The 69,786-nt window shown below is 44.2% G+C and overlaps 1 protein-coding gene across 2 annotated transcripts; it reads right to left on the bottom strand.

The window, feature by feature from the left end:
* Positions 1–9,371: 9,371 nt before the first annotated feature.
* LOC141084919 (phospholipase A2 inhibitor and Ly6/PLAUR domain-containing protein-like) lies at positions 9,372–42,780 on the bottom strand. Of its 2 annotated transcripts, none has more exons than XM_073569865.1 (5): positions 42,621–42,780; positions 29,694–29,810; positions 15,532–15,681; positions 15,205–15,348; positions 9,372–11,220 (listed from the first exon to the last, which is right to left on the bottom strand). In XM_073569865.1, the coding sequence occupies exons 1-5, from the start codon at positions 42,670–42,672 to the stop codon at positions 11,018–11,020; spliced, it is 666 nt and encodes a 221-aa protein (XP_073425966.1). In that variant the 5' UTR covers positions 42,673–42,780; the 3' UTR covers positions 9,372–11,017. The 2 variants fall into 2 exon arrangements, with proteins under 2 accessions (XP_073425966.1, XP_073425967.1); XM_073569866.1 differs by lacking the exon at positions 42,621–42,780 and adding an exon at positions 29,892–30,010.
* Positions 42,781–69,786: the final 27,006 nt, after the last annotated feature.

Raw genomic sequence — 69,786 nt, 5'->3', positions numbered from 1 at the left:
ATGTCAAAAAGGTCCTATATGCTTCCAGGTTGCACCACATGCGAGAGGAAAAAAGGACATGGGTGAGTCTGGAGCTACCTGAAGCCCTGAGAGTCCAGGGAGCTAATGAGGGTCTGGATTAGTGACAGGACCAATATAAAGCCAGTCTGTGAAGCCTGAAAAGCTGTTAAGCAGGTAACCTAGAGCTTGGGGAATTGTGTGCATTGATGGGTGTCAGTTATTGAACTGTGCGGACATAACCGCAGTTGAAACTGTCTAATAGGTCAGAGACGTTCCCGCCAAGTGTGCAGATGTATCTGCTGAAGAGAATAGACTGTATGTCGGTTAGGTAATGTTTGCATGGCCTACAGTGGTTTATGGTGGTATAATAAACCAAAAATGCACTTATTTAAATGAAGAAACTGTTGTGGTTCAAATATCGCTACCAAGTGAGTGTACCCCAACCTGCTTAGTGATAGCTACGTCACATGATATATTTACGCAGCGTCCAATCCACAGCAAATCCTGATGTTATTCTGAACGTGGAAGCATACCCTTAGGAAGGCTATGTCGCTGTTGGTGACAATGACTCTCCAAATATTTACAGCAGTGTAGGTAACAGCAGCTTCGCAGGATGCAGTGACGAGACGCGAGACTGGTTGAACTTTGAAAAGCAAACTTTTATAATTTGAAGCCGCTAGGGCTATACTAAGCAACCAAAAAGGGGTAACAACAGTTGTCCTCGCAGGGACTCAGTACAACCAAACACTACTTGAAAAGAACACGACTAACCCGGCCGAGGCCGGTTACTATGGGGCCACGGTATGGCCGTCTGCGGGTCCTTATACTCTATAATGTCACTTATCCGTCCTGACCTCCCTCGGTGGCTCTGTGGAAGCTGCATTGCTGATGAAGGTGCTTTGGCGTCTTTGATACGGCTGCTTTGGCATCTTTGATGAGGCTGTTCTGGCGTCTTTGATATGGCTGCTCTGGCATCTTTAATAAGGCTGCTGTGGGGTCTTTGATGAGGCTGCCTTGGCGTCGCAGCCGCTGGGCCCAGCTGCTGAAGGTTTGGAGTAGTCTTCGGTCGTTCCAGCGCCCAGGAGGAGTTGGGGCACAACAGGCCCTGATGGAGTCCTGAGATGAAGTAACCCCCTGTTGTAACAGCGGGGTTGCGCTTGTTAGCGAGTTCAATGGGACTCCTGTCCCCAAGCAGGGTTGTGTCGCAGTGCTCAAAAGTGGCGGTTTTCTGGCCACGCGCACAGCCTGAGGCAGTGTGCAGAGTGTCTCTGTTGACGAGGAACAGGCCCCAACTGCCGATTGTAGCGGGGTGAAGGTGGCTGTGAGCGATGATAGACAGGCCGCAACCATGGGATGAAGTGAAACGGCAGCGTCCGCGGGTGGCAACGGGCAGGCTCCAACCGCGAGCTGAAGAGGGATGGCAGCAGCGGGGAGAGGGAGCGGACAGGCCGCGGAAGGCTCAAGCTCAGCGGTAACGGCCGAGGATGACCTGGTGCAGATCGTAACCTGAGATTGGGGTGAAGAGGCAGTCCCCTGTCGGTAAGCTCGGCGCCTCTTTCCTGAGGGCCACTGCGTATCTACCTTCTGCTGCTGGTCTCTTTTCTCAACTGTCAGTGTCCTTCCCGTTCTCTCACGCCCTCTCTGTCCCCTGCTCTGTGTCTGACGTATCACCAACTGACTCCTCTGCGCGCTCCCTGTCCCTTTTATACTCGCCCCTCCCCTTGCTGTCCTGTCACTTTCAACAGTCCACTCTCCTCCTCTGTTCCCCGGATACTGTTTCCTTAGGAACTCAGATGGCGGTCCCCTTGGTTCCGGCCCGGACACTCTGTGGGGGTCCTCCTCCCTACAGCAGTACACCCTAAAAGGAGAGAAAAGGCTCAACGGCTATTTAGAATTGAAGATTACACTTTCCTAAATATCTAAATATCTATCAATTCCATAGCTTGGTGTCTGGAATTGAAGAATCTGTCACAGGGAATTCCATGGTCCTATCAGATCAAGGATGTCATCGTGACAGATGCAAGCTCGGAAGGATGCGATAGCACATCTCAGAGATTACATAGTCCAGGGTGTCTAGTCAGAAATGGAGAAATACTATTCATCGGACCTGAAAGAGCTAGTGTCAGTAAATGATGCAGCAGTGAAGCTTCTTTCCTATCTAAAGGGGCAGCATATTCGAGTAATGTCAGACAACCGGACGACAAGATATCGCACTCTGGTGTTGGTAACAGAGAAAATCCTTCAGTTTGTGGAACAACATCAATTAGTACTGACCGTGCTATACATAAGAGGAAAGGAAAAGGAGATAGCAGACTTCCTCAGTCGGAATATGCTAAAACTAGGGGAATGAGAGCTGAATCCATTAATATTCCAACAAATTATGTAACATCCAGAAATAGACCTGTTCGTAAACAAGCGAAACAGAAAAACAAAAAACTTCTGCTTTCTAAATCCGAGAGAAAGACCATATGCAGTGGATGCACTACACATTTCCTGGGACTTCAAGCAAGCCTACACCTTCTCCACCATTAATGTTGATTCTGGCAATACCTAGGACGATCCAGGAAAAAAGAACAGACATCATTCTAATTGCTCTGTTTTGGCCCAAACGGCCATGGTCCTCATGGATGAGGATGTTGTCCTTGTCGGATCCCTTGATTCTCCCAGATATCTCGGATCTCCTCAGGCAGGGCCCAGTTTGTCATCCCCAGAGGGCAGGCCTACATTTGACTGCCTGGAGTTTGAGAGGTCGCTATTAATCCAATTGGGCTTCTCCTTGGCCTTAGTCTCTACCCTGCAGCAGAGGAGGAAGACAGTAACAACTAAGATATGTGGTTGGACATGGGCAAAATTCTTGTCTAGTTCAGGACAATCCTTGGGCGGAAGAGTGCTGATAAAGGCCATATTAGAGTTTCTTCAAAAGGGTATGTGTTAGGAATCTGGGTCATTCTATGCATATGCAGCAACCCAGATTCTCACATTTGTCTCCAGAGGCTAAGTCCTTTTTCCCTGCTTCTGAGCATGCTCACGGGACTAGCTCTCATTGGAGTTCAGGACTCAAGTGCTCAGGTCCTGCTCCTGATTTGATTGGTTATGCTCGGGGCTCTGGAGATTTCCGGCAGGTCCCGTACCCTATAAAAAGTGCGCATGGCTGTTATGCCATGCGCTAGTATTTTCCATACTTGCTGCTGTGTGTTTGGTGATGGATGCTTGGACTGGTGAATGACTTATTAAGAAACTCCTTCCCTCTCATAATACGAATGTGTGAGTGATTGGGATACAGCCAGTGTGCGCGCTAGCGCCAGTGCGCTCAAGCTCCACCTTTTACAGCAGCCAGCGTCTTGCATTGCGCCTGCTAATTGCGCTTGCAGCCGTTTTGGGCGTCCGCAGTTGCGACGCCGTGCTCACGTCCAGTCACTGTAAGTCCATTTGGTGGTAGTGACGTCTCTAACTACCCCAATCTCTGGCTACCCCACGTGTGCCGCTGATTATCTGTGCAGTATATACAGACTCAGCGTTTTTGTGTTTGTGTTCTTGTGTGCAGCTCTGTGAGTTCCAACAGAGCTTGCTTTTGTGCAGTAGGTGCAGTCCTTCCCTGTGCACATTACCGTCCTGGTGCTCTGCCTTTTCAGCAGCGGTTATTACATCTGCCGCACGGTGGACCCCGGGCGGCGAACACACTTTATTTATATATTTTTTTAAGCGTGTTCCGCCGCCGTAACATAATACTAGTGCCAGGGTCTGGCTAAAAATGGCAGATCAACAGCAACTGTTGCAATGCATGCGACAGCTGGAGGCTCACTTGACCACCCTTGAGAGGGCCATCGCAGCTTCGCAGGCCACGGATGCTGCTGTCCAGGCACTTACGGACGCAGTGGGACGTATGTCCATGTCCGCCCTTGTGCCGACAGTTACCCGCCTCCCGTTACCTGAGAAATATTCTGGGGATGACGCCTCCTGCAGGGGTTTTATCAGCCAGTGCTCGATCCATCTGGAGCTGCTGGCTGCGCAATTCCCTACCGAACGGGCCAAGGTGGCCTTTATTATCTCCCTACTGTCGGGCAAGGCACTAGAATGGGCAACGCCACTTTGGGAGCGTGGTGACCTGGATGTTCGGACCACGGCTAATCTGCTTACCGCTATCAAGCAGGTGTTTCTTGGTCCACGGGTTACCCACGATACCTCTCTCCAATTGCTTGCCTTGTCTCAAGGATCACTCTCAGTAAGCCAATACGCCGTCCGTTTTCGGACACTGGCGTCTGAGTTAGAGTGGTCTGACAAGGCACTCATCCCAGTTTTTTGGAGAGGACTAGCCGAGCACGTGAAGGATGCTCTCTCCACTAGAGAGATCCCTACCACTCTGGAGGAGCTAATCTCCATCTCCTCCCGTATTGACCTCCGTTTTTCGGAGCGTGGTTTGGAGCGTGCTCACACCAAACTTTGAGGTACTCCGGCTCCCAAATTTTTTGAGCTTTTGGATCTGCCCAAGCCAGAGGTTCTACACCCCGAGCCTATGGAGGTGTCTCACACCATTTCGGAGACATGTCTGGCGCAAGAGACCATGTGCAGTTGTCACCATCTGCCTGCTGCTTCCCAGGAAGACAGCGCCCCGCAATGGTCTGATTGCGAATCAGTTGGCAAGACTTTTGTCCCTCCTCGCCAGCGGCCTAAAGTTCTCTCGTGGGCACACGCGCCCAATGCGGATGGCTATTGTGGCTATATGCAGACCACGAAGTCACTGGCCGGTTCGTATTGGTGGCCGCACAGGGCTCGGGATGTAAAGAAATTCATTCGGGCATGCACCCTATGTGCTCGGGATAGCCTTCCCGAACGGAGAGTGGCTACGCCCACCGATACACGGCGGCCTTCTCCTAAAACTCCCATTATTTCCCGGGTGTCCCTCCTGAGACCTGGTGATCTGGTCTCCCCCGATACAGTCCGCATCTCCCTGTTTTCGGTTTCACCTACCAGGAGATCAGGCTCGTCTTTTGACGAGTCTGAGACCTGTGCTGCTGTCGGGCACAGGCTGGTGGATCGGAGGGTTCAGGGAGGAGGGGGCCCTAGGAGGGGGGGTAATGTTAGGAATCTGGGTCATTCTATGCATATGCAGCAACCCAGATTCTCACATTTGTCTCCAGAGGCTGTCATTTTTCCCTGCTTCTGAGCATGCTCACGGGACTAGCTCTCATTGGAGTTCAGGAGTCAGGTGCTCAGGTCCTGCTCCTGATTTGATTGGTTATGCTCGGGGCTCTGGAGATTTCCGGCAGGTCCCGTACGTTATAAAAATTGCGCATGGCCGCTATGCCATAAGCTAGTATTTTCCATACTTGCTGCTGTGTGTTAGGTGATGGATGCTTGGACTGATGAATGACTTATTCAGAAACCCCTTCCCTCTGATAATACGAATGTGTGAGTGATTGGGAAACAGCCAGTGTGCGCACTAGCGCCAGCGCGCTCAAGCTCCACCTTTTACAGCAGCCAGCGTCTTGTATTGCGCCTGCTAATTGCGCTTGCAGCCGTTTTGGGCGTCCGCAGTTGCGACGTCGTGCACACGTCCAGTCATGGTAAGTCCATTTGGTGGTAGTGACGTCTCTAACTACCCCAATCTCTGGCTACCGCACGTGTGCCGCTGATTATCTGTGCAGTATATACAGACTCAGCGTTTTTGTGTTTGTGTTCTTGTGTGCAGCTCTGTGAGTTCCAACAGAGCTTGCTTTTGTGCAGTAGGTGCAGTTCTTCCCTGTGCACATTACCGTCCTGGTGCTCTGCCTTTTCAGCAGCGGTTATAACATCTGCCGCACGGTGGACCCCGGGCGGCGAACACGCTTTATTTATATTTTTTAAGCGTGTTCCGCCGCCGTAACAGTATGGAGATGGGCCTGGCCTCTAGCACCCTTAACCCTAGGTATCTGCTTTAGGGGTCCTATAAAATTATAACCTAGTGGCAGATAGGTAGATAGTTAGGTTTATTATGATAGATTGAAACCAATACTGGCCCCAAAAATGCCTCATTGGGATTTAAACCTGGTCCTGGAAGCATGAACAAGATCTCCCTTTGAGCCCTTAGATGAATTACCAGTCAAGATACTCACGTTAAAGACAGTGATATTAGTGGCACTAACATCAGCTTGCAGGCTCAGTGACTTACAGGCTCTATCAGTCAACCACATGTTTACACAGATCTCAGAAGATAGAATTATATTGAGACCAGACCCTGCATATCTTTCGAAAGTAGCATCTAAATTTGATTGGAGCCAAGAAATTGTTCTACCTGCTTTTTTTTCCTAAAAATGCAGAGGAACAGAGACCTCACATGCTAGATGTTAAATGGGTCCTGGTACAATATTTAGCCATATCAAGACAATATAGAAAGAGAGAATCCTTATTCATGTAATTCCAATGGGTTTGGAAAGGTCTCAAAGTAACAGGGGGTACTATAGCTAGATGGATTAGGGACGCCATTAGCTTAGCCTACTCCTCTAGTAATATACCAGTTCCAGAGAATTTGAAGGCTCATTCCACTAGGGCCATGGCAACCTTCTGAGCTGAAAAAGTGGAGGTGTCGATCAACAGGACATGTAAGTCAGTGACATGGTCTTCACCTTCTACCTTCTATAAGTGTTATCGACTTAATCTGTCTTCCTCTGATGACCTGTCCTTTGAGAGAAAGTTATTACAAGCGGTAATCCCTCCCTTGGTCTGTATAAATCTCTCAGGTGGTGCTCTTATGGGAGGAGAAAAATCTTAGTTTTTAACCGGTAACAGGATTTTACAGAGCCCATGACAGCACCTTTACATTCCCTGCCTTCATATCACTAGTTGGTATGCACTACATAGAGGTAGTCAAAAACTGTATTACTAAGAACCCTGTGTTATTTAAATGCATTTTCGTGTTTTACTTAGTTACAGTAAGGTTTATGTTTATTTTGCTTCTTGTAGGTTTTGTACGCTTTATGGCCAAAGTGAACATGCGTTTATGTGCTGCATGTATACCAACTTAAATTAAGCTCAATTTTTGTGTTTTTAAAGATCATAAAGAGGTATGGTGTGGTATCTGTCACGGTCACGTGTGTCTGGACGCAACGAGTACCGCAAGGCAAACCCATGACACGCGTGACCCTGGATACACCGCCTCCAGTAGGGCGAATTTAAGTAATAAAATGTGCAGCTGGATACACCGCCTCCAACTGGCGAATTTAGGTAATACACATTATATATACAGTAGTCTGGAAACCCCGCCTCCAGTAAGGCGAATTTAAATAATAAAGGGGAAACCTGGGTAACAATAACAATGGTGGCCCTGCGATAGGGAATAGGGACGTGGAGACCTCCTGTACTCCCCTGAGCCAGTGTCCCTGCACTCCTAACGTTCCCTATGCCGGTTCCGCACCGGGCGACGCACGCGTACCTCAAACCCTGACTCGCCCTGCACCGAAACCCTCACTAGGGAATTGGTCGGTGCGGAAACTAATCTCACCACTGCACTAAACACACATAATGGAAAATGACAATACAGGGGGAACACCACTTAGCTTTGCTCTGTTGCGTACGCTCCTAGCAACAGAGCCCACCACCTGTGTGCATCTTCTCCAACCGGATCCATCACCATAACTGGTTCCATCACCCTAGTGCAGCCTTGGAGCAGAGTCCACCACCAGTTGCAGCTGCCCAGTAAACAGAGTCCCAAAGATGAGTCCAGCTTCTGCCAAAAAGTCCAGCATGCTCGAGTCCAACTTTTCTGCCAAAAAGTCCAGCATGCCTGAGTCCAGTTTTCAGCAACCAAGTCCAGCATGCTGAGTGCAACTCTCTCCATAGTCACCACTCCACCAAGCCATGCAAGCACTTCCTGCTGACACCATAAACTGCGACTCCACCACACCATGCCAGCCCTTCTTGCAGACCACATCGTTGGACTCCACCAATCCATGCCAGCACTCCTTGCAGACTCCATAGCTGACTCAACCCCTCTGGTTTGGCTGCCCAGGACTCTCATTCAGCTACTTCATCACCCAGGCTTGCTTCCCAAATGATCCCAACTATCAATATCACCAATGATCATCAAACACACCTGAAACTCTTTTATAGAGCCTCACACCTGATTTGTAATACGTGCACATTAAAACTAAAGTGTAATACCACTCACCACCACCGGGGCAACTTGGAACAAACGACACCACATGTAATAATTCTAATGGCCACTGGGGGCAATCAACCCACTTTGGCACCAAGCCAAAGGAAAAAAGTTCACTTTGTCCATTTACTTGACAGATCCACATTGGATCATGACAGTATCATAGTGCATCTAATCAGTACTGTGGTTCCTCTACAGTCTGTAGTCAGACTGTAGCTGATAACAACTCCCATGGAGCAATCGTGGAATCAGGAAAGCGGCCATTTCTTCATAGCATCCCAAGAGCCATTTTCAAGGATGGCAACATCAGGTCACATGTTACTGATGCTACTGTGAGTAGCCTGCGAGGCCTAAATGCGCTCCTGTGGCCTACAGCATCTCCAGACTTGTCTCCCATCCAGCACATCTGGGACCTGATTGGTCAGCAATTGCTAAAGGAGCTGCCAGCAGCAAATTTTGATGATTTTGTCCAAGGGCATTCAGGTGGCAGAGCATCAATTTAAGTGCTGAGGATATATATATATATTTATGGATATATATACTATATATATATGCACACATATGAATGTGAGTCGAACAATTATTATGCACACTCTAGCTGCTACATTTATTTTCAAAAACTTTCAGAAAAGACAAATATATATCTTTTCTATGTCAACTTACTGCTTTCCAATACACTTTCTCCATCTGAAATCAAGTTTTCCATCCCTCATTAAAAAAATATTTTTGGTTGATATCTGAGCCAATTGTGCACTGCTGTCTTCACATCTTCAGATGTGAGTCTTCCTCCTCATAGGAAATATTTCAGGTGACATAATCCATTTTCATTCATCCATCCAACAGAATCAGTTTCCATGAGCATTCAATGTCAATGGGCATCTGGCTCTTTCTCATAGCTGACATTTGTGCGACCTTTCTTCACCATTCAACTCATCTTCGTCCCAAGGATTCTTCATTGCAGAAGCTTAGCATGATATCGTCTTATCATCCTAATTGGTTAGACTTCCAAAAGGACAGACTCACATATACATGCACCTTCGAGTGCTAAGTAATGTGAATAATGTACTTTAGGAAGGTTTCTTCTACTACATTTATATCAGGTCATATCTAAATTTCGAAAAAAATATTTCCTTCTAAAATGCAAAATTCATCAATGTATTTTAGATCATACACTAGTCTAAGATAACCACATACACTATATTTGGTATTGATGTAAACCACAAATATAGACATACATCCATGGGTGTACAAAACTAAAATCTTTATTTAAAATGTATTAAACATGAAATTGAAGAAAAGGTTTGTTTTTTTTTACCAATTATTCTTGCATTTGTAAAGTTTGTGGGAAAAAAATGGAAATGAATACACATAAAATATGTATACTAAAATAAAAACAACACTGAAAAAAGGTATTAAATTCATGGGATGTTTACAATAGATAAAATTTGCATACATATAAAATACAAAATGTTCTAAAAACATAAATTTGAGTGTATAAATAAAGGAACTATATCACTAACCTGAAATATTGTGGATGAAAAACACATACATAAACTATGGATACAAATCGCTGCAACTTTTATGAGAAATAGTGGGCTGCATGGCAAAAATAAAAATCCCTCCCAATGGGCTCCTTTTTTTATTTTTTTGATTTTCACTTTCATGCGGAAAATTTAAGGAAGAAAGGAGACTCTGGTAGGAAACATTTAGGACTCATTAAATAGTTTTTGCTAGAATGCTGGCGTAAAACAGTTTGAATGTTACAAAAATTTGGTGCAAAAATTTGCAAGCATGTTTACACTGGTCAAATTTTTGGGCAAAATGTTGCGGGAAGAGGTATGACTGAGTGTGGCCCATACGTTTATCATAATTTGTGCCACAAAGGTGCAAATTAAAACTCTGATACCTAATTGGAGTACATTTTTTTGCAGTGGCAAAAGGCAGCTGAAAAATGCAGCAAATTTCATAAAGGCTAGGGTCTCTCAACCAATTATGATAATCGCACTCTGATCAGAGTTTGATCAGAGGGTGATCAGAGTGTGATCTGATTTTCTCAGAGATAGAGAAAAAAAAAGTTTCTCCACTTCAATGTTTTCAGATGTTTTCCATGGATCCATATACTTGAATAGCGAAGTGTAATCCATATATTGAAGGCAAATCGTGCATGCTTCTATTTTTGTCCTCAGACCACTTGGTTCGGGGAGAAAAATCAAACATGTGCAAGGCCCAATAGAATAACATGTGGACGAACGCTATCCATTAAAATGATGGATGGCACACGTCCAATTTTTACCGTCTTATGCACAAACCCTAAGAGGTGCATATGTCTTTCTGACTATGGTGAGAGAGAGATGCCAAAAAGGAGAAGACCTTAAAAGGGATCTTTGGTAGATAATTATCTTCCCATTTGTGACATTGGTCTCACTTTGGTTTTCCACACCGTCAAAGGTCCCAAACCTTTCCAAGGTCACAAGATGTCCATTTCCATGTACATGTATAGTGTTGTGCTTAGAATTCAACAATTTCCCAAAATTTGAATCATGCAGAGTCAATGTGACTTCATCAAACTAATATTCGGTCACATATTCATCTACCTAAAGTAAACTTGGTAAGTCATACTATCAGCCATGCGCCTGGTTCTCCATCATGTTGGTTGCAATCTTTCAAAAGCAATATCGTAGGGACAGTCTGGCCATTGATTGACCTTCAGGCTTTGCAAGGTACCTTAAAATAAGACATGAGTACCATCTTGAATTCAATTTTCAAGTCTTCCTTCTTCGAGATGTCTTCTTTGTGGCCAAAGCAGTCATCCTAAAATGAACAGCAGTAGAAGAGTCTGTTGATTTTTGAGGTGACCAATCTTTGGAATCATCCACATCCAGTCGTTCACATTGAGATAGCAAACTTGAGCAACCCAAGAATCACAGGTAAACTAAAAGACATTGCCCCGAAGTAGAGGCTTCCTGCGCCGTTGTAGCACTTTCTCTTAATTTCCACACTGATTCCATCTCCCTTTATAGAACTGCTCTCCACGGCACATGTGTTCTCTGTAGCGCATCCACCAAAAAAGAGGTCTGAATTAGTGGATCCTGTAAAAAAAGAAGATATATGGAAAAAAAAAAAATCTTTTTTTTTTTTTTTGCTTCTATTTTTTTTTAATATACTACATTAGTTTACAGAATTAAGCCATATTTCACCCAAATACTCAAAATTCTGCCTGGTTCCTGTAGCAGTAATACATGTTATCAAACATCATGATTGTGTGATTGTCATTTGAGATTCAGTTGGATTTACTGGCCTAATAAGAAACTTCCCAATTATAAAGCCATTGTTAATCACTTCCTCCCCTTCCCAAGCTGCTTCATTACCATATTACTGTGTGTTGTCACATTGATTGAGAAATTGCAGCTTTATCCCCCTCATCTCATTTTCTCTCCTCTCCTATCTTCTCCTCGCTATCTTTTACAGTGGGGAAAAAAAGTATTTAGTCAGTCAGCAATAGTGCAAGTTCCACCACTTAAAAAGATGAGAGGCGTCTGTAATTTACATCATAGGTAGACCTCAACTATGGGAGACAAACTGAGAAAAAAAAATCCAGAAAATCACATTGTCTGGTTTTTTTTCATTTTATTTGCATATTATGGTGGAAAATAAGTATTTGGTCAGAAACAAGCAATCAAGATTTCTGGCTCTCACAGACCTGTAACTTCTTCTTTAAGAGTCTCCTCTTTCCTCCACTCATTACCTGTAGTAATGGCACCTGTTTAAACTTGTTATCAGTATAAAAAGACACCTGTGCACACCCTCAAACAGTCTGACTCCAAACTCCACTATGGTGAAGACCAAAGAGCTGTCAAAGGACACCAGAAACAAAATTGTAGCCCTGCACCAGGCTGGGAAGACTGAATCTGCAATAGCCAACCAGCTTGGAGTGAAGAAATCAACTGTGGGAGCAATAATTAGAAAATGGAAGACATACAAGACCACTGATAATCTCCCTCGATCTGGTGCTCCACGCAAAATCCCACCCCGTGGGGTCAGAATGATCACAAGAACGGTGAGCAAAAATCCCAGAACCACGCGGGGGGACCTAGTGAATGAACTGCAGAGAGCTGGGACCAATGTAACAAGGCCTACCATAAGTAACACACTACGCCACCATGGACTCAGATCCTGCAGTGCCAGACGTGTCCCACTGCTTAAGCCTGTACATGTCCGGGCCCGTCTGAAGTTTGCTAGAGAGCATTTGGATGATCCAGAGGAGTTTTGGGAGAATGTCCTATGGTCTGATGAAACCAAACTGGAACTGTTTGGTAGAAACACAACTTGTCGTGTTTGGAGGAAAAAGAATACTGAGTTGCATCCATCAAACACCATACCTACTGTAAAGCATGGTGGTGGAAACATCATGCTTTGGGGCTGTTACTCTGCAAAGGGGCCAGGACGACTGATCCGGGTACATGAAAGAATGAATGGGGCCATGTATCGTGAGATTTTGAGTGCAAACCTCCTTCCATCAGCAAGGGCATTGAAGATGAAACGTGGCTGGGTCTTTCAACATGACAATGATCCAAAGCACACCGCCAGGGCAACGAAGGAGTGGCTTCGTAAGAAGCATTTCAAGGTCCTGGAGTGGCCTAGCCAGTCTCCAGATCTCAACCCTATAGAAAACCTTTGGAGGGAGTTGAAAGTCCGTGTTGCCAAGCGAAAAGCCAAAAACATCACTGCTCTAGAGGAGATCTGCATGGAGGAATGGGCCAACATACCAACAACAGTGTGTGGCAACCTTGTGAAGACTTACAGAAAACGTTTGACCTCTGTCATTGCCAACAAAGGATATATCACAAAGTATTGAGATGAAATTTTGTTTCTGACCAAATACTTATTTTCCACCATAATATGCAAATAAAATGAAAAAAAAACAGACAATGTGATTTTCTGGATTTTTTTTTCTCAGTTTGTCTCCCATAGTTGAGGTCTACCTATGATGTAAATTACAGACGCCTCTCATCTTTTTAAGTGGTGGAACTTGCACTATTGCTGACTGACTAAATACTTTTTTTCCCCACTGTATATATTGTTTTAAGGCTCATTCACACATCAGTATTTGGTCAGTATTTTGCATCAGTGTTTGTATGCCAAAGCCAGGAATGGAACTTACCGAGAAAAAAATATAATTGAAAGACTGACTCCTGTTGCTTATTTTGGAGACACTCCTGGTTTTGGCATACAAATACTGATGAAATACTGATCAAAAATACTGATGTGTGAAAGAGGCCTTATACTAAGTAGATTGTTTTGATGAGAGAACCTGTTGGCAGTAAAGGCAATTAAATGCTGCCTAAATATAAAAATACCCTTTCCTATTGCAAGAAATATAGTATGCCATTGAGGCTCTTTCTGCTGTGATTAAAGAACCATGTTGTGTGCTCTGAGCCAATCACTACTTCCCTCAACTGCTTTGTTACCATTATATTGTATATTGATACATTGAGTGAGAAACTGCAGCTTAATCTCCCTCCTATCCCTTCCTCTTTTCCCTTTACTGCCTTCTATTTACTGTTTTACCCTAGGCAGTTTCTGTATATTTATAAAGAAACTATAAGTGAGAAGTAGAAAACAAAAGCTTCTGAAATGTGAGTAAGATACACTTTCCCCTAATAAGAAATACTACATGCCAGAGACACTTTGCTGTGTGATGATGGAACCATGTTGTGTGCTCTGAGACAATCTCTACCTCCCGCGATTGCTCTGTTACCATGATATTGCATTTTGATACATTAAGGGAGAAACTGCAGCTTCATCTCCCTCCTATCCCTTCCCCTCCTCTCCTTACAGCCTTCTAGTTACTGTTTTACTTTACATTTACAAAGAAACTGTAAGCAAGAATAAAAAAAAACAGAGCTTTGAAATGTGAGGAAGATTTACCCTAGTAAGAGATAGTATATACCAGAGAGACATTTTTTCCTTGTGATGATAGAATTGTGTTTTGTGCTCTGAGTCAATTTCTACATTCTCTGGCTACCCCAATACTATTATATTGAAGGAGAATCTGCAGCTGCATCTCCCTCCTATCCCTTAGGCCTCTTTCACACTTCCGTTTTTGACAATCAGTCAAGATCCGCCGATTTGGAAAAAAAACGGATCCGCCATTTTTCTTTGCGGATCCATTTTTTTCCCCATTGACTTTCATTATTGGCGGATCTTGACGGATTGCCGTCCGTTGCATCCGTTTTTGTGAGGATCCGCCAAAATGTTGGTGTCCGTCAACATCCTCAAAGATTTCCAAACGGAGCTTGCAACGTTTTTTTGGGCGGCGGATCCTCCAGTCACTGATTTAACCCGAAATTCTGTCTGGGTGCCGGACAACAAAAAAAAATTCTCCCTCTCTCTCTCTCTCTCTCTCTCTCTCGGCCAGCGGTTCCTTTAAATTTCCTCATTCTGCGGATCCGTCAAAAAACGGATCCTGTGCCATCCGTTCACATCAGTTAGGAACGGATCCGCTTGTCCGCCTTTTTGGCAGATTGTAACTGACACAAAAAACTGAAGTGTGAAAGAGGCCTTACTCTCCTCTCCTTACTGCCTTACACTACACAGTTTCTGGACATTTACAAACAACTTGTGAGCAAGAAACAGAAAAGAAGCTTTTCAAATGTGAGGAAGATGGACTTTCCTATAATTAAAAACACTGCATGCTATAGTGACACTTTTCCGTGTGATCATGGAACCATGTTGCGTGCTGTAATCCAGTCATTACCTTCCCTACCTGGTCCATTACTGTTATATTGTGTTGTGACACATTAAGGGAGAAACTGAAAGTGCAGCTGCATCCCCCTCCTATCCCTTCATCCCCTCTACTTACTGTTTTACACTACATAGTTTTGTTGTTTATTTACAGGAAACCTGCAGGCAAGAAAGAGAAATAGGGACTGCCAAAATGTGAAGAAGATGCCTTTTACCCTTATGAGAAATATTACGAGGTGTCACATTACATTCACATGTGATTTTTATTTATGTAAAAATATAATGGTGCGCTGTAAAGATATATAACACCAGAAAGAAACCGCACTCACCTAATGTTGTACTGGCCGAATACCGCACGCAACGTATCTGATCTCCGGTGCAGGCTGATACATTTTTAATATCACAGGGCTCCATTAAGGTTTCCACATAGGAAGGGCATGCTAACCCATTCAAGGTGTAATTTTCAACTGGTACTGTGACCAAGAACCAAAAAAAAAGACAGGAAGACTATTAGGCAAAGATGTTGCAAAGATGTAGCACAGCTACACTGCATGTTCCCTGCAGTCATTCAGGGGAGCCGCAACTACTCCTTAGTAGCCTCCTACATTACAAATGTCAATTTATCAGTGCAAACAGGGAATAAGCTAATGACTTACAGACGGGTATGGATGTTGTGCAGTTGTTAGTGAAACAACATGTTGTTGCAGTCGCGGTTGTTGTGTACAGACCGGTCACACTTGCGTTATTGGAACATTCATTGATATTCACACAAGACCTGATGTAGTTAAAGCTCGTCCAGCGGTATCCTGAAAATAAGCAGAGTTCAGTCAGTCAATGCTGCAACTAGAGTTGAGCGAAACAGGTCGGTAAGATTCAAAAATCGCCAACTTTCGCCAAAGTCGGGTTTCGCCGATCGAAACCTGACCCTAGCGTGAGGTCGGCCATGAGGTCGCCGATCAGAGTGCCAAAGTCACATTTCAAATTATGCTTTCAGCGCCTTTTCTCACCCAATGATGGAGGACGCACACTGTGGGCAACGTGATGACATGCGCAGCGGCCAGCACCATCTTAGAGAAGGGCATTGAAGTGATTGGCTGGCTTTGTGTGGCGTCACAGTGGGTTTAAAAGACTGTGAACGCCGACCACCATCTTCATTCTGCCGATCTTACTATAGGGAGAGGTGCTGCTGCTGATTCTCAACAGGGAGAGCGCTGGCTGGGAAGAAGAAAAAAAACCTGCTTCTGCTGATAGCGCTTTTCACTGTACAGTTAGGGTGCAGTGAAAGGGTAGGATTTTTGTTGTGTGCAGCGCTGGTGGTGATTAGGCTGCCTTTTAAGGCTACCTGCTAGCTGCATTGCTGTGTGCACACTGCTGTTCAAACTGCTTTTTTCAAAGCACTCCAAATTTTTGCCCTGGTGAGTTACTGAGCGTTCATTTTTTCACACACCGTCTAGCGGTGTACACTCCTCACACACTACCGTGTACCGGCTGGTATCACGGACAAATAGAAGCTATCTGGGTGTGACTCTGGAAGAAAAAGCCTAGGAGTTTGTCCGTTTTTCCAGACCTACACCTTAGAGTTGTGTCCATTTTTCGAACAGTTTCAAACAGTTTCGTATATCTGCTGTTTGCTTACAGTCAAAACTAGACAGAGACAGCGTGTGTCAGTCCCTATACAAATACACGGAGCTTGACAATTTTACATACACACACCGTACAGCGGTGTACGCTCCTCACACACTACCGTGTACCGGCTGGTAGCACGGACAAATAGAAGCTATCTGGGTGTGACTCTGGAAGAAAAAGCCGAGAAGTTTGTCCGTTTTCCCAGACCTACACCTTAGAGCCCTGTCCGTTTTTCAAACAGTTTTGTATATCTGCTGTTTGATTACAGTCAAAACTAGACAGAGACAGCGTGTGTCAGTCCCTATACAGATACACGGAGCTTGACAATTTTACATACACACACCGTACAGCGGTGTACGCTCCTCACACACTACCGTGTGCCGCTTCTAGCACGGACAAATAGAAGCTACCTGTGTGTGACTCTGGAAAAAAAAACCGAGGAGTTTTTCCGTTTTTCCAGACCTATACCTTAGAGTCGTGTCCGTTTTTCAAACAGTTTCATATATCTGCTGTTTGATTACGGTGTAAACTAGACAGAGACAGCGTGTGTCACTCCGTATACAAATACACGGAGCTTGACAATTTTACATACACACCGTACAGCAGTACAGCGGTGTACGCTCCTCACACACTACCGTGTACTGCCTTCTAGCACGGACAAATAGAAGCTACCTGTGTGTGACTCTGGAAAAAAAAGGAGTTTTTCCGTTTTTCCAGACCTACACCTTAGAGTCATGTCCGTTTTTCAAACAGTTTCGTATATCTGCTGTTTGATTACGGTGTAAACTAGACAGAGACGGCATGTGTCAGTCCGTATACAAATACACGGAGCTTGACAATTTTACATACACACATCGTATAGAGCTGTCCGATTCTCCAACAGTATTGCATATCTGCCTTTCGCATTACAGTCACTTTTATACCTAGTCAGCGTGTGTGTGTGTGTGTGTGACACTCCATAAATACATATACGGAGATTGCTAGTTGCACAAAAATCATATACAGCTGTACACTTCTGATACAGTTCCGTATATCTGCTTGTTGGATTACAGTCCAATACATACTGTGAGAGCGTCTGTGAGGCTAGTTTCACACTAGCGCTTTTGAGTGCAGCGACGGCCTGCGCACGGCCGCCGCTAAGCCCTGCCCCCTGCCGCGCCTCCGCCGGTAGCTCCGCCTACCGGCGCATGATGCTACATGCGTTCTGCGTCCCCTGTCTTTATCACTGGGGCGCAGGCCGTGCGCAGTATGCGTTTGGCGGCGCATGCGTCCTTTTGACGGTGCGCCGACCTGCGCCAAACGCAACCTGCTGCAGTTTGGTTGCGCTCAGCGCACCGTCAAAAAGGCGCATGCGCCGCCAAACGCATACTGCGCACGGCCTGCGTCCTCAGTGATAAAGATAGGGGATGCAGGACGCATGCAGCGTCATGCGCCGGTAGGCGGAGCGGCCGTGCGCAGGCCGTCGCTGCGCTCAAAAGCGCTAATGTGAAACTAGCCTGACTAACATAATATACATTATACTTTGATTTAATTTGTTTAATACACCTTGCACAGCTGGACGCTCCTCATACAGTACCATCTCTCTGCTGGTATTTTTGGTACAGTTTCCCAAACATGAGGAAGTATGGTGGAAGAGGCCGCAGACGTGGGCAGTGGAGCGCAGCTGGTACTGATGGTGGTGGTGCATCGGCTGGTTCTGGCAAAAGCACAATAGCAGCTAAGGCACGAGTTGTTGAGCCTGCGTCATCCTCTAGCCCAAGAAGGCCTGTAAGGTTGCCTTTTCTTGGTGTAGGAAAACCGCTTTTAAAGCCGGAGCATCAGAAACAGGTTTTGGCGTATATTGCTGAAACAGCCACCAGCTCTATTGCCTCCTCTTCTGAACGTTCGAAACCTGCAAGCACGGAGTCGTCAGTGCAGGGTTCTGGTCATAAAAAACCCCTTTCCTTGTGTCCTTCACCCCCACCAAAAGTTAAGGATGCGGCAGCCCACACTTCAGATTACTCTATGGAGCTCTTTTCACTTACCATGCCTGGGTTATCCAGTCAAATCCTGAATTCCCCAGTCCAAGATGAATCTTACATGGAGTGCACTGATGCACAGCCACTGCTAGATGATTCTGCTGGTACATTGACCCACAGCACTACTTTGCCCTCGCAGTCTATTGAGCCAGAATCTGACCCTGATGAAACCCAGGTGCCCCTTCCCACATGCTATACCACCTTACACAGAGGAAGGTAAAGAGGAAGGTGCAGATGACTTTGAAGAGGAGGTGATGGATGACCCAGTTCTGGACCTGGATTGGCATCCATTGGGGGAGGAGGGTGGCGCTGGCAATAGTTCAGATAAGGAGAAGGATCCGCAGCAGGCATTGACATCACAGCAGCCGTTATCTAGCAGGCCCGGAGCTGTCCTAAAACGTGGAACAAGAACTAAAAGAGTTGCAGGACAGCTTGACCAGACGGTCAACTTAGCACAGCGTGCAAGGCCAGAAAATGTTTACCATAGTAGGAAGAGTGCAGTGTGGCACTTTTTTGTCCAAAATCCTACTGATGAGGCAAAGGTTACCTTTAAGAAGTGCGGAAGGACCTTTAGCCGAGATAAACAACTCATAAATTTGAATACCAGTTGCATGCTTAGACATTTAATCAACATGCACTTGCAAGCATGGACGGGCTACAAAACCTCAGGTAGCACATGAGCACCTGCTCCGACTGAAGGTAGCCAACAACGCTCCATCGCTACCCCCACTGTAAGACCACTGCCACCATTAAGCACACCACCAGCTCTAAATGTGGAGGTGTCGTCGCAAGACCAAAGCACTCAGGGAATCACAATGGTTTTGCAACACAACACTGAATCTAGGCCATCACCACCAATACCATCACCAACCCCCTCTCACTCCATCCGGTCCACCGCTACTTCCCCCATATGCAGCTCTCCAGTCCAGCTCACCCTACCAGACACTCTGAGTAGGACAAGAAAGTACTCATCCTCTCAACCGTGTACACTGTGTTTGAACGCCTACATTGCCAAACTAATGTCATTAGAGATGATGCCCTACCGTTTGGTTGAAAGCGAAGCCTTCTGCGACCTCATGGCTTACACTGTCCCATGCTATGACCTACCCAGTCGGCACTTCTTTTCTCGAAAAGCCATCCCTGCCCTCCACCGGCATGTGAAAGACTGCATTGTCCATGCACTAAAACAGTCAGTGAGTGGAAAGGTGCACCTCACAACGGATGCATGGACCAGTAGGCATGGCTAGGGCTGTTACATGTCCATCACTGCGCACTGGGATAATGTGGTGGATGCAGGCTCCTCTGGGGTCAGCGGCGGTGGAACAGTGCTGCCTAGCCCACAGTATAGGAAACAGTTGGCTGTAGGCTTTCGCTCCTCCTCCTCCTCGTCTATGTTAGGCGTCAGATTCCTGCGGCTACACAGCAGGAGTCCAGAGCCTCACATTCTGCGGTCTTTCATTATTTATCGACCACAGAGGAGATTGCTCAGCAATCCCAGCATCACAGACGCTCTGCCCAGACTTGCTCTATGGGTCTGGCTGTTGCTGTCACCTTTGGGTCAGCAATAGCAATGCAGACAGCTCAGCAGCAAATCGCTCCAGAGGCTAAGTCCCTCCGCCGCTCTACTGAGCATGCTCACGAGACGATCTCCCATTGGAGATCGGGAGTCACGTGCTCAGGTCCTTCTGATCTCATTGGTTCATCTCAGAGATCTGGAAGGTCCCGCATGACTATAAAAGGTCAGCATGGCCGCTTGGCCATGCGCTAGTATAGGCTATTCTTGCTAGATGTGTGAATGGTGATGGATGTATGATTCTGGTGACTGACTCATTAAGATTCCCCTCCCTCTGATATTATGCATGAGGATAGGGAACTATAGTTAGAGTCTGCGCCAGTCAGTGGCAAGCCATAGGCCACTGTGCACACCGCATCTCTACACTAGTGTCCGGTGGTGTCACGTCACTCAAGGCACCATCGGTTAGCGGCAGTGTCTGCTGCCTCGCTGCATGTAGCAGCACTTACCGGTGTCCGCAGCAGTGACGCTGCACACACGGTAGGTCTAGACGGACATCGTCCCCTGTCTTGGAACCGTGTCCTGTGACCAGATACCGTGCGTGAATTTTCACTGATTCCGGTGAAGCCTAACTGGCTCAGTGTATACTTGTATGTGAGTTTAACAGAGTCCGCTCCGCGCTCATCGGGTGACGTTGAACCCAAGCGCATTATACCGCCATATAGCGCGTCTGCCATTGTTTAGCAGCAATTTTAACTCCTACAGCACGGTGGACCCCGAGCGGCGAACGCACTTTATTATTTATTTATTAAGTGCGTTCCGCCGTTCCTAACAGTCTATCAGTGAAAGCTCGTCCACAAAGCGCAGTCGCACGAGCACTACATCCGCAGCTGGCAGTGTTGCACACGAGGTGTCCCACTATCGAACAGCTAGTGGTAAGTGTCAGCAGGCTGTGTTAAAGATGATGTCTTTGGGCGACAACAGACACACCGCGGAGGTACTGGCGGACTACTTGCAGCGACAAACAAAGTCATGGCTGGGCAGTCTACATCTTGAGGCAGGTAAGGTAGTCAGTGATAACGGCCATAATTTTGTGGCAGCAATAGCCCGTGCAAAACTCACACACATACCTTGCCTGACTCACACTTTGAACCTGGTGGTGCAGTGCTTCCTTAATAATTATCCGGAGTTATCATCCCTGCTCCATAAGGTGCGAAGACTGTGCTCGCACATCCGTCGCTCGGCCGTGCACTCCAGTCGTGTGCCGAAGCTGCAGCGATTGCTCCACCTCCCCAAGCATCGCCTAATCATAGACGTTGCAACAAGGTGGAACTCCAACCTGCACATGGTTGAGAGGCTGTGCAAACAGAGGCAGGCTGTAATGCATTTGTGGGAGGATACACGGGCAGGCAGTTTGAGGGACGACATGGAATTGTCGGGTGTGCAGTGGTCAAAGCTGAAAGACCTCTGTAAAGTCCTTCAGTGTTTTGAGGAATTTACACGGCTGGTAAGCGCAGATGACGCCATCATAAGCATGAGTATCCCACTTATGCGTCTGCTCATGCAAAGTTTGATGCACATTAAGGATTAGACGTCTGCAGCGGTGGAGGAGGAGGAGGTAAGCCTTGATGACAGTCAGCCATTATCTGGTCAGGGAACTGTCCTGGACGAGGTGGAGGAAGAAGAGGAGGATGAGGATGAGGGGGATGATTATTTTGGGCAGGAGGATGTTTCTCAGGGGGCATGTTTCTCATGTGCGTTTATGCCTTGCGGATCCTAAAAAGGGACCCCCGCATTGCCAAAAAATGATGAGGGATGACGACTACTGGCTGGCCAGCATCCTCGATCCATGCTACAAAGGCAAATTACACAACATCATGCCACAGGAGAACCTAGAGATAATATTGGCAAACAAAAAAGCAACTCTGGTAAACTGTTTGTTTGAGGCTTTCCCAGCACACAGCAGTGGTGCTGGTTCTCCCACGAGCCGTAATGGGCACAATGGAAGAGGTGTTCGTGGTGCACACAGCAGAAGTGGCGTTGGAGACAGGGGTTTAATGACCATGTTGTGGAATGATTTCTCAAGTACCGCTCACACGACTGCTAATACTGCATCGATTAAAAGGGACAGGAGGCAGCAGTTGTCAACTATGGTTGCAAACTACTTTTCCTCCCATAGCGATGTTCTCCCTCACAGGTCATTCCCCTTTGACTATTTGGCCTCTAAACTGGATGCCTAGCCTGAATTGGCACAATATGCCTTACAGGAGCTCGCTTGCCCTGCTGCTAGTGTGTTATCTGAATGGGTCTTCAGTGCTGCTGGATTAATCCTGACAGAAAAAAGGTCTGTCGACCCAAAATGTTGATGATCTAACCTTCATTAAGGTACTGTCACACTTAGCGATGTACCAGCGATCCCGACCAGCGATATGACGCGGTCAGGATCGCTGGTACATCACTAAGTGGTCGCTAGTGAGCTGCCACATAGGCAGATCTCACTAGCGACATCGCTGGGGACGGGGATCGCTACTTACCTGTCACACTAGGCGATCCTGCGTCCTCCTGCCCGGCTCCACGCGTCGCTCGCCTTCACAGCAGGAAGCGCCACAGGAAGCTGACGACGAGAAACAGTCCTGAACGTTCTCGCGCGATCAGCGATAACCAGCGGGGGAGCCGGTCGCTGGTAAGTATCAGACACAGAGATATCGCTAGCAATATCGCTATAACGTCACAAGTTATAGCGATATTGCTAGCGATATCTCTTAGTGTGACATGCCCTTTAAAATGAACCATGCATGGGTTTTAAAGGATTTTGTCGCACCTTCCCCTGATGACACATAGGTTACCAGAAAAGTGCCTATGTTTTTTCCTCTTCCTCGGACTTGCCCAATTACACCCTTTGCAGCAGCTGAATGTCCAGCCAACACATCTACATATGCCAATTTTTAAACCTCCCTAACTGGGCTGCCCACCCCTCCCCCAATGGCTGGGTTCAAGACCTGGCGCACCCGGGCAAGTGCCATTGCTCTGAATAGGTGGATGGGCCCACTGATGGCCGACGGCAATGGCACAGGGCCCCTCATAGTACAATACAGTGTCTCAGACGGTGGGAAGGCCCACTCGCCGTCAGACACACCAGCGTACTATGAGGGGCCCTGTGCCAGTACCATCGACCCCGATTGTGCCCCCCCTGCTTGGTCATGGCCACAGCTCTTGCAAGTTGCAATACTTACCTCTCCCTGCTCCACCGCTGTGTAGTCTGGGCAGTTAAATCCTTCACAGGGACGGCCACTAGAACTTTGGTGTATTGATCAATGATGGTTAAAATGTAGCTATGGCCTGTCCTGCTGGCCTCTACCTTCAGATGATCAATGGCTACCATTTGAAATGGACGTCAACATACAAGCGGATGCAGTGGTGGTTTATGATCACCTTTCACAGTTGTGATAGTCACAGACGTGTGACATTCCTGCCACCATATTTCAATGTCTCCTCTCATGCCAATCCAATAGAATCGCGTACGGCCTGTGGCTTCTGTCTTTTGCACTCCAAAATGACCAGACACATCATGATAGGCAGTGGGGACCATGGGTACATCTCTCCCTGCGATCACAATTTGATGGAGATGAGTAACGGTGATGTGATCCATGCTATTGCGATAAAGCAATCCTTTCTTCAGAAAGAACCTTTTTCGCTTTCTCCACAGACACAGTAATTGAGGGTCTGCATCGCCTCTGCAACATCTACTGGGACGTTTTCCAGTGATGAGTAATTCCAAAATTTCTGCTAACACTCGACTTTGTGTCTATACTTGTATCCATGTAGTTTCCAGTAGCGGAGATTCTTGACTGGCTTACTGAGATTGAAATATATACGAAGATTTAAAAGTACCACAACACTGTATACTGGTGTATGCCATGAATACCTTTCCCTTTTTCTACTTTTGTAATTCTGGTGTAATACATAGTGAGCCTGTGAGTGTCTGTGTCTGACTTCGGAAGTATAGACAGAAATTTAACCCTAGACTGGACACACCTGGTATGTGCTGATAAAGTACCTTGTTCCAAAAATTTGTATTAAGGTATCATCTGTAGGAAACCAACTGTGGGGGGGACCCTCTTCTTGCCGCAGACAAACACGAGACTGAGATAGAGTTTGTATTGAACAGGTCCGTTTTTAGTGCCCATCCTTCTGTTGACAACAGCAATTCACCACAGCCGGTTCACATTTCTCTGTACACAGGCCCCGCTACCTTCACTTCCTTTGTAACTATAATCGTGGCGTCCCCTGTGGCTCTTCCATTGTGGCTGGCCTAGGCCTAACCACCACAGCGCTGCACCAGTCTGAGCACACCGTCCGTATGATAGCCCCAGGCCGTCTTCGTCTGCGGCTACCGTCCTCTGGGCCACCCCCCAGTGACCGCTTCAACTGTCAGTCCTCTCTGGAGCCTTTCCACTGTCTCTATTTCCTCAGCAGAACTTCCTCTTTATTGTGCTCCCTTCGCTGACTGACTCTTCCAGAACCTTTCCTCAGCCTTTTATACTTCCATTTCTGGTAACTCCGCCCACCATCACCTAACAGTTTCTCTGACCAAAGGCAGTTATTCAGTCCCACTCCTACACTCTCCACTGCCCTCCAATGGGCAAGCTAAAACACTGCACCATTTCTCTTTATCTTAGCGGTTTCACACCTACACTGTGCTACACCTCTGCTTCTCACTAGAGGCTGGTTTGTCTGTCAGTCCACCTTCCCTACATCATCCATAGTGAGTGAGCGTGTGTGGGTTACGCCTTCTATTTATACGGTCAATTGGAGAAACATATTTTTCCACTATACTCGATACAGCTTGTATCTTGTTATACAGTACCTTTGTTCGACATTTAGCATTACGGTCAAATCCATACTGTGTAAGCGTCTGAGAGTGACTACGGGACTATTTATATGGAGATTTCAATTGTACCCTAAAAAATATATACTTGCTATCTTGTTATCCAGGACCTTTTTCCCAACATTTTTTATTATGGTCAAAACCAAACTGAGTGAGCATCTGAGGGTGACTACGGAAATATATACCGATATTTTCAATTTGGCCAACACTGTATACAGCAGAACGCTTCTGATACAGTAACCTTTTAAGCAATTTAGATTCTGGTGTAATCCATAATGAGCCTATAAACGTCTGTCTGTTACTCCGGCAATATATTTGTAACTTTAAGATTACCCCAACACTGTATACAGCTGTATGCTTGTGTTACATAACCTATTTACAGCTTTTTACAGATTCTTGTGTAATCCATACTGGGCCTGAAAGCGTTTGTGTCTGCCTCCTGAAATGTATACGGAGAATCAGAATGTTTACACTATACTTTATATACCTTGTATCTGGTGATACTGTACCCTTTTTCAATTTGTTATTTTATTGGGTAATCCATACTGAGCCTGTGAGCGTCTGTGTATGCCTCATGAAATATATGCGGAGATTTACTGTTATCCATAGACTGTATAGAGCTGTACGCTTCTGATACAGTACCATATATCTGCTGATATTTTGGGTCCATTTTCAAAAACATGAGGAAGTATGGTGGAAGAGGACGTGGATGTGGGCATGGAGGGCCACCTGGTACTGATGGTGGTGGTGCATCTGCTGGTAGTGCCAAAAACACAATAGCAGCTAAGGCAAGAGGTGTTGAGCCAGCATCATGGTGTAGCTCTGGAAGGCCTGTAAGGCTCCCTTTTCTGGGAGTAGGTAGACTGCTTTTAAAGCTGGAGTATCAGGAACTGTTTGTGGCTTACATTGCTGAATCAGCCTCCAGCTCTATCGCCTCCTCTTCTGAAGTTGTAAAAAATGCAAGCACTGAGTCATAACTGCAGGCTTCTGGTCAGGAGCAACCCCTTTCCTTGTGTCCTTCACCCACACCAAAAGTGAAGGATGTGGAAGCACACACCTCAGATTACTCCATGGAGCTCTTTTCACATACCATGCCTGGGTTAATTAAAAATAGGGCCCATCATGTACTGGAGCAATGTAAATGGGGCAGATCAGACACTGGAACAGCATCTAAGGGGCCCATTATACACTGAAGCATTACAAATGGGGCCCATTATACATGGAGCATAATTGGAGCCCATAAGACACTGGAGCATCATCCATGAGACCCATCATATACTGGAGCATTCCAGATTGGGGACATCAGACACTGGAGCAGCATTTACGGCGCCCATTTTACACTGGAGCATTAGAAATGGAGCCCATTATATATGGAGCATTATTGGAGCCCATCATACAATGGAGCATCATCAATGAGGCCCATCATGTACTGGAGCATTGTAAATTGGGCAGATCAGACACTGGAGCAGCATCTAAGGGGCCCATTATAGACTGGAGCATTACAAATGGGGCCTATTATACATGGAGCATAATTGGAGCTCATCATACACTGGAGCATCATCCATGAGGCCCATCATGTACTGGAGCATTGTAAATGGGGCAGATCAGACACTGGAGCAGCATCTAAGGGGCCCATTATACACTGGAGCATTAAAAATGGGGCCCATTATATATGGAGCATTATTAGGGCCCAAGATACACTGGAGCATCATCCATGAGGCCCATAATGTACTGGAGCATTGTAAATGGGGCAGATCAGACACTGGATCAGCATCTAAGGGGCACATTATACACTGGAGCGTTACAAATGGGGCCCATTGTATATGGAGCATTATTGGAGCCCATCATACACTGGAGCATCATCCATAAATCCATGAGGCCCATCATGTACTGGAGCAATGTAAATGGGGCAGATCAGACACTGGAGCAGCATCTAAGGGGCACATTATACACTGGAGCATTACAAATGGGGCCCATTATATATGGAGCATTATGTGGTGCTCATCAGATACTGTATGGAACATTATATGTGACTAATTATTTGGTATGGAGAAATATATGGCGCTCATTATTCTATATGGTGCACAATGTGGTGGCCATAACACTGTATGGAGTAATATATTTTCTTGTTTTTGAGCTATTGTACAATTTAAAATAGATCAGTCATGTCATGTAAGCAGTGAAGTATGTGTCATTGTACTATTCCTATATTTCTGTGGCGTATCGGAGCATCATGAGTTGTGGTATGTGTTAAAGGGGCGCACTGACACTCTTTGGCCCAGGGCACAAGAAAACCTGGCGCCAGCCCACCCCCCCCCACAACTTTAGCCAAATACCCAGTTTTCAATGCGTAACTATTATTAGGAAGTAAATTAAGGTTGACAAGCTTCAGTTCTAAGAATTGATGTTTTTGGCATTGAAATGGGCACTGTAGGTGTGCTTTCTGTCTTCCACTCCCTGCCAACTTTGCTTCCCCATTGACTTGCATTGGGTTTCGTGTTTCAGTCGGCCTCCGACTTTTCCCTATAGTAGGCCGATTTCGTTCGACCTGACTTTTGCGAAAGTCGGGTTTCATGAAACCCGACACTACCCGTAAAAAGGCAAAGTCGCTCATCTCTAGCTGCAACATTTAAAGGGACATTAAACCTAAAAGTCAATTTTCTCACCATGTGTTAGACAGTAAAATGCAATCTACTACCTCTTGTTATCAGCCATTTTCAATAGGGTCCCTTTAAGGAAGTCTAGAAGCTACTTCAAATTTGGGTTTCACCGGTAGGAGATGAAGAAATGCTCCAAGATGCCCTAACACCAATCTTTTGCAGCATTGACTTCTAATGGATGAATGGTTAGTGATATCATTCCTAGTAACATCCCTATTCATCTAAGGTAATTCAGATTTATTTAGAAAGAAAAAGAGGCCATATCTCGGGAACGGAGAAGCACAGAAACAGAAGAAAAACATTGCCGGATTCAGGAGAACAGCGGCATTTACACCAGGTAAAAAAAATTACATATTAATACCAATTGGGAGGTCCTCTTTATGGGTTAATATCTAACATTTCTGAAGATCTGTGGTGGTGAATAAAGGGAAAATCTAAATTTAAAAAATCTCCAGAGTGCTTGAGACCTTGAGGAATAAAAGTCAGTCTGTCACGTGAGCACTGTTTGTAGTCACCTGAGAGCTCCAAAATGGCCACCACAAACAGGCTTGGCACAAGATACTCCGTTTCCCAGATCCCAGGGGTTGCCATTGTCTTCACCCTTTAACCCTTGGGAAAACCAAAAGCAAAACACAAAACAAATATCCTGGAATAAAAAAGTAAAAAAATATATTGCAAAAATTGCATGAAGGTAGTAAGAATAGTAATAAGGGTATTTAGTTAACATAATTTTGATCAAAATAATGTAGAAGCCATCCCGCCACGTCACGGCAACCCTTGTGGGACAGTCCTAACTCTTGTATTTAAAACCTTTCCACTTGTCAAGTGACGTCTGGCCTATACTATTACTGGTGGTTCAGTCCCTCTGTCCTTGTTCACATTTACGTCACTTGACAAGTGGAAAGGTTTTAAATACAAGAGTTAGGACTGTCCCACAAGGGTTGCCGTGACGTGGCGGGATGGCTTCTACATTATTTTGATCAAAATTATGTTAACTAAATACCCTTATTATTACTATTCTTACTACCGTCATGCAATTTTTGCAATATATTTTTTTACTTTTTTATTCCAGGATATTTGTTTTGTGTTTTGCTTTTGGTTTTCTCTGTGTAAAGGTCATGTGTTCATATGCAATTACATTTTGCATGCACACTAATTTACTTTTTCTGCTCAGACCCAGTTTCTCATTTGTTTCATTGTGCATTCTGTGCATATAAGGGTGTGACCGCCCTGTTTCTGAGTTGGAAAATCCATCCTGTCTGGCCTATACTATTACTGGTGGTTCAGTCCCTCTGTCCTTGTTCACATTTACGTCACTTGACAAGTGGAAAGGTTTTAAATACAAGAATTAGGACTGTCCCACAAGGGTTGCCGTGACGTGGCGGGATGGCTTCTACATTATTTTGATCAAAATTCTGTTAACTAAATACCCTTATTATTACTATTCTTACTACCTTCATGCAATTTTTGCAATATATTTTTTTACTTTTTTATTCCAGGATATTTGTTTTGTGTTTTGCTTTTGGTTTTCTCTGTGTAAAGGTCATGTGTTCATATGCAATTACATTTTGCATGCACATTAATTTACTTTTTCTGCTCAGACCCAGTTTTTCACCCTTTAACCCTTGTACAGGGATCTGGACTTACAAATAGGTCCCTGCACTAGGGACACAGAGTCAGCTTCTGCTCGGTGGCGCAAGATGGCAAGAGATATAGTCAGATAGCCGGGTCAGATCCAGGAGGTCACGGCAGGGACAGGATCATAAAACAAGTGGGTAGTCAAAAATCAAGCCAAGGTCACAGAATGGGAATAACCAGGACAGAACACAGGATAACAGCATAGAGGTCTGAACCAGGGAAGCAGAACTAGTGACTGTCAGTGGGAACTGGCTCTTAGGGGTTTATATAGTAACAGTCCCACTCAGTATTGACATCGGATGGAAACCCAAATCAACAAGATTAATCTCATACCCTCTGGACTGATCAGAGCCACAAGTCCCAGAAATAATATAGGATAGATGCTGCCAAGTATTACCCGCCACAAGCGTGTGACACCGCCTAGTTGCTGAATCAGAGACCGGCACAGATGTTATACTGTGTGATAGAAAGTTACCTCTGGTGCGAATCATCATAGTCCCACAGACGTCACTAATGGAAGGACAGTCCTGTAAGCTCCCAGTACAAGGTGTGTCACTGAAGCCAGTGCACTGCATACACTGCAGGGAGTGACCTAGAAGACAAGAACATATGTCACATTAATGTATATGTATATCATTGAAGACATCTCTTTATCAAAAACGTATTTACTGACATTTAAATGCAATATAGAAGGACATTTTAAGTCCTTTTATGTCTTTAGATATGCCTTTGTATGGCGGTCAATAATGGGCAATTCGCTCTGTGACTGTGTAGACACGGGATAGGTGCCAGACTGTCAGAACAGGTACTGATTGCTTTGCACGCAGGGTTTATACAACCTTTTCTGCTCCCATTGGTTCCAGCAATCACGTGATCACCATGACCATGGTTCTAACTAAAGAGGGACAGTTGTCACTTCTCAGGTTCATTTTCCCCTATACTCATTAGACCATTTTCCTCCTGATATGATAACCAAGTGCAACAATAGAAGTGACAACCACAATTTTAGAGTTTTATAAAAAAAAAATAGAATTTATTAGAAAACGAAAATAAAAATATTTAACATTTCAGAAAAAAGGTGCTGGAATAGGAGGTACAAGTCAAGATAGTCATTTGGTAGCAGCTAGGGATAGACTGTTATTAATCTCTATTTTCATTGTAAATCTCATAGCAACCAAAAAATTAACAAAATCATCCAATAATTATTAAAGTGCTAGTGCCAATAATAAATATGGAGTAAAAATGCTAGTAGTGGTCAAAATAAATCTTAAATCTATCACTATTAGGAAAAATATACAATATAAAAATACAGTAGAAATAGTGCTATTTTAGTATCCAACCACTAGATGGCATTAAAATTCACAATTGATAGATACAACTAAAGTGATCATTCAGGATTATCCTCCTATAGACTCCACTGTATGTGACATCTTTGTTGCAATATCAGCATCATTTGTGTCTAAAAAGTCCACATGCAGAGAAGAATACCCAGGGTTGCTGCAGATTTTAAGCAATACAGCTGAAAAACATGGTATACCTGGAATTTGCCGCAATATAGAGATGTCCACGCACTTTTGTCCTCCTTGCCCCGACGCGTGTGTTTCACCCTGCTTCTTCTGGGGCGAAGCAAATTACAGGTATACCATGTTTTTCAGCTTTATTGAAATGGTTTATTGAGTATAGTCTTATATAAAGTGCAGTCCATGGGTTCTGGGCATTTTTTGAAAATTTACGGACAACGTGTGTTACTCATTTTCCCCTATAACTGGGGCTACATCCACAATTCTAGTAACAGAGGAAATAATAATAATAATATTAGTAAAAATAATAATAAAAAAATTGCAACTTGACAATTCAAGGGATAAGTGATACTTTAGCGATCAATGAAGGTCTGACAGCTGGGATTTCCACCGATCCTGAGCAGGGGACTCAGAAATGCTGGGAGAATCAATTACGGTAGTAGCTGCGCTTGTGCGTCACTGCTCAATTTGTTGTCTATGGGCCTGCAAAAGATAGCCACCTTTCTGTTCTTGAGTTTGGACACCACTTTAAGGCCGATAAAAATATTTTCTTTCCTTTGGGAGAGGGTGGGGTGGGATACATTTTGAAAAATAAAGTAAATATTGATAAAAAAAAGTAAACAAAAAAAAAAAAAATCAAAATCTATAGCATGAAATGATCTATGGTATGTTGTTTTACTTTTGGACATCACAGTAAAAATTTGAATGAAGGAGTATAAAAAGGTAATGAAAATAGTGAATAAACACGTGCCAATGATATAAAAAACAGCAATGTGATGACATTAACTGGGGAATTTACTGTGGCAAAGTAAGAGTCAAATAATTGTGGAAAAATCACAATTAGTGTTTTTCTTCGCTATCAACTTGGACGATCCATTTCTGAATCTGCTTTCTCTTCAACAGTAAATTTCACAGTCGCTGTGGGCGACGTCCACAAGAAGAGACTCAGGTGAGAGAACTGGAAAAACGAGTTAATGAAATGTGTTAGAGGATTGGATTTTTTTATGTTAGTTTGAAAAAATAAACATTTTTTGTAATTCTTCATCTATTTTAGCAATCTACATTTACTTCATGAAGGACAATACCGATGGAGCAGATAGTTTTTGAAATTTTCCTGCAGTCCTATGTAAAATTTCTAGTGATCCACTACGACTTTTTGATGAGTTGCACAAAACCATCAATAAAGTAGCAAAGTGGAAATGGTTTTGCATTCATTGCATGTGCAGCTGCATAGGGGCCCAATGAGGAAGACCTGTGGCAATACTCATCCACAGCTTGGGGTGGGGTGCAGAGTGTACATTATTGAGAAAAGAATTTTTTTGAATTTATCAAATGGCTGCAATGAAACAAAGAGTGAAAAATGTAAAGGGGTCTGAATACTTGTATGTGTTATATATGTTAGGGGTAAAATAAAAGTCAAATGAGGAAAAAAAGGACGGGTAAGGCCTGTTTCACATTTCCGTCATTAGTGGTCAGTTAAAATCCGCCAGAATGTGAAAAAACGGATCCGTTTCCGTTGTGGCCCCAATGGATGTCACCGGACCCGTTTTTTGGACGGATCCGCTGCAGTCGGCAAGTGGATGAAATTTAAAGGAACTGCGGGAGAGAGAAAGAGAGAGAGAGAGATTTTTTCTTTCTTCAAGCCGTTTCCCGAACGCTGTTGAGGGTTAAAATGCTTGGCAAAGGAAATCTAACGGGCATGCGCACTTAAAAATGACGGTCCGCCACTGCAAAAAAGTTTCATAGTCTGTCTCCTCCGCCCGGGAGACACTACAATTCAGGCGGATCTGTCAAAAAACGGATACAACGGACGACCATCAGTCAAAATCCACTGCTAATGCAAGTCTATGGGCGAAAAAAACGGATCCGTCAAAAAAGGGGCAGATTCGTTTTTTTCTGAAACTGGCGGATTTTGACTGATGTCAAAAAACTGAAATGTGAAACAGGCCTAAACGAAGAGGTGAGTTATATTTATATTTTTACTCCTATTTATCTCTATCTATCTATTATCTGTCTATTATCTATCTATCTATCTATCTATTTTTTCTATCTGTTATCTATCTATATATTATCTATCTATTATCTATCTATTATCTATATATGTATCTATCTGTTATCTATCTATCATCTATCTATATCTCTATTATCTATCTATCTATCATCCATCTAGCTATCTAGAAAAAAAGGCTGCGGCCATGGAGGAGCTTTATAATGTGAGTGCACATGTTCCTGAAATAAGATTACACACCTGTGAGAATTTTAATTTAAAATGCAATTAGCACTTTATGGCACTGTATTTCACTTTATTCTTGTTATATAGATACTTGAAAACCATGTGTGTACTGTATATGGAAAGTATCATGCATGGTGCAGCACTTAGCACTTTATGAATCATTTACATGAATAATGTATGATTTTATGCGAAATTGATTGATTAATGTTCATAGTATGTGCACCCTATAAGACTGTGTGTTTGTAACATGCAGAAATTGGCTGACAGCACTTCCAGGATCAAGGGATGCACGCTCTAAGCCCAGGGACCCAGTTGGACATCAGAAGTCACAAAAATGAAGAGGAGCAGTATCCAATCCGGGTGAAGAAACATGTGAAATTTATTGCGCCATGAGAATATACAACGTTTCGACCATCACATGGTCTTTTTCAAGCTTGAAAAAGACCATGTGATGGTCGAAACGTTGTATTGTCTCATGGCGCAATAAATTTCACATGTTTCTTCACCCGGATTGGATGCTGCTCCTCTTCATTTTTGTGTGTTTGTTAGAGTTGAGCGAAACAGGTCGAAAAAATTCAAAAGTCGCCGACTTTTGGCAAAGTCGGGTTTCATGAAACGAAACCTGACCCTAGGATGAGGTCGGCCACGAGGTCGGCGACTTACGCGCCAAAGTCGCGTTTCAAAAGTTTGTTTTGCGCTCTTTTTCAGCCAATAAGGATCCACGGACACTGTGGGCAACGTGATGACCTAGGCACGGGTCACCACCATCTTTCAGAAGGGCATGCAAGTGATTGGCTTGCTTTGGTGGGCGTCACAGGGGGTATAAAAGGGCGTGCACGCCGACCGCCATCTTACTTCTGCCGATCTTAGTATAGGGAGAGGTTGCTGCTGATTCTGTAGGGAGAGCGTTAGGCAGGGAAGAAGACAAAAGAACTGCTTCTGCTGCTGGCGATTTGGCCTGCACAACACACAAGTCACTGTGTGTGCAGTGCAAGGGGAGGCTATATTGTGGTGTATCAGTGGTGTTGGTTGTTGGGCTGCCTTCTAAGGCTTCCTGACACGCTGGCATTGCTGTTTACCCACTGCTCCGTAAACTGCTTTTTTAAAAGCAATCCAATCTCCCTTATCCTCTAGTCACTTTGGTCACAGCTGTGCCATCGAGCGTGTCACATAGCGGTCAGATATCAGTGGGCCTCACACAATCCACAAGTGTCCAGTGTCCAAAAGTGTATGCAGAGATTCAAAATCTCCATTATCCTCTCGTCACTTTGGTCACAGGCAGCTGTGCCATCGAGCGTGTCACATAGCGCTCAGATATCAGTGGGCCTCACACAATCCACAAGTGTCCAGTGTCCAAAAGTGTACGCAGAGATTCAAAATCTCCATTATCCTCTCGTCACTTTGGTCACAGGCAGCTGTGCCATCGAGCGTGTCACATAGCGCTCAGATATCAGTGGGCCTCACACAATCCACAAGTGTCCAGTGTCCAAAAGTGTACGCAGAGATTCAAAATCTCCATTATCCTCTCGTCACTTTGGTCACAGGCAGCTGTGCCATCGAGCGTGTCACATAGCGCTCAGATATCAGTGGGCCTCACACAATCCACAAGTGTCCAGTGTCCAAAAGTGTACGCAGAGATTCAAAATCTCCATTATCCTCTCGTCACTTTGGTCACAGGCAGCTGTGCCATCGAGCGTGTCACATAGCGCTCAGATATCAGTGGGCCTCACACAATCCACAAGTGTCCAGTGTCCAAAAGTGTACGCAGAGATTCAAAATCTCCATTATCCTCTCGTCACTTTGGTCACAGGCAGCTGTGCCATCGAGCGTGTCACATAGCGCTCAGATATCAGTGGGCCTCACACAATCCACAAGTGTCCAGTGTCCAAAAGTGTACGCAGAGATTCAAAATCTCCATTATCCTCTCGTCACTTTGGTCACAGGCAGCTGTGCCATCGAGCGTGTCACATAGCGCTCAGATATCAGTGGGCCTCACACAATCCACAAGTGTCCAGTGTCCAAAAGTGTACGCAGAGATTCAAAATCTCCATTATCCTCTCGTCACTTTGGTCACAGGCAGCTGTGCCATCGAGCGTGTCACATAGCGCTCAGATATCAGTGGGCCTCACACAATCCACAAGTGTCCAGTGTCCAAAAGTGTACGCAGAGATTCAAAATCTCCATTATCCTCTCGTCACTTTGGTCACAGGCAGCTGTGCCATCGAGCGTGTCACATAGCGCTCAGATATCAGTGGGCCTCACACAATCTACAAGTGTCCAGTGTCCAAAAGTGTACGCAGAGATTCAAAATCTCCATTATCCTCTCGTCACTTTGGTCACAGGCAGCTGTGCCATCGAGCGTGTCACATAGCGCTCAGATATCAGTGGGCCTCACACAATCCACAAGTGTCCAGTGTCCAAAAGTGTACGCAGAGATTCAAAATCTCCATTATCCTCTCGTCACTTTGGTCACAGGCAGCTGTGCCATCGAGCGTGTCACATAGCGCTCAGATATCAGTGGGCCTCACACAATCTACAAGTGTCCAGTGTCCAAAAGTGTACACAGAGATTCAAAATCTCCATTATCCTCTCGTCACTTTGGTCACAGGCAGCTGTGCCATCGAGCGTGTCACATAGCGCTCAGATATCAGTGGGCCTCACACAATCTACAAGTGTCCAGTGTCCAAAAGTGTACGCAGAGATTCAAAATCTCCATTATCCTCTCGTCACTTTGGTCACAGGCAGCTGTGCCATCGAGCGTGTCACATAGCGCTCAGATATCAGTGGGCCTCACACAATCCAAAAGTGTCCACTGTCCACAAGTGTGTGCAGAAATTCTAAATCTCCCCTGTCCTATAGACACCTTTTACCTTGTTTTACATTACTATATAGTTTGTTGTATTTTGTCTACATTTCTACCAAAAATGAGGAAGGCTGGTGGAAGAGGCCGTGGAATTGGGCGGGGGTTGGCAGCTGGTAATGATGGTGTTGGTGGTGGATCTGATGGTAGTGGCAAGAGCAAAATAGGACCGAATGCAGGAGGTGCTGACCCTGCGTCATCGTCTGGCTACATAAGGCCTCGAACGCTTAGTTTTCTAGGAGTTGGCAAACCGCTTTTAAAGGCAGAGCATCAGGAAAAAGTTTTGTCTTACATTGCTGACTCAGCCTCCAGCTCTATCGCCTCCTCTTCTTCAGTTGTAAAAAGTAAAAGCACTGAGTCGTCATTGGAGGCTCATGTTCATGAACCACACCTTTCCTTGTGTCCTTCACCCCAACCAAGATTGAAGGATGACGCAGGCCATACTACTGATTACTCCATGGAGCTGTTTTCACATACCATGCCTGGATTATCAAGTCAAATGGTGAATTACCCAGGCCAAGATGAATCTGACATGGAGTGCACTGATGCACAGCCGCTGATGGATGATTCTGCTGGTACATTCACTCAGAGCACTACATTGTCCTCGCAGTGTACAGAGCCAGATTTTGACCCTGATGAGACTCAGGTGCCCCTTCCCGCACACTATACCACCATACACGGTGACACAGAGAAAGGTGCACATGACATAGAAGAGGAGGTGATGGATGACCCAGTTGTTGACCCAGATTGGCATCCATTGGGGGAAGAGGGTGCTGCTTCCAATAGCTCAGATGAGGAGCATCCACAGCAGACATCGACATCGCAACAGCTGTTATCTGGCAGGCCCGGAGCACTCCAAAGACAGGTTCCAAACATCAAAAGAGTTGCTGGACAGCTTGTCCAGAGGGTCAAAAGATCACAGCGTGCTAGGCCGCAAAATGTCTGCCAAAGTAGGAAGAGTGCAGTGTGGCAGTTTTTTGAACAAAATCCTCATGATCAGGCCAAGGTTATCTGTAAGAAGTGCGCAAAGACCTTTAGCCGAGGGAAAAATCTGAAAAATTTGAATACCAGTTGCATGCTTAGACATTTAACCAGCATGCACTTGCAAGCGTGGACACAACACCAAACCTCAAGTGCCACATGTGCAACTGATCACAACGAAGGTAGTCAGCAACGCTACATTGTTTCCCCCACTGTAAGCACACCGGTTAGCACAGCAGCAAATGTTGAGGTGTCGTTGCAAGGCCACAGCAGTCAGGGAATCCCACTGTTATATCAACGAAAGACTGATTCTAGGCCATCAGAAAGAACACCAACTCCATCACCATCATCAACCCTCTCTCAGTCCGCCCTGTCCACCGCTACTTCCACCATATGCAGCTCTCAAGTCCAGCTCACCCTCCCAGACACTATGAGTAGGTCAAGAAAGTACTCAGTCTCTCATCCGCGTACACTGGGTTTGAACGCCCACATTGCCAAACTAATCTCGTTTGAGATGATGCCCTTTCGGTTGGTGGAAAGCACAGCTTTCCGCGAACTCATGGCCTATGCAGTACCACGCTATGACCTACCCAGTCGCCACTTCTTCTCTCGCAAAGCCATCCCAGCCCTCCACCATCATGTGAAAGACCGCATTGTCCATGCACTCAAGCAGTCAGTGAGCGGAAAGGTGCACCTCAAAACTGATGCATGGTCCAGTCGGCATGGCCAGGGCCGTTACGTGTCCATCACTGCGCACTGGGTTAATGTGGTGGATGCAGGGTCCACAGGGGACAGCGGTGGTGGGACAGTGCTGCCTAGCCCACGGTCTAGGAAACAGTTGGCTGTAGGCGTTCGACCCTCCTCCTCCTCCTCCTCCAGAAGCGACAGCTCGTACACAGAGCGCAGTCGTACGAGCACTCCATCTGCAGCTGCCACTGTTGCACACGATGTGTCCCCCTATCGAGCAGCTAGTGGAAAGCGTCAGCAGGCTGTGTTGCAGATGATGTGTTTGGGCAACAGACACACCGCCGAGGTGCTGGTCGAGTACTTGAAGCGACAAACTGAGTCATGGCTGGGCAGTGTACATCTTGAGGCAGGCAAGGTAGTTAGTGATAACGGCCGTAATTTTGTGGCAGCCATAGCCCTTTCAAAACTCAGCCACATACCTTGCTTGGCTCACACCTTGAACCTGGTGGTGCAGTGCTTCCTCAAAAATTATCCGGAGTTAACAGCCCTGCTCCAGAAGGTGCGAAGACTGTGCGCGCACATCCGCCGGTCGCCTGTACACTCCGTTCGTATGCAGAAGCTGCAGCGATTGCTCCACCTTCCCAACCACCACCTCATTATCGACATTGCAACAAGGTGGAACTCCACCCTGCACATGGTGGAGTGGCTGTGCGAGCAGACGCAGGCCATAATGCATTTGTGGGAGGATACACGGCCAGGCACTTTGAGAGCAGACATGGAGTTGACAGGCGTGCAGTGGTCGAAGCTGAAAGACCTTTGTAAAGTCCTTCAGTGTTTTGAGGAATGCATACGGCTGGTAAGCGCAGACGACGCCATCCTAAGCATGAGCATCCCACTTATGCGTCTGCTCATGAAACTTTGACGCACCTTAAGGAGCAGGCGTCTGCAGCCAATGTTGATGAGGAGGAAGAGGAGGAGGGAATCCTTGATGACATTCAGCCATTGTCTGCTCAGGGACCTCTCCTGGACTAGGTGGAGGAAGAAGAGGAGGAGGAGGAGGAGGATGATGGGGATGATTATTTAGGGGAGGAGGATGCATCTCGTGGGGCAAGTGAAAATGTTGGCGTGGCAAGGTCTGGTACAGGGTTTGTGCGTGACTGGAGGGATGTGGATTTGCCAGAAAGTGCTCCTCCACCCAGCACTCGCAGTGCATCATTGACACCGGGAACATTGGCCCACATGTCAGATTATGCCTTGCGGATCCTAAAAAGGGACCCCCGCATTGCCAAAATGATGAACGATGACGACTACTGGTTGGCCAGCATCCTGGATCCACGCTATAAAGGCAAATTACAAAACATCATGCCACAGGAGAACCTTGACCTAATATTGGCTAATAAACAAGCAACTCTGGTAAATCGGTTGCTTGAGGCATTCCCAGCACACAGCAGCGGTGATGGTTCTCACACGAGCCGTACGGGCCGGGGGCAGCTTGGCAGAGGTGTTCGTGGTGCACACAGCAGAAGTGGCGTTGGAGACAGGGGTTTCATGACAATGTTGTGGACTGATTTTTCAAATACCGCTCACACAACTGGTAATACTGCATCGATGGAAAGTGACAGGAGACAGCAGTTGTCAACTATGGTTACAAACTACTTTTCCTCCCATATCGATGTTCTCCCACACAGGTCATTCCCCTTTGACTATTGGGCCGCTAAACTGGACACCTGGCCTGAATTGGCCCAATATGCCTTACAGGAGCTCGCTTGCCCAGCTGCAAGTGTGCTATCGGAAAGAGTCTTCAGTGCAGCTGGATCAATCCTGACAGAAAAAAGGACCCGTCTGTCAACCCAAAATGTGGATGATCTAACCTTCATTAAAATGAACCACGCATGGGTTTCCAAGGATTTTGTCCCACCTTCCCCTGATGACACATAGGGTGACAGAAAAATGGCTTGCTTTGGTCCACCTCTTCCTGGTACTTCACCTATTTCGCCTTTTGCATCAGTTGAATGTCCAACATCAACATATGCCACTTTCTAAAACTCCCTAACTGTGCTGCCTCCCCCCCCATGGCCGGGGTCACCACCTAGCGCACGACACCGTGCGAGTGCCGTTGCCCTGGACAGGTGGGTAGGCCGACTCTTGGGCGCGGGCACTGGCACAGGGTCCCTCATAGTGCAATCAAGTGTCTCTGACGGTGGTGGTGCACACCCGCCGTCAGACACACCGCTGTACTAAGAGGGGCCCAGTGCCAGTACCGACGCCCACGAGTGGGCCCCCCTTGCTTGGCCAGGGCCCCAGCATTTGCAATCTTTACCTCTCCCTGCTCCTCCGCTGTGTAATCTGGGCCGTCAAATCCATACTGTGCCTGACACCGTCTGAGCCTGCCTCCTGATGTATAGACATATATTTTGAATGTGTACGCTATCCATACATGTTATCCGGGGATACGTTACCCCTTCTAAACTTTGTGCAATGACGTGCAATCCATACTGGGCCTAACACCGTCTGAGCCTGCCTCATGCTGTATAGACATATATTTTGAATGTGTACGCTATCCATACATGTTATCCGGGGATACGGTACCCCTTCTAACCTTTGTGCAATGACGTGCAATCCATACTGGGCCTAACACCGTCTGAGCCTGCCTCATGCTGTATAGACATATATTTTGAATGTGTACGCTATCCATACATGTTATCCAGGGATACGGTACCCTTTCTAACCTTTGTGCAATGACGTGCAATCCATACTGGGCCTAACACCGTCTGAGCCTGCCTCATGCTGTGTAGACATATATTTTGAATGTGTACGCTATCCATACATGTTATCCAGGGATACGGTACCATTTCTAACCTTTGTGCAATGACGTGCAATCCATACTGGGCCTAACACCGTCTGAGCCTGCCTCATGCTGTATAGACATATATTTTGAATGTGTACGCTATCCATACATGTTATCAGGGGATACGGTACCCCTTCTAACCTTTGTGCAATGACGTGCAATCCATACTGGGCCTAACACCGTCTGAGCCTGCCTCATGCTGTATAGACATATATTTTGAATGTGTACGCTATCCATACATGTTATCCAGGGATACGGTACCCTTTCTAACCTTTGTGCAATGATGTGCAATCCATACTGGGCCTAACACCATCTGAGCCTGCCTCATGCTGTATAGACATATATTTTGAATGTGTACGCTATCCATACATGTTATCTGGGGATACGGTACCCCTTCTAACCTTTGTGCAATGACGTGCAATCCATACTGGGCCTAACACCGTCTGAGCCTGCCTCATGCTGTATAGACATATATTTGGAATGTGTACGCTATCCATACATGTTATCCGGGGATACGGTACCCCTTCTAACCTTTGTGCAATGACGTGCAATCCATACTGGGCCTAACACCGTCTTAGCCTGCCTCATGCTGTATAGACATATATTTTGAATGTGTACGCTATCCATACATGTTATCCAGGGATACGGTACCCTTTCTAACCTTTGTGCAATCACGTGCAATCCATACTGGGCGTGAGAACGGCTGGCGAGCTGTTAAGCAAGGATTCCCTAGCGAGGAGACTTATTTGATTGTTTTCTATGTTGGGACAGCAATTTTTGGGGAGCACTATACTCTGGAGAATGATAGATGGGGCCCACCATACACTGGAACATTCCAAAGGTGGACATCAGACACTGGAGCAGCATTTACAGGGCCCATTATACACTAGAGCATTAGAAATGGGGCCCATTATGTTTGGAGCATTATTTGGGCCCATAAGACAGTGGAGCTTCATCCATGGGGACCAACATATACTGTAGCATTATGTGGAGCTCATCATATACTGTTTCAAACATTATATGGGACCAATGATTTTGTATGGAGAAATAGATGGGCCTCGTCATGAGATGTAAAAAGTGAGGTATTTTTCATTGTACTATACCGCTATTTCTCTGCCGTATCGGAGCATGATGAGTTGTGGTATGTGTTAAAGGGGCGCTCTTTTGCCCAGGGCACATGAAAACCTGGAGCCAGCCCTACCCCCCCACAACTTTAGCCAAATAACCCCCATTTTTCAGTGCGTAACTTGTATTATGAAGTTAATTAAGGTTGACCAGCTTAAGTAAGAAGAATTGATGCTTTTGGCATTCAAATGAGCACTGTAGGTGTGTTTCCTGTCCTCCACTCACTGCCGACTTTTATTCCCCATTGACTTACATTGGGTTTCGTGTTTCGGGACGACCCCGACTTTTCCCTATAATCGGACGATCTTGCTCAAAGTCGGGTTTCACGAAACGAAACGCGACCCTAAAAAAGCAAAAGTCGCTCAACTCTAGTGTTTGTAACAGTCTCATTGCTTCAGAGAGGATTGTCATATCTGAAACGTCGCCACGCCACTAGGCTATTAAACAGTTCACACCACTACTATTTTGGTGCTGCTTTTTTTTTATTATTATCTAAGGACATAAAGGTGTCTGGAGAAGCGTGCACTGCTCTAAGGTATTTTGTGCTGTTCCTATTTTTTACACATCTATCTATCTATCTATCTATCTATCTATCATCTATCTATCTATCATCTATCTATCTATCTATCTATTATATCTATCATCCATTATATAGTTTGTATCTATCTATCTATCTAGATAGAAAAGACAGACAGCAGCACAAACTTGATTAGATTTTGGGTGCAATACTTCCTGAGTAATGCGGTTGTCCAACGCAAAATATAAATCTAAAAAAAATCAGGCAGCACTCCAGTTACAGGAAAAATTGTGGGCTGTAATCCAGCACCAAGTGGTGCCCACAATTTTTCCTTGAACTGGAGTGCTGCCTGATTTTTATCTATCTATCTATCTATCTATCTATCTATCGATCTATATATCTATCATCTATCTATCTATCTATCTATCTATCTATCTCTATCTATCTATTTATCTATCTCTCTATCTCTCATCTATTATCTATCTATCTATTATCTATCTATCTATCTATCTATCTATCTATTATCTATCTATCTATTATCTATCTATCTATCTATCTATCTATCTTCAGCAGTGTACCCCTTTACCAAACACTCGGTGGCTAAATTGTGCTGTTAAAGTAAAGCGCTCACCGGAGGAGACAAAGACGGCCATAAGGAAGATGAGGGCGACTGTAGATCCCATGCTGTGGGTCGGCGATCAGCTCAGGAGCCACAATGTACTGTGATCGGCAGCGATATCCGTGTACTATAGATGAGCGTGTGTGACACCCTAGGGCGAGAGCAGATTACGCGAGCAGTTACCTTGGAGTGAGGTAAATGTGGAGGGAGCAGGTTTTTTAAGGTGTGTACCCACCAGGTATCTCTCTGTGTGTCACATTCCGCAGTCCTGTCACAGGATGATTAACTCTGTCCCTGCCGACTTTCACAAACCTGCTTATTTGCATTGTAAAAACTATTTTTTATCAGATTTAATTATAAACAGTCAACTCAAAGCAAAATTTTGCAATATTTGCATGTTCCTTGTGCTTGAACTAATCTCTATTTTCAAGAGCCCTGCTTGTTGTTATGGATACAACCCCTTCCACCATTTTTGTGTTTTCGTTCCCCCTCCCTTCTTCCCCCACCCATAATTTTTTTATTTTTCTGTCCATATAGCCGAGTTCTTGATATATGATGGCTTGTTTTTTTATGGAGCGAGTATTACTGTAGAATGACATCAGTAATTTTACCACGTAGCGAATTGGGAAACAGGAAAAAAATTCCAAGTGTGCGACATTGTGAAAAAACGCAATTCTGACATTTTTTTTTGCGGAATTGATTGTACGGTGTATATTTAGGGGTAAGAATTGCCTCACAATATGAATCCGCTTATCAGTACAATTACGGCGATACCAAACATGTTCAATTTTTTCATTATTTTAGGGTTGAAAAAAATCAGACATTTGCAAAAAACATTGCTTTGGCTTGTGTCTCCATTTTCTGAGATCTGTTACGGTGATATTTTTCCATCAATGGAGCTCTGCGATGACTTATTTTTTGCAGGAGGATACCTCATTTTTATTGATATCATTATGGGATAGATGTGATGTTTTGCTCAATTTTATAACAATTTTTTGTGGTATTGTAGTGATGAAAAAAAAATTAACTTTGTCGTTTACATAGTTTACCGATCGGCTTAATTCTTTTTGGATTTTGATTGTTAGAGGCAGGTCCTGGCTGTAACAAACAGCTATCACCTGTCAAGTGTACGGGGAACCCACTCCATACACCAGCTTCCAACTTGTGCCTTTGATGTATGTCACATCAGGAAAGGGTTAAAATATTTTTTTCTCACCTAAAAAATCTATAGGGATGTAATGTTTTTCACCGATGAGAGTTTTCCTTCTTGTGTCCAGTCTAGGCAATCCTCCGGTATGTGGATGTCAGAGAGGGAGGAATCCTGCTCCAACTCGTTCCTGACTCTAAGTGCCAGTTTACATCTTTTTATTTGATCATGATGGATTTCCATGAGAAATATATGGCGGTACCTCCCAGCTTACTTCTGGGATGTTATCTTTAAAGTAGGTGTTCCATCACCTTTAAAGAAAGACATACTTTTTTGGGTGGAGCATCCCTTTAAGATTCCTCTCTCCAGGCTGGGTCAAAGACACTAGAAGAATGCAGTGATTAGTAAGAGACTGCGCCCGAGGGTGGTTCTCATGCGTCGTCTTTCTCCGTGTGACCTCGTCATCTACATGCAGGGATTACTGTATGTATATCTATTCTTCTGTAATACCTTCCTCCATGGACGCACCTACAAAACTACTGTATATACCTTGGAAAAATTTGCAGGGCTCTAGAAAAACTGTGGACATACGTCGTATTGTTGGTCACCCATTGGACAGTTACTTTTTTGGACAAGTTGACAGATTACACATGGGCAACCAGAGGTCTTTCTTTAAGATTTTCTCATTCATTCTCCAGATTAAAGCAATCCTGCTCACAAGGATTTAAAAAAAAAGAATTGCCAGAGGTGTAAGCTCACATACCAGAAAAAGTTTATGAAAGTCGAGTAGATGGTAATTGCAGGAACGATAAAAGTCTCACAGCTACATTGTTGGTTACACTTAAATAGTAGCTCAACAATCAGTTTTATCCATCATGGAATGTCCTAAGCAAGTGTCCATGACATCATCCTGGTCCTGGAGGTCCTGCCCCCTAAACAGGTGTCCATGCACAGAGTCATCCTGGTCCTAGAGGTTCTGACCCCTAAACAGGTGTCCATAAGCAGAGTCCTCATGGTCCTGAAGGTCCCGTCCGCTAAAGAGGTGTCCATGCGTAGAGTCGTCCTGGTCCTGGAGGTCATGACCCCTAAACAGCACACATCGGTGGTAAGCAGATATGCTGAGGACCACATAGAAGAGACCAGATTCACTGAAGGTGAATATTATTATTAGAAATGCACCCAAATTCTAGTCCATATAATATAACCAAAAGGAAATTATAAACAACTACCAAATATAAAATATTCTTAAATTAGCTTTTTTTTAGCACTTTTATCATAGGCTTATGCCAGGACTAGAGCTCAACTCTAAATAGGGATCATCTGCAATACCCGACACAACCTATAGATAAGGGTGGAGCTAACACTGGGAAAAAAAAATAAAAACATGCATACGCAGTAATCCTCAGCTATTCTTTATTAATATCTGCACATTATTTGTGATATTGTAGTTTAAATTCCTAGAAATTCTCATTTTTATGCATTTTATGTCCATTGTATATAGAATTTTGGATAATTGGTCAACAGATATTTACTATAGAAAAATAGATCAGATAAGTGTCTCCTCATAACTAAATGATACATTAATGAGACATTTTCTATCATCTCCTGCTTTAAATGTTATTTCTGCTAACCAATAAATATTTATTAGTTTGTCCTTTTCTTACATTTTATGTTACATATAAAAGTTTACAATTTCCTCAGATGTGTATACAGAAAAAAAGTCCAAACAGAAAAAAGAGACCCTTAACATATATGGCAGCGTCAGTTCTACTGGATGGAGTAAACGGCCAACTACTCAGCCCCCCAGAAGAGGCTGCCATAGTTGTAGTAGTAGTAGTAGTCATCGCAGTAGTAGCTGTTGTTGCTGTTGTTGTTGTTGTTGTTGTAGTTGAGGATGCTGCTTTCTTACACGTTATCGTTGCCGAAATTGAAGAGTATGTGGAACAGAAATTGTCAGAAGCGCAGCCAAGTACAGACTCACCTATAAAATCAAGCAAATTAGAATATCTCGTAAGCTATGGCACATTATTATTATGACTTTTATTATTATTATTATTATTATTGTTGTTATTATCATCAAACAACATTTTGGAGGGGACCGTAGAGTGTATAAATGTTCAGCTCGCCCATTCAAGTAAATGGATTTTATGTTTTTTGATTAAAGAAACTTTTATAAGAAAAACTGAGTTAGGCTATGTTCACACATTACTTTTTTGCAGCTTTTTTTATGCAGCCAATACCTGAACTCTTGACAGTAAAAATGCTGCAGACAAAAAGGAGATTTTGCTGGCTTTTTTTTGCTGTTTTTCTTGCTGTCTTTTGCTGCATTTTTTGCTGCGTTATTTTAGAATCCCAAAGTTCAGCTTTGCTTTTGCCATGCAAGCATGAACAATTCAAAATGTAAAATTTTAGGCCACCAATACAAGTTGTATGTGAAACTATAAAACATTTTCGTAAAAACGGCAATTTGATCATATTATCAAGTGGAAATTTTTTTTATGTGTGAAAAACTAGTGACTAGTCGGAAGAAAAAAGTTCATGAAGAAATACACAATTGCAATTGCAATTCTAAAAACAGCTGTTCAATTGCGCAGGACACCCAAAGAATTGGGAGAGAATTAACTTGAGACACTGTTTACTTTCACACATTGGTCAGGCATCTTTTACTTTCACACATTGGTCAGGCATTTTTTACTTTCACACATTGATTGAGCATTGAGTTTGTACAGCTTTGTTTACTTTAATACATTGGCTGGCCTTACTTTCACACATTGAATGGGCATTGAGTTGGTAGGGCATTGTTTACTTTCACACATTGGCAGGGCATTGATTTGGTAGGACATTGCTTACTTCCACACATTGGTAAGTAATGTGTGCTCAGAGATGGATACTGACATCCATTCTCTTTGTCCACAGGCATCTTCACCCTGCAGCCAAAAGCCAAGCAGTTACTACTAGGACCTATGGCTCCACTGTGGCGGAGTTTATAATAGAACTACTTGCATTGCTGAGACTAGTAGATCCACGTTCAAAGAGTTAATAAGAGGGCCATCAATCAGAGTGATTTTGAATGCATTAGGGCCAGTTCATCAAAACTCGTGTAGTGCAAAATTACGCTATGCCAGTCTTGCTGAAATAGAAGGCGTCAAATGCATTAAGAGATGTATGTTGTAATGTCAGCACTGGTGTCCCAATACCTGGTGACACAATACCTCTCCCTCCTCCCAGCAGGCACACCAACATACTCATCACCAAGGCCTATAGGCTTCCTGCTCAGCAGGGTCTGTACATGTCACACTGGTCTCCCAGCACCACGATTAGGGCGCACACTCCTTACTTCTGAAAGAGGCAGCATGCGCACTACTGGAAATGCCCCAGCCAATAACTGGGAGGCATTAAAAAGTTAAGGCATCCTCTCCTGTATGCAGGTGCGTGAGCAACGGTAGTTTTCTACTCAGTAGTTCAAATAGTCAGTTGTCAGGTCTCTGTTCCTGAACCTGTCCTGCTGGCATCCAAACCTATCTCTGGACCTGTCCTGCCTGAACCTGATCCTGTATCCTGAACTTGTCCTGCCTGCTGAATGTGATTTTTTTTTCAATACATATTATATTCAGTATGTAAAATGGGGGATGGGTCAGTGAGGGATCAGTGACCTGTCAGAAGTCATACACATGAATATCTAAGCAGAGTACCACATGAAGACCCCACCTACAGCCCTCTCACAGCCCCACCCACAGACCGCCATGAGCATCACTGACTGAAAACTGAAAATAAAGATTAAACAACAACCACAAGACGGATTTCATCACCCCAGGTATCATTTTAATCAGTATAAATGTGCTGCTGACCTGATACTGTCTGTAGGTTACTCAGCACAATCCTGACCTGACACTGTCTGTAGGTTACTCAGCACAATCCTGACCTGACACTGTCTGTAGGTTACTCAGCACAATCCTGCTGACAGGTTCCTTTTAAGACACTTAGAAGCAATTACTAATATTATAATGATTTATTTTCATCTACCAGATAGTGAACATTCCTGTGAGAACTTGAGCATGCAAATATAACCCAGATAGCATATACAACTTTTCGGTTTCATCAACTTCCAGAACTTTTGTAATTACCTGAGTTTTCTGTTATATTAAAGCAATTGTTCTGATTTCCTAAACATTGCAGAACGTATGACGTTTTATTTACTGTAGAAACTAATGAAGGACACTGGAATCCATTTGGGGTGACTGCCAAAAGACGAATAAAAATAATACTGTAAGTTAAGGGGAATAAACAAGAATTGCAGCTTAGTTGCTAAAATTACTCCTTCTTTGGATTTCTATTTAGCTCCTGGTGATTAGCCTAATAAGCAACACCATATGCTCTGATTTTTTTTTCTTTTTTTTTTTTTTAAATACAAGGGTAACTTTAAGAAAATTCCAGACCGCAATTTGTTCCACAGTTAAGACCCCACTGATCAACCATAATCTCTGGATCTGCAAGTGTGACATTTTCCTGCAGCGCCACCACAGGTGAAATGACACATTGCGTATTGTTCACAAATATCAACATGGAGCAGAGGCAAGATTGAATTTTTTGTTTAAACTACAAGTCCTATGTAAAATCATTATTAGTTTATGATGATGTCACATTAAAGATTGTATATTAAAAATATAGATATTCAGTATAAAGCAAAACTAGTTCTTCTACACTTTCACCTGTCTATGACGAATATAAATTGGATACAATTGGAATGGGATCTTCTTCCCTATCCAGATAGCTATTTTTTTTTCTTTGCATATGAAGAAAAAACAGAACATTTTCATCTGTGTGCTAGGTCTGAATTGTTTCCATTTTTTCCCACATATTAATTTTTTAAATGAGTGTTGAATCCATTTTTCTTACAGCATAAGTCAAAAGTTTGAATAAACCTCTTCATTCATTGTTTTTTCTCAATCTAATTGGAATGTGCACATTGTAGATTCAGACTAAAAGCAGCAAAACCACAAAAGAACTTGTATGGAAACAAGGGATGGCGAAAAAGAAATGTGAGTGAAACAAACCAGAGCACATGTTAAAGTGAACCTGTCCCCAGGTTTCACTGATATGAGATACGGCTGTGGGGAAGGTGACTTGACGGACGGACTTGACTGGGGGAGGAGGGGATGGTTTGTGCACTGTAGACGGAGATTGGCAATGACATAAGAGTAACAACTAGGGAAGATAGAAAAGGGAGTGTAATACCTGGATTTGACCACAAGATGGCATGGGGAGCGTAGTTTAGGACTTGACAGCAGCTTACGGCTATCGAAACCGCTTAGTCATGAGGGCGGGGAGATAGGAACCCAGGAGGGAAATTCCTGAGGGAGGGGATAAATAGGACAGGACAGGGTTCCAGGCGAGTCTAGTTCTGGGAGGAGCTCAGGAGCAGAAGACTGACAACGGTGGAGTGCTCGACCAGGGGACTGACAGGAAGTGACAGTCAGGGGGGTGGCCCTGACATCAAGAACCGCAGGACAGACGAGGCCCCGGGGGTACCGATTGGACGACGACCTCAGACAGGTGAAGCGCTGGCGGTAGATAGGTCTAGGACAGCCCCAGCGAAAGATCCGCGAGGAACGTCACTACGACAGAAGGAAGGTGAAGGTACTGGGACCTGAGTACGGAGGGCTATAAAGGAACTGCGGTGTATGGCTACGGTCGTCAGGAGGACGGCCAATAAAGCCTGGACCTGTTGCAACTGAAATCTGCCTCCGTCTCGTCTCTGTGTCGACTGTGCGCGGTAAGCAGTGGACCACCTCCCCATTCCGGGCCGTTACTACACGGCTATCAGCTTTCAGGGCTGATATACATTCTATAATGCTGAATATCTGCCCTGAACCAGACCTGAAAGACAAGAAAAAGACCTTTTATGATACTCACCTGTGGGACGGTCTAGTCCAAGGGGCGTCGCTGTTCTTAATCCAGCACCTCCCTTCTTCTTACGATTGCCATCCTCATTCTTGCTTTGTGTGGATGATACGTCCTACGTCATCCACACAGTCTCCCGGGCTTCACGCTCTTGCGCAGGCGTACTTCGTTGCCCTGTTGAGGACAGAGTAAAGTACTGCGATGCACATGCATCAGGGCTCTTTGACCTTTCCCGGAGCATGTGCACTACAGTATTTTGCTCTGCTCTCAATAGGGCAGAGATGCACACCTACGCAAGAGCGCGATGTTGCGGAGGCTGTGGAAGACGTAGGGGCATGCCATCCACACGAAGCAAGAAGGAGGACAACATAGCAAGAAGAAGGGAGGTGCCAGACCCGGATGTGCGACACCCCTCGGACCTCCCCGCAGGTGAGTAAAATAAAAGCTCTTTTTCTTATCTTTTGAATCGGGTTGGGAGCAGATACACATATATCAGCCCTGAAAGGTATCTCATATCGGTCAAACCTGGTGACAGACTCGTCTTAATCTTTACATTTATAAGGATATAAGAACAAGGAAAACCATCACATGAACAGGTGCGTTCAAACTTTTGACTAGTACTGTACATGCAAAGGAAAAAAATAATTGTAGATTCTCATACCTCTTATACATTAAAAATAGACTAAACTGTGATGACAAAATGGTAACATCTGAGTACTTTTCTATTTTTTTTTCTACAAACCCATTTGAAATAGAGTTTTAACTACTGAAATTGGATGAATAGCGGATATTGGACATGTCTCTCCTTTTATTTTTATAGACAAATAGCAAAATTATATAAATTAATTAAAAAGAACATGTGCGCATTCCCATAGACCATAGGCATAAGTTCATAAAGATTAATTAGCGATGGGATAAAAAACGCAAAGGCTACGTGAATAATTAAAAAACAAATACTGAGATCACTTTGTCCTCCCTTACTAATTGATCTTTATGATTATATTCAGTGGTGTCCACTTGATATTAATGTTTCTAATATTGCCTTGAGTCTATTCTATAACAACAAGGGTAAGTTCCTTAAATTAATAATTTTTTGCACCATTTCTGCACCAATTAGGTAATTTAAGCTACTTGTATTTTTAATAGCAATTTTTATTGTTTTTTTTACATGCATTTTTATTGCTTTTTTGTTTCTTTTTGGGATCTGATGATTTACCTAAAACCACTTTATTTTGGAAATTTTCTGTTTGTTCAGTTACCTTGTTTTATGTGTTTTACTCATGAAAAATAGGTGAATTGCTCAAAAGGCTAGGGTCATTTGCCAATCAGGCTCTGGTCTAACTCTGATCAGACCATGATCCAGTTTTCTTGGATAAGGAGAAAAATAAAATGTCTTCATCTTTTTCATTCGGTCTGTCCATAAAAATCGGACCACATTCGGATGTCTTTAAAGTGGAGGTCCGATTTTTTTCCACGGATCCATAGTCATGAATGACCGATGATTGGATGCAACTCATGAATGTTGCGATTCCTTACCTTGGGCGGATTTAGTCGGGGACTAAACGATCAGACATTCGCAAGGTCCAATAGACTAACATTGGTCGGAATGCAATCAGACTGAAACTACGGTTATCTGCACGAATATTAAGGGTGACACCGCATGTTGGTGACCACAGGAGGCCAAATGTTTGTCCACCATGAAGGCCATTAGCAGCACAATTTTAATCATCCACTGTGGCACACCCTATTAGGATAGTTTAAAAGTCTGATTGACTTGAAGGCTAAGAATGTGGGACCTCTCAAGTCCCCCATTTGTCATCTTCCTAACATCTGCACTAACATTATTGAAACTGTATGGCACAGAAACAAATAAGTCTTGGAGACGTCTGAATGTACATAAAAAACAACCAATATACTTACAGGTTGAGTCTGGTATGATGCAATTCGCATCACTGCAGCAGGAATTCAATATATCTATATCATCAAATCCATTCCCATAGGAGTAGAAATAGTTACAGTACTGGGGGCTTGCGCACCCTCTGACAATGCTGGCGGAACTTGTAGCTAGAAAAAAAAACAAGTCAAAACTAAACTGGTAATGGTGATGCAATAAATAAAATAAACGTGCAATAGTAAAACGACTGTCAAAATACTTTAACAATATTTGAAACAACTATCACATACACAAAACAATACATTTTCTGAAATTACATTAGACTATATTAAAGAAGAATATATATATATATAAATTTATATTTATATATACTGTATGTATAGATATTTAAATTTATATTTATTTATATATATATATATATATATACTGTATACTGTATATAACATTACTTTGTATTACGTTGTATTTTTTAATTATTTCTCTTCATTATTCACTATTTTTCTATAATTCATTTTTTAATATTTACTAGTAGAATACCCGTGGCTTCGCTCTCTGAAAATTTGTTAAATTGTTGGTTATGGTAGCTAAAGTAAAATTTTCAGTGTCACCCAGAAATTGACATTTTCAGAGTGCTACAGTAAATTTTTTTCCACTTTAACCCCTTCATGACCAAGCCTATTTTGACCTTAATGACCAGGCCATTTTTTGCAATTCTGACCAGTGTCCCTTTATGAGGTAATAACTCAGGAACGCTTCAACGGATCCTAGCGATTCTGAGATTGTTTTTTTGTGACATATTGGGCTTCATGTTAGTGGCAAATTTAGGTCGATAATTTTTGCATTTATTTGTGAAAAAATCAGAAATTTGGCAAAAATTTCGCAATTTTCAAATTTTTAATTTTTATTCTGTTAAACCAGAGAGTTATGTGACACAAAATAGTTACTAAATAACATTTTCCACATGTCTACTTTACATCAGCACAATTTTGGAAATAAAATATTTTTTTGTTAGGAAGTTATAAGGGTTAAAAGTTGACCAGCGATTTCTCATTTTTGCAATAAAATTTACAAAACCATTTTTTTTATGGACCACCTCACATTTGAAGTCACTTTGTGGGGTCTATATGGCAGAAAATACCCAAAAGTGACACCATTCTAAAATCTGCACCCCTCAAGCTACTCAAAACTACATTCAAAAAGATTATTAACCCTTCAGGTGTTTCACAGGAACTAAAGGAACTTTCTTCCTTTTAAGCACATGCTAAAAAGGAAGAAAAAAATGTTTATAAAATGGAAAGAGGGAGGCATATCTAAAGAAGAATATAATGCTGTCTGCAGAACCTGCAGGGCACAAATCAGATTATCTAAAGCTGAAAATGAATTGAGGCTTGCAAGAGATGTCAAAAGCAATAATAAAGGATTTTGGGGATATGTCAAAAGTAAAAGAAAAGTCAAAGATGCTATAGGATTTTTACAGGATGAAAATGATGAAATGGTAAGACAGGATGTTGAGAAGGCTGAACTTTTAAATTCCTATTTTGCATCTGTTTTCTCTCAGAAAGGAAATGTAACATCAACTGTTATTCACTGTCCTATTAAGGGAATAGAAGAATCCAGGATATCTATAAACAGAAAGATAGTGAGGAAACACTTAGCTAGCCTAAATGAATTCAAGTCTCCAGGTCCAGATGAATTACACCCCAGAGTACTGAAGGAGATAGCAGAAGAAATTTTTGAACCCCTCTCTATAATCTTTGAAAATTCTTGGAGAACAGGAGAAGTGCCAGAAGACTGGAGAAGAGCAAATGTTGTTCCTATCTTCAAAAAGGGGAAGAAGGTGGACCCAGGTAACTATAGGCCGGTGAGTCTGACTTCTATACCAGGAAAGATCTTTGAACAAATTATTAAACAACATGTATGTCAATACCTGGATAAGAATGAAGTGATTAAACAGAGTCAGCATGGGTTTGTAACTAATAAGTCATGTTAGACTAACTTAATTTCCTTCTATGACGGTATCACTGATTGGGTGGATCAAGGAAATGCTGTAGATATAGTATATCTTGACTTCAGCAAAGCATTTGACAAAGTCTCTCATACAATCCTTATTGAAAAAATGATTAAGTATGGAATGGACAAGGCAACTGTTAGGTGGATTCATAACTGGCTTAGTGATCGGACCCAAAGAGTGGTCGTAAATGGCTGCACATCCAGTTGGAAGAATGTCTCAAGTGGGGTACCACAGGGCTCTGTCCTGGGCCCTGTATTGTTCAACATCTTTATCAACGATTTAGATGAAGGAATTGAGGGTAAACTGATTAAATTTGCTGATGACACAAAGCTAGGAGGGATAGCTAATACTAGAGAAGAGAGAGAGGATTCAAAAAGATTTAAATAAACTGGAGAAGTGGGCAGCAACTAACAGAATGGTTTTTAACAGGGAGAAATGCAAAGTACTACATCTGGGCAATAAAAATGGAAAAAGCATATATAGAATGGGAGGAATAGGGCTAAGTGACAGCACATGTGAAAAAGACTTGGGTATACTAATAGATCACAGACTGAATATGAGTCAACAGTGTGATGCAGCAGCAAAAAAGGCAAATGCAATTCTAGGATGTATTAACAGAAGCATACAGTCTAGATCACGTGAAGTCATTATTTCCCTCTACTCCTCTTTGGTCAGACCTCATCTGGAATATTGTGTCCAGTTTTGGGCACCACATTTTAAAAAAGACATCAACAAACTGGAGCAAGTTCAGAAAAGAGCGACCAGAATGGTGACCGGTCTGCAAACCCTGTCTTATGAGGAAAGGTTGCAGGATTTGGGAATGTTTAGTTTGCAAAAGAGAAGACTGAGAGGAGACTTAATAGCTGTCTACAAATATCTAAAGGGCTGTCACATTGTAGAAGGATCAACTTTATTCTCATTTGCACAAGAAAAGACTAGAAGCAATGGGATGAAACTGAATGGGAGGAGACACAGATTAGATATTAGAAAAAACTTTTTGACAGTTAGAGTGATCAATGAGTGGAACAGGCTGCCACGAGAAGTGGTGAGTTCTCCTTCAATGGAAGTCTTCAAACAGAGGCTGGACAGACATCTGACTGGGATGATTTAGCGAATCCTGCTTTGAGCAGGGGGTTGGACCAGATGGCCCAGGAGGTCCCTTCCAACTCTACGATTCTATGATTCTATGATTCTATGATTCTAAAGCAACGTGGAAAGAAAAAATGGACATTTTAATTTTTCCAACAAGAATTTTCTTTTAGCATCAATTTTTTCATTTTCACATGGGCAACAGGATAAAATGGATCCTAAAATTTGTTGGGCAATTTCTCCTAAGTACACTGATACCTCATATGTGGTCATAAACCACTGTTTGGGTGCACGGCAGGGCTCAGAAGGGAAGGAGCGCCATTTGACTTTTTGAATGGAAAATATGCTGGAATATTTAGCGGTTGCCATGTCGCGTTTGGAGAGCCCCTGTGTGCATAAACATTGGAGATCCTCCACAAATGACCCCATTTTGGAAACTAGACCCCCCAAGGAACTTATCTAGATGCATAGTGATCGCTTTGAACCCCCAGGTACTTCACAAATTGATCTGTAAAAAAAAAGTACTTTTTTTCACAAAAATTTTCTTTTAGCCTCAGTTTTTTCATTTTCACATGGGCAACAGGATAAAATGGATCTTTAAATTTGTTGAGCAATTTCTCCTGAGTACACCGATACCTCATATGTGGTCATAAACCACTGTTTGAGCGCGGCAGGGTCCAGAAGGGAAGGAGCACCATTTGACTTTTTGAATGGAAAATTAGCTCCAATCGTTATCGGACACCATGTCGCGTTTGGAGAGCCCCTGTGCACCTAAACATTGGAGCTCCCCCACAAGTGACCCCATTTTGGAAACTAGACCCCCTAAGGAACTTATCTAAATGTGTAGTGAGCACTTTGAACCCCCAAGTGCTTCACAAAAGTTTATAACACAGAGCAGTGAAAATAAAAAATATTTTTTTTTCCTCAAAAATGATTTTTAGCACACTATTTTTAATTTTCACAAAGCTAACAGGAGAAATTGGACCACAAAAGTTGTTGTCCAGCTTGTCCTGAGTACGCTGGTACCCCATATTTGGGGGGAACCACTGTTTGGGCACACGGCAGGGCTCAGAAGGGAAGGAGCGCCATTTGACTTTTTGAAATGCAAATTACTTCTAATCGTTAGCGGACACCATGTCGTGTTTGGAGAGCCCCTGTGTGCCTAAACATTGGAGCTCCCCCACAAATGACCCAATTTTGGAAACTAGACCCCCTAAGGAACTTATCTAGATGCGTAGTGAGCACTTTGAACCCCCAAGTGCTTCACAAAAGTTTATAACACAGAGCCGTGAAAATAAAAAAGGGTACCAGGATAAATTAGACCCCAAAAGTTGTTGTCCAGTTTGTCCTGAGTACGCTGGTACCCGATATGTGGGTGGGGACCACTGTTTGGGTACATGTCGGGGCTCGGAAGGGAAGTAGTGACATTATGAAATGCTGACTTTGATGGAATGGTCTGCGGGCATCATGTTACATTTGCAGAGCCCCTGATGTACCTAAACTGAGGAACCCCCCCACAAGTGACCCAATTTTGGAGACTAGACTCCCCAAGGAACTTATCTAGATGTGTGGTGAGCACCTTGAACCCTCAAGCGCTTCACAGAAGTTTAAAACGCAGAACCGTGAAAATAAAAAATATTTTTTTTTCCTAAAAAAAATGATTTTTAGTCAGCAATTTTTTTTTCACAAGGGTAGCAGGATAAATTGGACCCCAAAAGTTGTTGTACAGTTTGTCCTGAGTACACTGGTGCGCCATATATGGGGGGAACCATTGTTTGGGCACACGTAAGGGCTCGGAATGAAAGTAGTGACGTTTTGAAATGCAGACTTTGATGGAATGGTCTGTGGTCGTCATTACATTTGCAGAGCCCCTGATGTGCCTAAACAATAGAAACCCCCCACAAGTGACCCCATTTTGGAAACTAGACCTCCCAAGGAACTTATCTAGATGCCTGGTGAGCACTTTGAATCCCCAAGTGCTTCACAGAAGTTTATAACGCAGAGACATGAAAATGAAAAAAAAATTTTTTTCCACAAAAATATTTTTTTAGCCCCCAATTTTTTATTTTCCCAAGGATACCAGGAGAAATTAGACCCCCAAAGTTGTTGTGCAATTTTTCCTGAGTACGCTGATACCCCATATGTTGGGGTAAACCACTGTTTGGGCACACGTCGGGGCTTGGAAGGGAGGGAGCACTGTTTTACTTTTTGAACGCAAAATTGGCTGGAATCAATGGTTGCACCATGTCGGGTTTGGAGACCCCCTGATGTGCCTAAACAGTGGAAACCCCTCAATTCTAACTTCATCCATAACCCCAAAATACCCCTAATCACAGCCCTAACCCCAATACATCCCTAACCCTAATCCTAACCATAACCCTAACCCCAACACACCCCTAATCCTAATCCCAGCCCTAACCATAACTCTAACCAGAAGCCTAACCATAATTCCAACCCTATCCCTAATTCCAGCCCTAACCCTAATTCTAACCATAATTCCAACCCTAACCCTAATTCCAACTCTAACCATAACCCTATTTCCAACCCTAACCCTAATTCCAACCCTAACCCTAATTTCAACACTAACCCTATTTCCAACCCTAACCCTAACCTTATTTCCAACCCTAACACTCTTTCCAACTCTAACCCTCTTTCCAACCCTAACCCTCTTTCCATCCCTAACCCTAACCCTCTTTCCAACCCTAACCCTCTTTCCAACCATAACCCTAACCCTCTTTCCAACCCTAACCCTAATGGAAAAATAAAAATAAAAATAATTTCTTTATTTTATTAGTTGATCCTGCCTATGGGGGTGATAAACAGGGGGTTTATTTACTTTTCATTCTATTTTGTTCACTGTGAGAGTTTATCACAGTGATCAAAATGAATGAATGGAAATTGCAGCCGGCATAACGGCACTTGGTGAGTACCGGGGGGTAGGAGGAGGGGCGATCGGAAGCTGGGGGGGAGCAGAGGGAAGGCGGGGGGAGATGATGACAGCGGCGCCACATAGCCGCTGTCATTCAGTGGCGGGGGGCATATCGCCCCCGTTAATGGGTGGGGGGGGTCGGACCGTTGTCACCAACCATGTCCGATGCTACAGCAGTGTCGGACATTGCTGGATTGTAATATTTCATCAATTTTCATTGATGAAATATTACCATCTCTCTGATTGGCTGTTTCACTTTTAACAGCCAATCAGAGCGATTGTAGTCACGTGGGGGCGAAGCCACGCCCCCTATGGTGAAGAACAAAGCCCCTGTATCTGCGAGTCGGGTGACCTTTCAGTGACCTAGGTCACCCGACCCGCAGGAGGGATTTAAAGTCATGACGCCACATAGGCGTCACTGGTCAGATTGGCACCAGTTTTCATGACGCCTATGTGGTGTCATTGGTGGTGAAGGGGTTAAATTTTTATTATTTTGTCATTTTACTAATTTGTCAGTCACATCTGTTGCTTTCCCTCAGCACTTTTACTTTCACCTTCACATTTGTCCATTATACTGTATGTATAGGGCCTAACTTCGGGGGCCCCAATCTCATGATGGGGGGCGCTAGCGAGATGTAACGTGCTCAGTATTCTGCTCCTGTGAGTGGAGAGGGGGCGTGCCAAATTTCACCCAAATCGGACGAGAACTGTGGATTTGTATAGAGCGGGTTACTACAGATTTTGAGTTTTATACAGTGTATATAGATTTATATTTATACTGGTTACATGTTATTTTGTGATACTTTCTTATTTTATTTATGATCTGTTTTTCTTTTTTCCCTTTTTATATTTTTTTAATTATTATTCATTTTTTATTTCTTCTTTTTTTCTTTCTTCCCTTTTTTTAATTTTGGACAAATATATTCCTCTTTAGTTATATTGCATTACTTTTTCCCCTTTAAGGAAAAAGGACCCTTTAACCACTAGGTGGCAGTATTATACTATTTACTATAGCAATACATTGTTAAAGAATTATTAACATCAGTTGGTTTATATGTTGTTTGTTTTAATTTTTACACCTATATTTGCTTTAGGTTCAGTGTACATACTTCCCTCCTGCTTTCCCTACTTCAACATGGAGTCCTGTAATTCCCATGGGTGTGCGTGTGGGCTGTGTTGTTGCCGCATCTTTCTCTCCAGCCAGCTTCCAATCAGATTATGCACTATGCGCATGTACTTTGTGGTTTCCAAGATGCCAGGCACAGCGAGTAATGCGGCGACAGGCAGCTTACATGGGCCCAATCAACACAGATGAGTTATGGGTGAGCGACCACTATATACTGTAAGATAACTGAAGACACTGCTCCAGTACCCCCTGATGAAGCCATGTGTGAAACATGCATTCGGATACTGGGCAGTGTGGTCTATTCACTGATGTGTTGATGATGGTGGGTGCTAATGGGTATTAGTGCTAATGCAGTTTTGTATTTCCATTTGAAGCTCTGTTTGTCACCTGAGGAAGCCTGGATACAACCAGGCTTTATTTTATTCTTCTGGTACATTTTTGGTAATCTAATTTCATCTGCCACCGTGGGAACGGCCATCACCTGGTATCTTCACCCTGATTATTATTAATAAAATTATTTTTTTATTTGATTTTCTGAAATGAATTATTTATTATTGTTAAATTCTTTTGGCAAATTATTTATAGGTTTATATCCATATTTGGGGACTCCGACAACAATTGTTTTGCTTACTTTTGTATGGGTCTTTTGGTCCATTTTTGGTTATTATTTTTTATATAGAAGCAGAAGGCAGAATGACATAGTCTTAGATTAGTGGCTCATTTCTCCCAATTAACCTACCTGAACTCCTAGTAATTGACACATAGCACAATTCTTCACTTTCACAGGTTGTTTCAGGTCCGGTGCATGTAGGGCTCGTTGCATTAATACAACTGGTGCAACTGAGACAATGACCTGCGGGAGGCAGAAAATTAATCTTTACACTGTCATCTGAACAGCTCAAACAACCTTTTAGGTCAAAGATCACAGAATGTAGAGGAAATATTAAGCTTTTATTAAACAATTCAAATAATTAGTAAATCAGTGCACTTAACAATGCAAGAGCATAAGAAAAAGACACAAAAACACACCCGGGGTCTTGGTACTATGCCGTGTGCTAATCTACTATCTACTGTCATCATTTGATTCTTCCAATAGGAATAGAGAAGCGTAAGAGTTCTTGTCCAACCTTAAACTCCAGACCTGGACATGGGGCTTCAGGAACTTACATAGGGCAAATTTAACAGATATCCTTTTTAGGCCACTGATACTAATGGGTCTTAGGACATTCAGCAATTACTGGATGTACTTCTGAGGGCACCATCTTCATTGGTCCTTTTTCGGATAATACTCTTTATATACCACTGATTGGGGTGAAATTCACTTGACTTATTGTCTTAAAAGGAATCTGTCACCACTTTTTTGGCATATCATGTAAAAATATCATTCAATTTAGTGTCAGTTCTGCACTAAAGTATACAAATACGGTACTTTTTACCTTGACTCCCCACCAATGATACATAAATACCGTTTTTATTCCTCCCGCAGTGTACGTAAATATGATCTGTCCGGTCTGATGGGCTTATTGTCCGTCTCTCGCCCCTCCTGGCTTGCTCTAAGCATTCCTTTCGCGTAATTCCTGTGTTCGCGTAGAGTTACCGCACGTGCGCATTCAAATGGTCCCTCGCGCGCGAGCAGTATGCTTTGCCCAACTGTGGACAAAGCCAAAAAACAGTATTGCGCATGTGCCAGCATACGCAATTGCATTCTATGGCAGCGGTTGGTCTCCGGCACCTTCCACTGAGCCCCTAGTCCATAAGCATATGCGGCCAGAACAAACGAGGCCACAGCACTATCAGGGTCAGATGCGAGATAGCAGGTATAAACTGGTAAGGTGGGCCACAAACGTCTGTCCAGCACCCAGTTTTCTCTATGGGGCACGTGCGCTGTACTCACGGTCATGAAGTGCATGGCACCTCGCTCTCTGCCAGCTACTGAACACACTGCACTTCTCTCTCTGGAATCCCCGCCGGTGATGGCGGGAGTACACGAATACGGGCGTGCGCAGTCCAGGTGCTCAAGGGACGGAGCACTCCTCTCACTGTGCTGAGTGCTTCCTGTTCCCGCCAAGACTGACTGCTTCCATGCGTGCTGTGGCTGCTGCTGCTTACCCACACTCCCTGTTCCCAAGTGCAAAGGTCTCTCCAGTCTCTTATTCTTTCCCACGGACAACAGAGAAGACAGCCCCAACTGCTCTAGACCCAGCACAGGACAGGTACCCATGGCCTGGCTCTCCTCTTTACACTCCTCCTATCCTTTAGCTCACCATTCCACGGGCGAGAGTTCCTGTAGTAAACGTTGACACTCCTCTATTTCTAGGATGATCCATTGCCAAATGAATTTGTCTTGTTCGTAATGATTGGGAGGTATTCCAGCTGTTGTTCGTTCTGTGCGGCGTAAATTAGGTTGAGTAGCCGAGTCAGTTTGAGTAGTGGAGTCAGTTTGAGTGGGCGATGGGGGGGACGTGCCCATATTCAGTGGAGCAGCCATCTCAGGAGTTTCAGGTTCCTGTGCCTCTTCTGGGTCGATAGGTGATGGGCCGGAAAATTCTTCTTCCTCACAGAGGAAAGCTGTAGAAGGGAGTGTTTCAGGAACGTTTCACACTCTCTCCAAGTGGTCTGTGTCTCATGACAAACAAGGACGTAGCATTTTTCGATGGATTACTTGAGTGGGTGCATCTTCTTCCTCTTCAGGTTGACTCTCATATACAGGACATTCGGATCCAATCCGGCGTTTCACCTAGTATGGGTTTTTTTTCCACCAAAACTCCAACTTGCCCCGAGGTCGCTTGTCTCAAACCAGTACTTGGTCTCTGGCCTTGAGAGCTGTTCCTCGCAGGGGCATCATCACATGATGTTCAAGCTCCCGAAACTTGATCTGTACCAATCGATGCAGAGTCTGTAAACAATGTCGATAGTCACGGACCCAGATGGACACCCCCATTTGCGGATAGTCCTCCTCTGGGTCCAATTACAGCTCTGTGATCTCCCGCCCTTTTTGGCAGAACAGCAGGGTGTGTGGCGCATATCCAGTTGTGCTGTGCACCCGGTTATTGTACATCCAAACTTATTCAGCCACATACTCAGGCCAACGGACTTTTCTGTTCTCTTCCAGCGTTCTCAGCATCTGAATCAGCATCCGATTGAAACATTCACAGGCTTCATTTCCTTGTGGATGGTAGGGCTTCAATCTGATACAGACGATGCAGTTCTTCCAATACTCGTCCTTGGAAACAGGCGCCTTGGTCAGAGTCAGCGGAGTTGGAGAGGCATTTGGTACTTTATACTGGTATATATATCTCATTTACATACTATGCATTGTATTCAGTTGTATTTGTTTACTGCACTTTATGTTTTGTTTCATTAAGATTGCATATTATATTATATTATATATTACATTTGCCCTTTGTCTACCATGTAACGCCTTATGTCTATGGTATTATATCTGTCCATTTTGCTGGTTTTATCCTTTGTTTTTTAAACAGTATTTAATAAAATATTTTAATTACTCCATTCATTTGGTTTTGTACTTGGGGTTATTCGTTTATCCTTGTAGGTGTAACAAATTCAACATGTTCTAGAAACTCAATCTGCTTGCGGAAGAGATGACACTTACGAGGTTTCACTTTCAGGCCGTGCTTCTGCAGCCGACTCAACACCTGTTCTAGCCGTTGTAGATGCTCCTCGATGGTGGCAGCATAGACGATGATATCATCTAAGTAGATGAGGGTAGCTTCAAAGTTCAGGTTTCCCAAACATCTCTCCATCAATCGTTGAAAGGTCCCGGGTGCGTTGGTAAGGCCAAAAGGCATCCGGTTGAATTCAAGCAATCGCATGGGCAGTATGATTGGTCTTCGTCCGGTCTTGCTCAGACATGGGCACTTGCCGATATCCGCTGGCCAGATCCAACGACGAGAAGTACTTCGCTTTTTCCAGAGCAGACAATAACTCCTCAATTCTTGGCAGCGGGTACGAGTCTCGCACAGTGCAGGCATTCAGCTTTCAGTAATCTACACAGAAACGCAGGGTCCCATCCTTCTTTTGTACTAGAATATTGGGAGCAGCCCATGGGCTTTGGCTCTCTTGGATGACCCCACTCTGTAGTATATGCGCCAACATCTCTTTCACCTCGTGGTAAATCTGTGGTGAGATTTGTCAATATCGTTCCCGGATGGGTGCGGTGTTTCCCATTGAAATCTTGGCGGTGGTGCAGCCGAAGTCATCGTCATGATGGGCAAAAACATCCTGGTACCACTCTAGCACCGCTTCCACTTGTGGTACCTGTTGTGGTGAAAGTTCCATTAGTTCAGCCCGCATCTGCTGCAGGATTCGGCGTTCTTCCTTAAGGTAATTAGGTGGTGGCTCAGAGGACCCTGCTACGGCCACTGTCCAGGGATCCTCTTGTTTCACCATCAATTGAACGGTCTCTGGTGGTGTCAACTCTTCTGGCATACCCATTATCTGTGCTACTTCACTATTGGGTGGGAGTGAAACATTGTCCTCTCCTAGGTTGACACATCACACTGGCACATTTCCATTGTGAACAGTGGCCAATGTCCATGCAATGAGGAGCCCTGGAGGTAGTTGTTCCATTAGAGCTGGCTCTACCTGGACTTCTACTCCTTCAATAGGGGTACAGGCTCAGATGGGCAGAATGAGCACAGTCTGACCTGGTGGTAAAACGAGGTGGACAGCGGCTGGAATGACCACCTTCCCCAATGTTTCTCCTTCATTCGACATCTCTTGGTACTGGGCCACCTGTATCAACTGTTGAAACACTTTTCTCTGGAGGGGTATGAGGGCTCCAACAATTCAGGAACATAACTGCCAACTCATTGACCAGGATGCTCCCAATTTCTTTCAATATGTTCATCACTAGAGTCACAGTGGGACCATTGCCAAGGTCCCCGGCAGTTAACACGACTCCTTTCCAGCCCACATCTTTGCCGCACACAGTTATTTGCATCCAGGCCAACCCTGTGACTGGGATGGGCAACTGATTGGCCTCCATCAATTTCATTACTGGGCCTCATTCAGGCCGCAATGCCTCTGGAAAATGGCACCTGAAATAAGTCTTGGGCATCGTGGTTACTTGAGAGCCGGTATCAACTATACAGCAGACGGTCCGACCATCCATTTCAGCACATAGGAGAGGACTCAGAGAAATTAAACTTGTGGGACTTCCTTTTCTCCTTCTTAACTGCTCAGGCTCTGTGCGGTGTCCCACAGCAACGGAGCCCGCTAGTTTAACGGACAGCGGTTGGGGGATCTTCCTCGGTGCGCGCACTGTTATGTATGAGTCACCGAGGAGGAAAAAGCAAAAAGCAAGCTAAGCCCAGAAAACCAGAGAGGTTGGTAACTAGCAGATTGCAGACCCCTGATCCTATCCACAACAACTAGCAGTAGCCGTGGAGCGTGCCTAGGGTGGTCCTAGACGCCTCGTCACGGCCGGAGAACTAAATAAGCCTAAAGAAAGAAAGGGAAAATCTAAACTGCCCCAGAGCAGACCCCAAAGCAATAGACAGCTCCCAACATGTATTGTCGGTGAAACAAGCTGAAAACACAGACACAGGTAAAAAGATAGGGTGAGCAAACCTAGTTAGAAAGGACAGGAAAGAAAAGCTGCTGTCTGCAATCACGCAAAAAACCATGCCAAAAAGAATGTCCAACACGTCTGATAGAAAAAGGCCCTATATCAGCACTCAGGTATATTCTGAAGACAGAGCAAAAGAGATCAACTGATCAGAGACAAAATGAGGATTCAGCCCAGTCCCAGCCAGGGCTGGCTGAGCACAAAAACTAAGTAAACCAGACAAAAACTCATATGAACAATAGCAGAGAAAACTTAGCTTTAGGAAGGCAGGAACCAAACTGGAAATCAGGGGCCACAATCAGGAAAAATCACCAGCAAGAAACTAGGGAGTCAGCTGCCTTAAATCCAATCGGAAACTCCTGATGTCCAATCGCAGTCCTCTTCCTCAGGTGGCCGGTCTCTGCCATTTAGATCAGCTTCATTACCTCCCTTCACCAACAGAGGGAGTCCAGATAGAGAACTCACTACTCCTCTGTCAGCACAGCCAGCTCCATAACCCTCACCAGAAGCCAGAGGCAAACCCGAAAATGAGCTCACAACAACACCCCCCCCTTGAGGAGGGGTCACTGAACCCTCATCCACGCCACCGGGCCAATCAGGATGGGCCCGATGAAAAGCACAAACCAATCTATCGGCATGAATATCAGAAGCAGAGACCCAAGAATTGTCCTCCTGGCCATAACCCTTCCACTTGACCAAACACTGGAGTCTCCGTCTAGCCAGACGAGAATCCAGTATTTTCTCTACCTCATATTCCACATTACCTTCAACCAATACAGGGTCAGGAGGTGCAGCCATAGGAACTACTGGCTCAACATATCTCTTCAACAGCGACTTATGAAACACGTTATGGATCTTAAACGTAACAGGAAGAGCCAATCGAAAAGAATCCGGATTAAGAATCTCCAAAATCTTGTAAGGTCCAATAAATCTTGGCTTGAACTTTGGAGAAGCCATCTTCATAGAGATATTCTTTGATGACAACCAAACCATATCACCGACTTTAAACCGGGGACCAATGCTCCTATGCCGGTTAGAAAACCGCTGGGCCTTTTCCTGAGAGAGAGACAACTTATCCACTACTTGGTCCCAAATCTGCTGCATTCTCTCTACCACAGTGTCAACACCTGGGCAGGCTGAAGATTCCACTTGCCCTGAAGAAAATCGAGGATGAAACCCAAAGTTACAGAAAAAGGGCGACATCAAGGTGGCAGAACTAGCTCTATTATTTAAAGCGAATTCGGCCAAGGACAAAAATGAAACCCAATCATCCTGATCAGCAGATATAAAACATCTCAAATAGGACTCCAAAGTCTGGATTGTTCTTTCCGTCTGCCCATTGGTCTGAGGGTGAAACGCAGAGGAGAAGGACAACTGAATTCCCAGCTTGGAACAAAAGGCTTTCCAGAATCTGGAAACAAACTGAACTCCTCTGTCCGATACAATGTTCTCAGGAATCCCATGCAACCGAACCACCTGTTGTAAAAACAAGGGTACCAACTCTGAGGAAGATGGCAACTTTGGGAGTGGTACAAGATGGACCATCTTAGAGGATCTATCACAAATCACCCAGATAACAGTCATTCTCTGAGAGACAGGAAGATCAGAAATAAAATTCATCGAAATATGGGTCCATGGCCTCTTAGGCACCAGCAAGGGCATCAACAACCCACTAGAGCGAGAACAGGGTTTAGACCGGGAACAAGTCCCACAGGACTGCACAAATTTCCTGACATCACGAGATAAGGCGAGCCACCAAAAAGACTGACTCACCAAATCTCTGGTACCAAAAATACCTGGATGACCAGCCAATGCGGAGCAATGAACTTCAGACATCACTCTCTTCCTCCACTGGTCAGGAACATACAATTTTCCCATAGGACAACGCTCAGGTTTGTCCTGGAATTCTTCCAGAGCACGTCTCAAATCGGGCGAGATGGCAGAAAGAATTACCCCCTCACCTAGGATGGTAGTAGGCTTCGACACAATAGGAGAATCAGCAAAGAAACTCCTAGAAAGGGCGTCTGCCTTAACATTCTTAGTGCCTGGAAGAAAGGAGACCACAAAATCAAAACGCGTAAAAAACAAGGCCCACCTAGCCTGTCTAGGATTCAAGCGTTTGGCCGACTCAAGGTAAATCAAATTCTTGTGGTCAGTGAGGACCACAACTTGATGTCTAGCTCCCTCCAACCAATGTCTCCACTCCTCAAATGCCCATTTCATGGCTAACAATTCCCGATTCCCCACATCATAGTTGCGTTCGGATGGGGAGAACTTTCAGGAAAAGAAGGCACAGGGATTCATTTTAGACGTCACCGGATCTTTTGGGACAAAACAGCTCCTGCACCAATCTCTGAAGCGTCTACCTCCACCTGAAAAGGAAGTGAGACATCAGGTTGCCGCAAAACCGGAGCAGAAGTGAACCTCCGCTTCAGCTCCTGAAAGGCTGAAACTGCATCTGAAGACCAATTCAGCACATTAGCACCCTTCTTAGTTAAATCAGTCAGTGGTTTAGCAATACCAGAAAAATTAGCTATACATTTACGATAAAAATTAGCAAAACCCAAAAACTTCTGGAGAGCCTTCAAAGAAGTGGGTTGAACCCAATCATAAATGGCCTGTACCTTGGCCGGGTCCATTTCATTAGTTGACGGAGACAAAATAAATTCAAAAAATGAAATCCTCTGTACACCAGAAAGGCACTTCGATCCCTTAACATGCAAGGAATTCTCCCTCAAAATCCGGAACACAGTCCGAACATGTTCCACATGAGAATCCCAATCCCTGGAAAAGATCAAAATATCATCCAGATAGATGATCAAAAACTTATCCACAAAGTCCCGGAAAATATAATTCATGAAGAATTGGAAGACAGAAGGGGCATTAAGGTACTGTCACACTTAGCGATATACCAGCGATCCCGACCAGCGATATGACACAGTCAGGATCGCTGGTACATCGCTAAGTGGTCGCTAGTGAGCTGCCACACAGGCAGATCTCACCAGCGACATCGCTGGGGACAGGGGTCGCTACTTACCTGTCACACCAGGCGATCCTGCATCCTCCCGCCCAGCTCCACGCGTCGCTCGTCGTCACAGCAGGAAGCGCCGCAGGAAGCTGACGACGAGAAACAGTCCAGCCTGTTCTCGCACGATCAGCGATAAGCATCGGGGGAGCGGGTCGTAGGTAAGTATCAGACACAGCGATATCGCTAGCGATATCGCTATAACGTCACAAGTTATAGCGATATCGCTTAGTGTGACAGTACCTAAAAGGCATCACCAGGTACTCAAAATGTCCCTCCGGAGTATTAAACGCCGTCTTCCATTCATCTCCATGCTTGATGCGAATAAGATTATATGCCCCCTGAGGTTAAGCTTAGTAAACCAGCAAGCACCTTTAACTCTGGAGTATAAATCAGAAATCAGGGGTAATGGATACGGAAAACTAACCGTAATTTTTTTGAGGGAACGATAGTCAATACATGGCCTTAATGAACCATCCTTCTTAGCCACGAAAAAACCCCCAGCACCTAAGGGCGAAGAGGATGGTCTAATATGACCCTTCTCCAACGACTCTTTAATATAAGATTGCATAGCCTCGTGTTCGGGTACAGATAAATTGAAAAGTCGACCCTTGGGAAATTTACAGCCAGGTCTCAACTCAATTGCACAGTCATAACTACTATGAGGAGGCAAAGACACAGACTTTCTCTCGTTTAGGGCAGACAGAAATAACATGAGAGGCATCTCCACAGAAAAAATACATCTTATTACGCCTTCTAAACTCCTGACGTTGCGCCCTAGACAAAACTCCATCACATTGCATAGGTTCAGACATTTGTTCAAAATGTGGCAGCGCCTCCCGTGTAGTCTTGCGTTCACGTAAACGCCGATCAACTTGAATGGCTAATGACATAGAATCGTCAAGACCAGAGGGAACAGGAAATCCCACCATAGTATCTTTTAAAGTCTCAGACAAACCCTTCCGAAAGAGAGCTGCCAATCATTCCATGTAGTTAGGACCGCCCACTTTCGGAATTTCTGACAGTATAACTCTGCAGGATCCTGACCCTGGTTCAATGCCAATAGGGCTCTCTCAGCTTGATCAATAGCATTAGGCATTAGGTTCATCATATAACAACCCCAAGGCTTGAAAAAATGCATCCACATTTGTCAAAACAGGATCTTCAGGTGTCAAAGAAAACGCCCAATCCTGGGGATCGCCGCGCAGCAAGGAGATGACAATTTTAACTTGCTGCGCAGAGCTCCCCGATGAGTTAGGCTTCAGGGCAAGAAATAATTTACAATTATTCTTAAAATTCAAAAATTTAGACCGATCCCCAGAAAACACATGGGATCCTTGGTTCAACAGCATGTGAATGAGTGAGATAGGCGAAAATTCCCCGCACTTGAGCAGCGAGCTGCTCCACACAATCAGACAATTGCTTAATCTCCATCAAGGAGAAAAAGACAAAGAATAAAAAAATAAAAAAAAATTCCTCCTACGGCCCCAGAGAAAAAGAGGAGAAAATATACATAAACAAAAAAAAAAATTCTGACACTTTTTTTTTTTTTTTTTTTACAATTCTCTCCTGCTTTTGAGTACCCTAGAATCTGTGGTATGGCTGGTGATTCTGTTATGAATGAGTCACCGAGGAGGAAAAAAACAAAAAGCAAGCTAAGCCCAGAAAACCGGAGAGGTTGGTAACTAGCGGATTGCAGACCCCTGATCCTATCCACAACAACTAGCAGTAGCCGTGGAGCGTGCCTACGGTGGTCCTAGATGCCTCGTCACGGCCAGAGAACTAAATAAGCCAAAAGAAAGAAAGGGAAAATCTAAACTGCCCCAGAGCAGACCCCTAAGCAATAGACAGCCCCCAGCATGTATTGTCAGTGAAACAAGATGAAAACACAGACACAGGTAGAAAGATAGGCTGAGCAAACGATGGGGCCCTCGCTAACTAGAAAGGGCAGGAAAGAAAAGCTGCTGTCTGCAATCACGCAAAAAACCCTGCCAAAAAGAATGTCCAACACGTCTGATAGAAAAAGGCCCTGAAGTCGCTAGACTTCAAATCACTATATCAGCACTCAGGTATATTCTGAAGACAGAGCAAAAGAGATCAACTGATCAGAGACAAAATGAGGATTCAGCCCAGTCCCAGCCAGGGCTGGCTGAACACAAAAACTAAGTAAACCAGACAAAAACTCATATGAGCAATAGCAGAGAAAACTTAGCTTTAGGAAGGCAGGAACTAAACTGGAAACCAGGAGCCACAGTCAGGAAAAATCACCAGCAAGAAACTAGGGAGTCGGCTGCCTTAAATCCAATCAGAAACTCCTGATATCCAATCGCAGTCCTCTTCCTCAGGTGGCCAGTCTCTGCCATTTAGATCAGCTTCATTACCTCCCTTCACCAACAGAGGGAGTCCAGATAGAGAACTCACTACTCTTCTGTCAGCACAGCCAGCTCCATAACCCTCACCAGAAGC

This window comes from Dendrobates tinctorius, unplaced genomic scaffold, assembly GCF_039654945.1.
Source record: "Dendrobates tinctorius isolate UK_male_01 unplaced genomic scaffold, ASM3965494v1 ptg000028l, whole genome shotgun sequence".
Classification (NCBI taxonomy): domain Eukaryota; kingdom Metazoa; phylum Chordata; class Amphibia; order Anura; family Dendrobatidae; genus Dendrobates; species Dendrobates tinctorius.
This window is presented reverse-complemented; position numbering and strand designations above follow the sequence as displayed.

Coding starts and splice junctions, on each gene's coding strand:
- LOC141084919 (XM_073569865.1), bottom strand. CDS start 42,672: ATGGGATCTACAGTCGCCCTCATCTTCCTTATGGCCGTCTTTGTCTCC. Junction 15,349..15,531: donor CACAACATCCATACCCGTCT/GTAAGTCATTAG, acceptor TCTTGGTCACAG/TACCAGTTGAAAATTACACC. Junction 11,221..15,204: donor TTCGGCCAGTACAACATTAG/GTGAGTGCGGTT, acceptor CTTTTTTTACAG/GATCCACTAATTCAGACCTC.